The following is a 70,682-nucleotide window of genomic DNA, read 5'->3' as shown; positions in this document are numbered from 1 at the left end:
AGCATGTGAAATTTATTGTCAATCAGTGTTGCTTCCTAAGTGGACAGTTTGATTTCACAGAAGTGTGATTGACTTGGAGTTACATTGTGTTGTTTAAGTGTTCCCTTTATTTTTTTGAGCAGTGTAATTATAATCTGTAGGCCTAAGAGCGCATCCGGTTCAGACTTAATACTGTAATTTACGCCTATTTCAGTATAGGCTACTGTATCTATCAATTATTCCTTCATGTAATCACGCAGCATACATGCTTTGAAATGCAATCAAGCATTTTCATTTTAAAATGTAATAAAAGGGAGCCTTGAATAATTAGCCTAAACAATAAATGCTTTTTTGTCTTTGCTGTAATAAAGGCTTCATAAAAAAATAGAATTAGGACACTCTATGGTACTTGTAATTTTTGTGTTTACACTGTTCCAAATGGTCTGAATTTTTATTTGATTTTTTATTGTAATCAGACAGCACTTGTTTGGCACATATAATCCTCATGCAGCGCTTGCTCCTATAACCTCCTTTCCACCACTAAGTAAAATGTCTTACACAGATCTGACTTGCTCCTGAGAAACCAGTAAACATTCCCCTGTTTCGAGTTTATTTTTCATGTCCACTGCATCCATTTTGCTTTCACGTATAGAGTTTATAACCAATTTATTGATGCGATTATGATAGGCTATAGGTCAGGCCTTATTGGTCACGAGCATGCAATGCACACGTTTCAAGCAAAAGTTGTGGGAATAGGTAATGTTTTTCCTAAACAAATTAGGGATTTCGGTAACAGAACTTTTCCGTCCAGAAATAACCATCTAAATGGCTGTAATTATGTTGCAGCTTCAGCACGGACGGCGCGATAAACACATGCTGTGCTGCCTGTCAGATGCAGCAGGGAGGGGCGAGACCACATGTGCCAGACACTCGCTGTCTTTTTTATGTTTCCTTTTGAGCCATGTGTGTGTGTCATTATTTCATCAAACAGTGCGCTTAAAGCATCAGAAAAGCTCAGTGCATAGGTGGTGTCTATATCGATTGGTCGAAAGAACAAACGACTCTCGGTCAACCAAGATTTTTTGTTGTTGTACAGCCGTAGTTTATATTAAATTGAATACTTTAAAACAATAGAAACAACCCAACACATTTAGTTTATTCAGATATCTGAAGTTTTTCTCCCACAATTCTGTCTCCCTCTTCTCCTTTAGTGCCGCTAAAAAGGTCCGGACTGCTGTGAAACCTCCTGTGTCTACTACCAAAGGAAGTCGGTCGAACAGCAGGACCAACTCAAGTCATTCCACCCCCCGGAGCCAGCAGACCACCCCCAAACAGGCCCTCTCAACTGGGAAGGGAGCCACTTCCAGGTCCTCAGGGAAGAAGCCCACCCCAGTCTCCAACGGCAGACCTCCACCACGGCCAGGCAGCAGAGTCAGCTCCCGGCTCAGTCATGAGATATTGGCAACCAACGGTACCTCTAGCAGGCCAGGCAGCCAGCCTGCTCCATCTCTCTCTCTGGCAGACTCCCGTAAAAGACCAATCTCAGGTAAGACCAGTTAAGACAGTGGGAGGAGGAGATGGAAGAGGGTTGTGTTGGGTGATAAAAAGACAAAATTGTGTTCTTGTAAAGTAGTGTGTCAACATGATGTGCCAGGGTCTTTACATTGCTGAAGATGTAATGCAAAAAAAAAGGTATGTCTGTATAGAAGTGTTGAATGTTAATTTTCTCATGTATCAATTACACAATTTCCCTCTAGTTGGGGCTTTCTCACTCACTGTGCTCATCTTTGCGTTTATATTCTCCTTCCACTGTTTCTCCAGCAGAGGTCTCCCACAAACCCAGGCTGGTCCTGACTCCCTCAGTCTCAGGTTCTTCTTCCAATCGCCGCAGCTCAGGGAGGAACCAAGGAGTCCATGAGCTGTCTGCCTGCGAGCAGCTGACTGTAGAGCTAGTCAGACATGAAGACAGCTGGCCCTTCATGAAACTGGTGTCTAGGACACAGGTAATACATGACTTGAAAGACTGATAGGAGAGGCACGCAGAGCGACATGCATGCATTAAAATAAAAAAAACAGCACACACACATGCAAGCACTTCTATGAATACGTTTTCCTATACTATTACATAACTAGCTACGTCACTAGTGACACACATACAGTGCCTTCAGAAAGTATGCATATACCCCTTGATTTATTTCCACATTTTGTTTTTACAGCCTGAATTCAAAATGGATTCAATGTATTTGTTTCTCACCCATCTGCCACATAATGATAAAGTGAAAACATGTTTTTTGAAATGTTTGCACGTTTATTGAAAATGAAATCCAGAAATATCTTATTTACATAAGAATTCACACCTCTGAGTAAATACTTTTGTAAAAGCACATTTGGCAGTGATTACAGCTGTCTTTCTGGGTAAATCTCTAATAGCTTTCCACACCTGGATTGTGTAACATTTACCCATTATTTTCAAAATTCTGCAAGCTCTGTCAAATTGGTGGTTGATCATTGCTAGACAACCATTTTCAGGTCTTGCCGTAGATTAAAGTCAGCTGTAACTCTGCCACTCAGGAACCTTCACTGTCTTATTGGTAAGCCACTTTGGCCTTTGTTAGGTTATTGTCCTGCTGAAAGGTGTCCGGTGGAAAGCAGACTGAACCAAGTTTTCCTCTAGGATTTTACCTATACTTAGCTCCATTCCATTTCTTTTTATCCTTAACTCCCCAGTCCTTAACAATTACAAGCATACCCATAACATGATGCAGCCACCACTATGCTGGAGAATATGGAGAGTGGTACTTAGTAATCTGTGTTGGATTTGCCCCATACATAACACTTTGTATTCAGGAATAAAATTAATTGCTTTGACATTTTTTGCAGTGTTACTTTAGTGCCTTGTTGCAAAAAGGATGCGTGTTTTGGAATATATTTATTTTGTACAGGCTTCCTCTTTTTCACTCTGTCAATTAGGTTAGTATTGTGGATTAACTACAATGTTGATCCATTCTCCGTTTTCTCCTATCACAGCCATTAAACTTGAACTGTTTTATAGTCACCATTTGGCATCATGGTGAAACCCCTGAGTGGTTTCCTTCCTCTCCGGCAACTGAGTTAGGAAGGACGCCTGTATCTTTGTAGTGACTGGGTGTATTGATACATTTAACATAACATTTAAGTCATTTAGCTGACGCTCTTATCCAGAGCGACTTACAAATTGGAAAGTTCATACATATTCATCCTGGTCCCCCCGTGGGGAATGAACCCACAACCCTGGCGTTGCAAGCGCCATGCTCTACCAACTGAGCCACACGGGACCGTGTGGCTACACAATCAAAAGGGTAATTAATAACTTCACCATGTTCAAAGGGGGATATTCAAAGTCTGTTTTTGTTTGTGTTTTTTTACCCATCTACCAATAGGTGCCCTCCTTTTGCGAGGCATTGGAAAACCTCCCTGGTCTTTGTGGTTGAATCTGTTTTTGAAATTCACTGCTCGACTAAGGGACCTTACTTACAGATAATTGTATGTGTGTGGTACAGAGATGAGGTAGTCATTCAAAAATCATGTTGAACACTAATTCACACAGTGAGTCCATGCAACTTAAAACCTCTTAAGGATCGGACCCTTTTTTCAAATTTTTGCTTAAGATGACATACCCGTAGCTGTAGCTCAGGACCTGAAGCAAGGATATGCATATTCCTTAAAACAGTTTGACGTTTGTGGAAATGTGAAATTAATGTAGGAGAATAACAGATTAGATCTGGTAAAAGATAATACAAAGAAAAAAACATGTTCATTTTTATTTTTCTTCCCCATCTTTGAAATTCAAGAGAAAGGCTATAAAGTATTCCAGTTTAGGCACAATTTAGATTTTGGCTACTAGATGGCAGTGTATGGTCAAAGTTTTGACTGATCCAATGACCCATTGCACTTCTGTTCAAAATGTTGTATCAAGTCTGTCAATGTGCCTAATTGGTTTATTAATTACATTTAAGTTCATAACTGCACTCAAACGATAGCATGGTATTATTTCACTGTAATAGCTACTGTAAATCGGACAGTACAGTTAGATTAACAAGAATTGAAGCTTTCTGCCCATATCAGATATGTCTATGTCCTGGGAAATGTTCTTGTTACTTACAACCTCATGCTAATCACATTAGCGCACGTTAGCTCAACCCTCCCGCGTGGAGACACCGATCCTGTAGAGGTTATAACTACTTCACTAGTCAACCTCAATACTACCTTGTTGAATTGCTTTGAGATTTGCAGATTGTTTTGTCTTTCTTAAATGACTTGATTTTATCTCCTCACTTCTGCAGGTTCCAGACTACTTTGACATTATCAAAAAGCCCATTGCACTGAGCACTATCCGAGAAAAGGTTAACAACTGTGCATATAAAACAGCCAGTAAGTTGAGATTTTGCTTTTCTGTGTTAACTAAAACATGTTTATGTCGTCATGTTTCTGTACTTCACCAGATGGGACATTTTTATATATTTTTTTCTCACAGCGGCGTACGTTGAGGACGTGGAGCTCATGTTCGCCAACTGTTTACAATACAACCCTCACCACACAAATGAAGCTAAAGCAGGAACAAGGCTCCGAGCCTTCTTCAACTCAGAGATCTCTAACCTGGGGCTGGCGGACCGGACCACTCCACTGAAGCGGTCCCGGATGTAAAGCTGACTGACTGAAACTACTTGGTCGTATTCATTAATGCACACCGTAGCAAAATGTTTTTTACCTGGATGTTTTTCGACAAAAACAAGTTTCTTATTGGACAAATTCAGGTAGTCCCTTCCTGTTTCGCTTTTGTTTTCATCCATTTGTTTTCTAGTGAATACCATCATTCATTGGAAAGTCTGAACATTCCCAAAGCATTGTGCAGTGTAATATCCTTCCCTCAAGATAATGCAGGAACAACTAACTCGCTGTGAAAGTATTTGCACTGAATATTTGAAAACTACTCTTTTCTATTCGTATTCACTCAGGGAAAACGAATTGTGGTTGGAAATAAGTGTTTTTTAACAGTGCATTTTTATATTTTGTATCTTGTGACCATTTCTAGACTTTTTCTTTGTGCACATACTTTTCTTTAACCATTTCAGTTAATTTAGATGACTTAAGTATTAGCTTTAATATGGACAGTTTTGCATTTGTTCGTTTCACAGTAGTGAACAGTAAAAACAAATTTTGCATGGACTGTTTCAGGTTCCCATCTTTCAGGGAAACACTACACTGGAATCTGATTTACTGTTCCTTATTTCTTATAATTCATTGGTTATTTATTTTAGTTAAGCTAAGAACTTGCTTTAAATTATATTTTTATAGAACATGTTTGTTTTTGTAAAGAATTATTGGCATAGTTTTTAGTTCAAACTATCGAAAACTGTTTGGTAGAGTTTAAATACTGAGTTTTGTCCCCCTAACTTTCTCACCTCTGCTTTTGTATTTGCTATCGTGTATATTTTCTATATGTAAAAATAAATTCACTGTTTTAATATTTCTTGGTCAGCTCTCACTTGTGTTGCCAATCTCTGATGCATAAATATGAAGTTCATGAATATATTAATGGCGTCTATATTTTAGGTTAATATTTTTTCTACACCTCACTGAGATAAAATGGGCTCAATCTTTTGGTAGGGTTAGAGAAATAACTTAAATTTTCTGGCGGGGAAGTTGGTTTGCCGGAGTTGAGTGTAGAAGTCCGCAAGTCAATTTAGCTTTATTGTCAACCGTAAGTCACAGGACAAATTCCCCTTATCCCTTCGAATCCCATTGCTGATCCCGCCCGCCGCGGCTCATACTCGCGCGCCCCTTGTCCCACCCGGTCAGGACGTTCATTCCCATATCTATTTACCCCTAAAGATTTCCCCACATAATAACAAATCTCACGGGACCGACGATCTTACAACATGGTAGGATAATTTACTCTTCTAATTGAGTGCTGAAACTACTCTGGTAGTTTCTAGTTGAGTGATGATTTTAACTTTTTGTAACTTTGTTGCAACATTGGGCAGTGTTCGACAGTAACATTGGCTGGCTTGCTTACGCACCAACGTTTTGATTGCTGGTTACAGTTCGACATTCCGCAGTGGTGAGCTATAGTTAATGTTTGTTCAATCTATATATATTATAAACGTGATTTCGTTTGTAAAATCAGTTCCAATTTAGGATTGTTACAGGGCCTGCATCATCAGGCGGCCATTTTAACCTAATTATAGCGCAGTCCGCTATCTAACTAACGTTTCTCACTCTACTACTGACAGTTACCTTCATAATCTGAAAGTTTAGCCAAGTTGGCTTGCTAGCTAATAACATAGCTAGCTACCTGATAGCAATTACGTTTTCTACACGACAAGCTACCTTTAATGATTGGGACTATCTAACGTCAACTTGTAATGGTCTTGCCTGCCTCCTGTTTTGTTTGATTGCACTCAAGCTAATACGCCCATGCGGATTTCCACGCTTGTTTGACAGTGGAAACTAGCAAGCATTTGCAAGCTAATATTGTTCCCATAGCTACTGGTTTACCGTAGTGGGTCTAACCAATTAAACTCAACTATTTACAATATAGTTGAGTGGCGATTAGTGTGTGCGCACTGGAGCTCCGAAGTCATACACAATTATTTCAAGACCCAAAAGACAAGTCTGCAATTGCAGGCTATGCTTTGCGTGCTCAAATCAGTCGTTTTTGAAAACGTCATCTTGTGACGTCGTAGTTCCAGTCTGCCCATATACTGATCGCACCTCAACACAACTCGTTGAGTTTAATCGGCTACCGTGGGCCTTGACACATGCACATGTTGCTATACACCAAGCGAGTTACCTGTCTCATTCACTGACGGTTGACAGTGTGGTGGTCACTAACTAGTCACTGGTCAGCGAGTTTCGTGCACTCTTTTGATATATTGAGGGTGGCTAATCAGCAGTCACCACTGTTGGAATGTCCTAATATTGCCACAGCTTGGCTTTCTGGTCCGATTGTCATCTTTAATAGAGAGAACACTTTGGCCAACTGACATAGCAGCCTATGTAGCCCATAGACCGGGAGATGGCGATATTGTTGATCCAAACGCATTTGTATGCAGTCGGTAATACACTCCTAAACCCCGTGGACCGGTTCGTACCTAAAACGTTCTCCATTCAGGCTGAAAAGTCGTCGATTCCTCCTTAACTACATTTACTGGCGAGAAGACTGTTAAATATGTGTACTTTATGAAACACCATTTCCACCACCATGCTAATGTTTACATCCTGATGTTGCGCCCTGCTTTCAGCCAGAGTTAACGGACTGCTGCAAGCTAATTGGCTGAACGCGATTCGCAACATCCAGGACCAGCATTCCTAGGCGCATTAGCACTTTAGCATTGTGGTGGAAATTTGTGTCTCATAGAGAAAGTACACATATTTTCCGTTTTTTAAATCTACTCCAGGACAAAATAAAAAAGGTGAAAAAATAAATAAAATCTATGCCTTTGCAGCCTGAAATCGAGAATGTTTTAGGTGCGAACCGGTCCGAGAGGGATATGAGTGTATTGCCGGCTGCATAAAATGCTTTCGGGCGGTAAAATGAAACCGTCAATACGCCATCTGCCGGCCTTTGGCCTGCAGCCTATGCAAAATGACTCGGCATGTGTGGCGGTAGGTAGTGTCAGAGTGAAATGGTGTTGATTCATTGTGAGTGTCAAAGGAAAGAAAGGCTATGATCAATGCTGCAGTCACTTGTTATTCTGTCTGCATGACTACTGGTAGTTAGCTACATACTGTATGTGTGAAAAAAGGAAGGAAAGCATTTCCCATCCATGCTATTAGCTATAGGCCTAGATTCAATGTCCACGTCATAAATAAACAGGATGTCTTTGCAGTCTTTATCAGCCATGTACCCTGTGTTTACTAGCTATTGAAGAGGCAACAACACTAATCAAGGCTGCTATATCATCTGGTTCACATTTGAGTTCTAAATCACACCTTGAATGAACCTTGTATATCATTCTCCCCTCTTTCCACAGGCCTCAGGTGTCACTGTCAACGATGAAGTCATCAAGGTCTTCAATGACATGAAGGTCAGGAAGTCATCCTCTACCGAAGATGTAAAAAAGCGTAAAAAGGCTGTGCTGTTTTGTCTCAGCGATGACAAGAAGAAGATCATCGTAGAGGAGGGCAAGTGGATCCTTGTTGGTGACATTGGGGAGTCGGTGGACGACCCATACGCCTGCTTCGTCAAGCTTTTACCGCTCAACGATTGCAGATACGGCTTATACGATGCCACATACGAAACAAAAGAATCCAAGAAAGAAGACCTGGTATTTATATTTTGGTAAGTTTGTACGTTGCCCTTTGTTAGTTTGAAAGGTGCAAAGCTGTTGTCAATAATGTTTCTTAAAAGCCTATATTCCCTAGCTTGGCTGGGGTGTCATTTGGTAGGCACCCTATGTAACGGATGTGAAATGGCTAGCTAGTTAGCGGGTACGCGCTAATAGCGTTTCAATCGGTTACGTCACTTGCTCTGAGACTTGAAGTAGGGTTTCCCCTTGCTCTGCAAGGGCCGCGGCTTTTGTGGAGCGATGGGTAACGACGCTTCGTGGCTGTCAGTTGTTGATGTGTGCAGAGGGTCCCTGGTTCGCGCCCGAGGTCGGGGCGAGGGGACATACTAAAGTTATACTGTTACACGTAGATCAGTGGCTGTGTCAACCATTGGTTCAATCGCTGGGATCTGACACCGAATTAGTCAATTCTTATTAAGTGTTGTGCAGGAGGACCATAGCTTGGTGGTCCCTGCTATAAAAAGTTTGAGAAACAGAAACACTGCTGCTGCTTTTATTCGTGTGGTATGGATTACTATGGAATAAAGCCGTTATTAGCTAGGCTTATTAAGTCATTGTGTTTCCCTCATTCCAGGGCACCTGAGGGTGCGCCCTTGAAAAGCAAGATGATCTATGCTAGCTCTAAAGATGCCATTAAAAAGAAGTTCACAGGTAAGTGAAAAATGCTATATACAATCACTATTCCTGTATGTTTGACCTGATATTGAATGATCGTGTGGTTCAGTAATTTATTCAGGTGATGGCAGAGAATTTGCATAGTAAAAACTAGGCTATCAAAACTATCAAGTATTAATAACTACAAGTTATTTTATTTTCGTATTCATGTTCTATGAAAGTGTTATGAATGTCGGTGTTGGCGTTTCAAATTTTTCAAAATACCATTTAATTTCTACCCCATAGATCCATTGAAAGTTTAGAGAAGAATGTGTGGGATCAAACAAAATTCCCCCAGACACCCCTGCAATTTTTGAAAGTGCTTCCTTAGTATTCAACACAACAGTATAAAACAGATGGGAATTAACTTGATATACTCCCCTTTGTTTTTCAGGTATCAAACACGAATGGCAAGTGAACGGATTAGACGACATCCAGGACCGCGCCACCCTGGCAGACAAGTTGGGAGGAAGCGTGGTGGTATCACTCGAAGGGTTACCATTGTAAATGGAAAATACTACGTGCCATCTGGATTCCAGACGCTTTCATCTTAGCAGCTGTATCTATAGCATTTGAGTCTAAAGGAATAGCTTTAGGCTTTTTTGGTCTATATTTTTTCCACACAATGGAAGGAGATCTCATTAACATATGCAAAAGCCTACAAGTTATTTTGCCAGACAACTTCTTCAAAAAAAAACTGGTATTTTTTTAATTTTATTTTTAACCTTCAAGAAATGATCACACATCACAGGTTTTTCAAATATGAACAGCAACGCCACACTACCTGAGATTAATAACACTCCCACAACAAAACATTAAGATTAGCACTGTTTTTGCGTTCTTTGCCACTTAAACAATGATGACTAAATGCTCAGTAGCGTAGGAAAATGTGAATGCTTTCTATAATGCCTTGACAGTCATTCACTGCCCAGGTTACAGCTAATAGCAGGTATCTTGCACTCATGAGGTTTTCATATGACTGACTTATTTATTTCCAATGTTCTATCTTATCCAATATGTTATTTGACATGGCAAAACACGTAATAGACTATGCATATACTAAGCACTTTGTTTATACACTACAAAAGTTGAGGCAAAAAGGTCAAGAATAACTAAAGAATATCTGTATTTATGTTAACTAGATAGAGATGTTACCAGTTTTCATTCATTTTATGCATATGGACAAGAACAGATTAGTATTTGACTGTTCAATTGCCGCCTTACTTTCATTTGAATGTACAGGACACCACAGTAAAAAGGAGGGAGTTTTTTTAACACTAAAAGAAAGATATTTCAAATATATCAATACAGATGGCAATATGTGCATTTGGAGCCTTAAGTGGAACATTGTTTTTGAGATTGGGTGAGGAGGTTGCCACTTTACAATAAAACCTTGTGGCAGATTACAGAAAGAAGTGTCTTTTGTTCTGTGTTGTCTGTCTGTGTGCATCTGTTCATCAGGAGGGCTGGGCAACAATAAAGAGATACGTGAATGATTTCCTCTAACAGGAAATAGAAAAGATCTGGTCTACATGCTCTGTTTTGCTACATTGTATTGGTTAATGTTTTATTCAATTAAACCGGATGCAGTGGGTGACGATCTTCTTGGCTCAGTTCAGAACAGTACAATGTTACGGAACATTCAGATAGAAATATATTGTTTAGAATAGATAGCATTCTCTGTTGTGTAGAAGAGGGAATCATTTCAGTTCTATAATTTCTGTGTAAGGTGGTTTCTCTGATGCTTTTTATATGTAATGTCTACAGTCTTATGAGGGAAGCCAAGTTAGTAAGGCTATTTCTGTAGGAGTACAGTAAATCATTCATGACCGATCATACTGTATGTCATGGTGAATTGGAGTACTGTCAACTGTTTTTATTTTATTTAACTAGGCATTTGGTATTTTATTATTGCAAAAGCAGCAGCTACTCTTCCTGGGGTCCACACAAAATATGAAACATAATACAGAACATCATTAGACAAGAACAGCTCACGGACAGAACTACATACATTTTTGAAAAGGCACACGTGGCCTACATATCAATGCATACACACAAACTATCTAGGTCAAATAGGGGAGAGGCGTTTTGCTGTGAGATGTTGTTTTATCTGTTTTTTGAACCCAGGTTTGCTGTTTATTAGAGCAATATGAGATGGTAGGAAGTTCCATGCAATAAGGGCTCTATATAATACTGTACGTTTTATTGAATTTGTTCTGGATTTGGGGACTGAAAAGATGTCTGGTGGGATAAGTGTGTGTCAGAGCTGTCTGTAAGTTGACTAAGCAAACAATTTGGGATTTTCAACACATTGTTTCTTATAAAATGAAGTGATGCAGTCAGTCTCTCAACTCTTAGCCAAGAAAGACTGGCATGCATAGTATTTATATCAGCCCTCTGATTACAATTAAGAGCAAAACGTGCCGCTCTGTTCTTGGCCAGCTGCAGCTTAACTAGGTCTTTCCTTGCCGCACTGGACTACACGACTGGACAATAATCAAGATTAGACAAAACTAGAGCCTGCAGAACTTGCTTTTTGGAATGTGGTGTCAAAAAAGCAGAGCATCTCTTTATTACGGCCAGACCTCTCCCCATCTTTGCAACCATTGAATCTATATGTTTTGACCATGACAGTTTACAATCTAAGGTAATGCCAAGTAATTTAGTCTCAACTTGTTCAACAGCCACACCATTCATTACCAGATACAGCTGAGGTCTAGAACTTAAGGAATGATTTGTACCAAATACAATGCTCTTAGTTTCAGATATGTTCAGGACCAGTTTATTACTGGCCACCCATTCCAAAACAGACTGCAACTCTTTAAGGGTTTCAGTGACTTCCTTAGCTGTGGTTGCTGATGCGTATATGGTTGAATCATCAGCATACATGGACGCACATGCTTTGTTTAATGCCAGTGGCAGGTCATTGGTAAAAATAGAAAAGTGTAGAGGGCCTAGAGAGCTGCCTTGCAGTACACCACACTTTACATGTTTGACATTAGAGACGCTTCCATTAAAGAAACCCTTTGAGTTCTATTAGATAGATAGCTCTGAATCCACGATATGCCAGAGGTTGAAAAGCCATAGCACCTATGTCTTATCAACAACAGGTTATGGTCAATAATATCAAAGGTTGCACTGAAATCTAACAGTACAGCTCCCACAATCTTCTTATCAATTTCTATCAACCAATCATCAGTCATTTGTGTCAGTGCAGTACATGTTGAGTGCCCTTCTCTATAAGCATGCTGAAATTCTGTTGTTAATTTGTTTACAGAGAAATAGCATTGTAGCAATTTTTTCCAACAGTTTGCTAAGAGCTGGCAGCAAGCTTATAGGTCTGCTGTTAGAACCAGTAAAGGCTGCTTTACCACTCTGGGAGACAGAATTACTTTGGCTTCCCTCCAGACCTGAGGACAAAGACTTTCCTCTAGGCTCAGATTAAAAATATGACAGATAGGAGTGGCTATAGAGTCAGCCACCATCCTCAGTAGCTTTACATCTAAGTTGTCAATGCCAGGAGGTTTGTCATTATTGATCGTTAACAATTTTTCCACCTCTCCCACACTAACTTTACAAAATTCAAACTTGCACTGCTTTTCTTTCATGATTTGTTTTTTATGCAAGAATATAATACGTTTGCCCACTTTGCCAATTAAATAATCATTAAAATAATTGGCAACATTAAATGGTTTTGTGATGAATAAGACATCTGATTCAATGAAAGATGGAGTTGAATTAGTCTTTCTGCACATAATTTCATTGAAAGTACTTAATAATAAAGTTTCTTCTTTTTGTTGAGTTTAGTCACATCATTTCTCAATTTGCAGTAAATAAGCCAGTCAGATGTACAGCCAGACTTACTAGCCACTCCTTTTGCCCCATCTCTTTCAACCATACAGTTTTTCAATTCCTCATCAATCCATGGAGCCTTAACAGTTCTAACAGTCAGTTTCTTAACAGGTGCATGTTTATCAATAATTGGAATAAGCCATTTCAAAAATTCATGAAGTGCAGAGTCTGGATGCTCCTCATTAATCACATCAGACCAACAAATATTGTTTAACTGACCTGCAAGTCAATTAAGAAAAAAATCTTATTTTACAATGACGGCTTACCCCGGCCAAACCCTCCCCTAACCCGGACAACGCTGGGAAAATTGTGCGCCGCCTAATGGGACTCCCAATCATGGCTGGTTGTGATACAGCCCGGAATTGAACCAGGGTCTGTAGTGACGCCTCTAGCACTTAGATGCAGTGCCTTAGACTGCTGCGCCACTCGGGAGCCAACTGTAATTTGAACATCTATAGATTAACTCATATTTGTAATTTATTTTATGCAGCGATCTTTCAACCTTAACACTAATAGTACTGCAGCTTCCCGAAATAATGTAGCCAGCTTTTCGTAAGCTCTACGTTTCAACGAACAGCCAGCGGTTGTTCCCTGTCCCTTCATTCGAGCAGGGCTGAGTGTTTCTAGGAGAGAGAGCAGACCTGTGTGTCTTCTACTGCAACTGGGCTGGGGGCCAGGCCTGCTGCTTGCTCCCTGTGGAGAATTTGATCTGCAGGCAGTGAGCAATCCTCTGCTGGTCAGAGCTATTTATGGCCAACACATGCTTTTGTGTCTTGTCGTCGTTGTCCACAAATGGCAAAACGGATAAGCTTTCAAAGAGCAACGAAAGGGAAGCCCTGTTAGAGGAGGAGAGCAGGCAGTTAGAGTACACACGCCCACTGCCCCCTACCAAGAATGCTTTTCACACTCAAGGAACAGAATAGGAGAGGAAAGAAAGGAATGGAAAAACACATTGAAAAAAATCCTTGAAGTATTATAAGATGTAAACCCCTGCTTATGGGAACTATATACAGTTGAAGTCGGAAGTTTACATACACTTAGGTTGGAGTCATTAAAAATAGTTTTTAAACCACTACACAAATTTCTTGTTAACAAACTATAGTTTTGGCAAGTCGGTTAGGYCATCTACTTTGTGCATGACTGTCACGCGCTGGCCACAGAGAGGTTTTTATTCTCTATTTTAGTTAGGCCAGGGTGTGACTAGGGTGGCCATTCTAGTTTCTTTATTTCTATGTTTTCTGTTTTGTGTCTGCACCTGACAGAACTGTTTCGTTTTGTTCTACTTTGTTATTTTGTTTCAGTGTTCAGTTTGATTAAATATCATGAACGCTTACCATGCTGCACCTTGGTCTCCTTCTACTTCATACGACGAGCGTTACAATGACACAAGTCATTTTTCCAACAAGTGTTTACAGACAGATTATTTCACTGTATCACAATTCCAGTGGGTCATTAGTTTACATACACTAAGTTGACTGTGCCTGTTAAAAGCTTGAAAAATTCCAGAAAATGATGTCATGGCTTTAGAAGCTTCTGATAGGCTAATTGACATCATTTGAGTCAATTGGAGGTGTACCTGTGGATGTATTTCAAGGCCTACTTTCAAACTCAGTGCCTCTTTGCTTGACATCATGGGAAAATCAAAAGAAATCAGCCAAGACCTCAGAAAAAACATTGTAGACCTGCACAAGTCTGGTTCATTCTTGGGAGCAATTTCCAAATGTCTGAAGGTACCACTTTCATCTGTACAAACATTAGTACACAAGTATAAACACCATGGGTCCACGCAGCCGTCATACCGCTCAGGAAGGAGACGCGTTCTGTCTCCTAGAGATCAACATACTTTGGTGCGAAAAGTGCAAATCAATCACAGAACAGCAAAGGACCTTGTGAAGATGTTGGAGGACACAGATACAAAAGTATCTATCCACTGTTAAATGAATCCTATAATCGACATAACCTGAAAGGCCGCTCAGTAAGGAAGAAGCCACTGCTCCAAAACCGCCATTAAAAAAGCCAGACTACAGTTTACAACTGCACATGAGGACAAAGATCGTACTTTTTGGAGAAATGTCATCTGGTCTGATGAAACAAAAATAGAACTGTTTGACCATAATGACCATCGTTATGTTTGGAGGAAAAAGGGGGAGGCTTGCAAGCCGAAGAACACCATCCCAACCGTGAAGCACGGGGGTGGCAGCATCATGTTGTGGGGGTGCTTTGCTGCAGGAGGGACTGGTGCACTTCACAAAATAGAGGGCATAATGATGAGGGACAATAATGTGGATATTTTGAAGCAATATGTCAAGACATAAGTCAAGAAGTTAAAGCTTGGTCGCAAATGGGTCTTCCAAATGGACAATGACCCCAAGCATACTTCCAAAGTTGTGGCAAAATGGCTTAAGGACAACAAAGTCAAGGAATCGGAGTGGCCATCACAAAGCCCTGACCTCAATCCTATAGAAAATTTGTGGGCAGATCTGATAAAGCGTTTGCGAGCAAGGAGGCTGTCACGAAAGTCGTCGGGAGAAGGAGAGGAGGACCAAAGTGCAGCGTGGTACGTATCCATAATACTTTTAATCAAAATGAATACACGAACAAAAACAACAAAACGACCAACGAAAAGTTCTGACAGGTGCAACAAACACTAACCAGAAAATTATCACCCACAAACAAAAGTGGGAAAACAGGCTACCTAAGTATGGCTCTCAATCAGAGACAATGATAGACAGCTGCCTCTGATTGAGAACCATACCAGGCCAAACACATAGAAATAGAAAACCTAGACCTACAACATAGAATACCCTCCCACATCACACCCTGACCAAACTAAAAATAGAAACATACAAAGCAATCTACAGTCAGGGCGTGACAGTACCCCCCCCCCCCAAAGGTTCGGACTCCGGCCGCAAAACCTGAACCAATAGGGGAGGGTCTGGGTGGACATTTCAACCACGGTGGCGGCTCTGGTGCGGCGACGGACGTAGACCCCACTTCACCTTAGTCTTGGCCCCCTTATGTAGCGCCTCTGGAGTGGCGACCCTCGCCGCCGACCCGGACTGGGGACCCTTACAACGGACCCCGGACAGGCGGGAGGCTCTGGCAGCGCCGGACAGGCGGGAGGCTCTGGCAGCGCCGGACAGGCGGGAGGCTCTGCAGCGCCGGACAGGCGGGAGGCTCTGGCAGCGCCGGACAGGCGGGAGGCTCTGGCAGCGCCGGACAGGCGGGAGGCTCTGGGCAGCGCCGGACAGGGGGAGGCTCTGGCAGCGCCGGACAGGCGGGAGGCTCTGGCAGCGCCGGACAGGCGGGAGGCTCTGCAGCGCCGGCAGGCGGAGCTCTGGCGCGGACAGGCGGGAGGCTCTGGCTGCCCCGGACAGGCGGGCGGCTCTGGCTGCCCCGGACAGGCGGCGGCTTCTGGCTGCCCCGGACAGGAGGGCGGCTCTGGCTGCCCCGGACAGGAGGGCGGCTCTGGCTGCTCCGGACAGGAGGGCGTCGCTGGCTGTCCGGACAGGAGGGCGTCGCTGGCTGCTCCGGACTGGAGGGGCGACGCTGGAGGCTCCGGACTGGAGGGCGTCGCTGGAGGCTCCGGACTGGAGGGCGTCGCTGGAGGCTCCGGACTGGAGGGCGTCGCTGGAGGTCCGGACTGGAGGGCGTCGCTGGAGGCTCCGGACTGGAGGCGTCGCTGGAGGCTCCGGACTGACGTCCTTCGTTGGGGGCCTCGTGCCATAACTCCTCACTGGAGGTTTCGTGCCATTGATCCTCACTGGAGGCTTCGTGCCATGGATCCTCACTGAAGGCTTCGTGCCATGGATCCTCACTGGAGGCTTCGTGCCATGGATCCTCACTGGAGGCTTCGTGCCATGGGATCCTCACTGGAGGCTTCGTGCCATGGATCATCACTGGAGGCTTCGTGCCATGGATCATCACTGGAGGCTTCGTGCCATGGATCATCACTGGAGGCTTGTGCCATGGATTTCATACTGGAGGCTTCTTGCCATGGATCGTCACTGGAGGCTCATGCCATGGGACCGTCACTGGAGGCTTCTTGCCATGGATCATCACTGAGTGGAGAGACACACAGGAGGCCTGGCTCTGGGAGAAGGCACAGGACTCACCAGGCTGGGGAGACATGCAGGAGGGTTAGGGCTTAGCACAGGCACAGAACTCACCAGGCTGGGAGACATGCAGGAGGCCTTATCCTTGGCCAAGGCACCGGATGCACTGGACCGTGGAGGCGCACTTGCGGTCTCGAGCGCAGAGCTAGCACAACTGGTCCTGGCTGGATCCCCCTGTAGCCCGGCAAGCTGCGGGGAGTTGGAACAGGCCGCACTGGGCTGTTGCTGGCGAACCGGGGACACCGTGCGTAGGGCTGGTGCAGTAGTTTTTTATTTATTTTATTTCACCTTTATTTAACCAGGTAGGCTAGTTGAGAACAAGTTCTCATTTACAACTGCGACCTGGCCAAGATAAAGCATAACAGTGTGAAGAGACAACAACACAGAGTTACAAATGGAGTAAACAATAAACAAGTCAATAACACAGTAGGGGAAAAATGAGTCTATATACATTGTGTGCAAAAGGCATGAGGAGGTAGGCAATAAATAGGCCATAGGAGCGAATAATTACAATTTAGCAGATTAACACTGGAGTGATAAATCATCAGATGATCATGTGCAAGTAGAGATACTGGGTGTGCAAAAGAGCAGAAAAGTAAATAAATAAAAACAGTAAGGGATGAGGTAGGTAAATTGGGTGGGCTGTTTACAGATGGACTATGTACAGCTGCAGTGATCGGTTAGCTGCTCAGATAGCAGATGTTTAAAGTTGGTGAGGGAAATAAAAGTCTCCAACTTCAGCGATTTTTGCAATTCGTTCCAGTCYCAGGCAGCAGAGAACTGGAAGGAAATGCGGCCAAATGAGGTGTTGGCTTTTGGGATGATCAGTGAGATATACCTGCTGGAGCGTGTGCTACGGGTGGGTGTTGTTATCATAGCCAGTGAACTGAGATAAGGCGGAGCTTTACCTAGCATGGACTTATAGATGACCTGGAGCCAGTGAGTCTGACGACGAATATGTAGCGAGGGCCAGCCGACTAGYGCATACAGGTCGCAGTGGTGGGTGGTATAAGGTGTTTTAGTAACAAAACGGATGGCACTATGTTAAACTGCATCTAGTTTGCTGAGTAGGGTATTGGAAGCTATTTTGTAAATGACATCGCCGAAGTCGAGGATCGGTAGGATAGGATACCCCGGGCCGAGGAGACGCACTGGAGACCAGATGCGCTGAGCCGGCATCATCCCTCCTGGCTCGATGCCCACTCTAGCCAGGCCGATTCGTGGAGCTGCGATGTAGCGCGCCGGGCTATGCGTGTGCACTGGGGACACTGTGCGCTTCCCCGCATAACACGGTGCCTGCCCAGTCACTCCCTCGCCACGGTAAGCACGGGGAGTTGGCTCAGGTCTCCTACCTGAGGCCGCCAATCTCCCCGTGTGCCCCCCCAAAAAAAATTATGGGGCTGCCTCTCGTGCACTTCTCCTCGAGCCAACTCCTCATAGCGTCGCCGCTCCGCTTTAACTGCCTCCAGCTCCTTTTTCAGATGGCGATACTCTCCCGGCTGTGCCCATGGTCCTTTGCTGTCCAAAATGTCCTCCCATGTCCAGTCCTCTCCTCTCCTCTCCTCCACGCTGCTTGGTCCTTCTGTCGAAGTCAGCCCCTCTCCTTGTTCGTTCGGCGATAGATGTCACCGGCTTTCTAGCCATCGCCGCTCCGTTTTTCGTATATCCATTTGTCTTGTCTTGTTAACATACACACCTGGTTTTCATTTCCCCAATCAAGCTACTTGTATTTAACCCTCTGTTCCCATCATGTTTTGTGTGTAAATGTTTTCATGTTAGGTGGTGTTAGTTTACGCGCTCTACTTTTATGTTCCGTTTTTTGAGCGCGTTTGTATCATGTAGTGCTCTCGTTTTTGGAACTACAATAAAGTGTGCCTGTTCATAATAATATCTGCTCTCCTGCACTTGACTTCGCTTCTAATACACCATCTTGACACTTTTATGCTAATACATTTTCTCAGAGAAAGAGATTTTGTTTCAAAAGTAAAATGTTGTTTTCTCAAAAAGATACACTACCATTCAAAAGTTTGGGGTCTCTAAGAAATGTCCTTGTTTTTGAAAGAAAAGCACATTTTTTAATGGGATATCTACATAGGGGTAAAGTTATTTGTTTCTGGCCATTTTGAGCCTGTAATCAAACTCACAAATGCTGATGCTCCAGATACTCAACTCGTCTAAAGAAGGCCAGTTTTATTGTTTTTTTAATCAGTACGACATTTTTCAGCTGTGCTAACATAATTGCAAAAGGGTTTTCTAATGATCAATTAGCCTTTTAAATTGATAAACTTGGATTAGCTAACACAACGTGACATTGGAACGCCTCTGTACGCCTATGTAGATATCCCATTAAAAACCAGCCATTCCAGCTACAATAGTCATTTACAACATTAACAATGTCTACACTGTATTTCTGATCAATTTGATGTTATTTTATTGGAGAAAAAATGTGCTTTTCTTTCAAAAACAAGGACATTTCTAAGTGACCACAAACTTTTGAATGGTAGTGTAGGCGTCAAAATTATTGCCACCCGGTTTGTCATACTTTGTGCACCCTTCCCTTGCTAGGATAACAGCACTGAGCCCTTTTCTATGTTTTATGACATTGGAGATGTCACACCCTGACATTAGTTATCTTTGTTTTCTTTATTATTTTGGTTAGGTCAGGGTGTGACGAGGGTGGTTTGTTTAGTTTTTGTATTGTCTAGGGGGTTTTGTATGTCATGGGGTTTTTGTAAGTCTAGGTGTTTATATGTCTATGGTTGCCTAGATTGGTTCTCAATCAGAGGCAGCTATTTATCGTTGTCTCTGATTGGGGACCATATTTAGGTAGCCATATGCCTTGGGTAGTTTGTGGGTTCTTATTCTATGTTTAGTTGCCTCTCTGCACTTCTCATATATGCTTCACGGTTCGTTTTGTTGTTTTGTTAGTTTTGTTCAGTGTTCGTTCTTTCATTAAAGAAGTATGTACGCTTAGCACGCTGCGCCTTGGTCTCATCACTACGACGAACGTGACAGGAGAACACATTGGGAGGGATTCATTCCTCCATACAGAAGCAGGAAATCATGGCAGGCCCCAATACAGTTCATTAAGCTCAGATGAACTTAAGAAAGTAGAATGTTAATGCAGATTTTATTTTATTTTATTTATAACAATCTTAAGGGTGCCAATAATTTTGACACCTAATATTTTTTGTATTACTTGTTAAACAAAATATCTTTCTCTAAGCAATTGTATTAGTGTAAAGTAATATAATTTCCACATTTATTTTAGCATACAATGTAGCTCAGTATTTGTAATTTTTTTTTTATACAGTTTTCTGCTCATCTTTATCAGGGCTGCCAATAATTTTGGAGGTGACTGTATAGTCAAACCTAGAAGTCAAACAACACATCAGCGATGTAATGATGAAAAGGCATACATACTACAGTATCTAGTTGTGTGGATCAAACGGTAATGAAGCAACAAGGTGTTGTCACAGTTCTGCACCATGTCAAAACGTATTTCTCAATTTATAAGGATTGCAAAATAGAACAACAACAAGCCTTGTTGATGCTGTGATAAAGTTACACACGTCTAGAATTGAAGCGATCCATTACATTGTTTGTGCGTGTTTTGTATAATTGCGTCAAATCACAGAAAGACACAATACATGTTTTGTAGTTAATATAATGAATATTTAAGATATTACTTTCAAGGTAAGAAAACGGAAAGATTTAATGCAGTTTATTACATGGTAATAACATGGCATCATATCAACACTTGCGGACTGTTTATCACCGTGTGAGTTTTGTTCCATCTAGCGGTTATTATAATATATACATGCCAAAGCTTTATGTATTTCAACAAATTGTAGTCAGCACACAGAACAAAGTTCATACCACAACTGTGCCTCCAAGACAAGTTGTAGACACGCCTCTTACCCCCTTTGCTTAATACTGTCCAGTATATATTTTTCCTTCTGTTTCCCCCCCTTTCACACCCAGCTAATGCAATTACAAAGACAACAGAACTAATATATTTTGAGGTCAGCTGTTCTGGACTGTCAGATTGTCGTTTATAACCATCACATTTCAAAGTACATATTCTGCCAGGTGTTAGGTAGAGAAGCAGATCAGTAGCCAGAAGATATTTATTTTCTTACAAAACATATTAGTTTAATTGATTTTGATGTAGCTATGGTAGATATGGTAGCTATTGCACACACATGCACGCGTACACACACAAAAACACAAATGAATTAGAGAAAAAGTCATGAAATGCTAAGAATTATGGAAAACCTTTTGCTGTTGATTCTGAATCAATAGGTTATTTAGATTCTAGATCACATGATCACTAACTCAGGGGGGTTAAGCACTGAGGCAGCCCTCATTCTCCACATACAACACCCTTTCTTCCAGTCACATTCTGTTAAAGGTCCCCAAAGCACACACATCCCTGGGACCACCAAGGTCATAAATTGGTGGTCTGTGCTGCTCAGCAAATGCAAATATAATCCCCAAAGGTCAAATAACTCAGTTGGATCTATCCATAGACCTGCCTAGTCAATGTTTAAACCTTTAGAATAGTTTTGTGAATGTGGTGGGATGAAATTGTAAGAGTGAAAATATTTGTAAGGGCCTATTAGTACTAGTCAAGTGGCTACTCTCGGCCCCACTTGAAGGTTTGGATTGAAAGCTCCACGTTTTCTCATCCCCACTGCGGCCTCGTCACGTGACGTCACACGATTTCCTCACTACTCCACCCGCAGCAGCCATGATGGTAGGTGTTATTCACAATTTACTCTAGCTAGCTAACCTTCTTGTTTTATGTGTGCAGTCATCTGACACAGATACATTCATCAGTAAACGATACTTACGGTAATGTAGACGGTAATGTGGCTAACGCATGTTGTCTTGTGCCGTCGTCTTCTGTTTAACGTTACCTAGCAAGAAGGGCTGGACGATGGTCCCGATTTCCTCTCGGAGGAGGACAGAGGAGTAAGTTTTTTTTCTTCTTAGATTAAAAAAAATATTTATTTTATTTGTCTCTGGTCGTAACAGTTAGCTAGATGAGCTATTTGCTTTATTGGTATTCTGCAGTAATTACTTATTGCATGATCTGATCAGCTGTTAGACAGGTGACAACTGACGTCAAATTTGTTGAATAGCTAACGTTAGCTAAGTTAGCTACAGTAGTCAGCTTGACCACATCAGAAGTCAGTTGACTTTCTAGTTGGCCAGCAACTGTTACAATCCAATAGGTAGCTCCCTCTTGTTAATTAACATACATAACCTTATTTTAGCTTCTCACTGTATAAATAAGAAGTATATTGCCATTGCTAACTAGTAGCACACCCATCTAACTATGCACAAGTATTAGCTTTCTGCTATTGTTTTGCTGGCTAGTTTGCAAGCTAAGCTAGGAAGTGCACAGCCATCATTTGACAGAGCTAACTAGCCGTTATGTAATTGTTGTGTCCTGTTGGAGCATTAGCTATGTAACTAGTAGGCATTGCATGCTTGCAATTCTGTTCATTCATTCATAATGCTGAGCAATATTGTGCTAGCTTGTTAGTATAATTGGATAACAACAACATGACTGACCTTAGTAGGCAAACAAATGAGGAAGACTGCTGTCAACATTAGTTTAAAGATTCACATACCTTCTCATTTGTATTTTGGTATGTCCCTCTCCTCCAAAAGGGGGAAAACAAACAGTAGAGTCTTGCTATATCTATATCTATCATCTCTTTCTGTGGAATGTAGCCAGCTTTAGTTGTGGGGAATGGTGATTTTTGTCATTGACTTGTCACTAAATACAATATCTATTACAATATTTTACAGCCTAGGGCAGTCAATGTTGACCTCCAAACTGATGCAACACTTCAAGTGGACATTTCTGATGCATTAAGTGAGCGGGACAAGGTTAAGTTTACTGTCCATACTAAGGTAAGAGAGTTTACCTATTTGTCAATATTTCTTCCTGTTTGCCCTGACACTTGGCACATAAAAGGGCAACAACACAGATAAAACAATGAGACAGATATTTCACCGGATGTATAAATGTGAAGCATCCGCTTGGCCGGCAGTGGGAGAAGATGGAACGAGATGGATTTTGGACTACATTTTGATAATTTTCTCATTGATGAAACATTTGATCTCAATTCAGTTTTCTGTTCCCAAAACTGGAATCTGTTATGAACAGAGTGAACTAAGTTTTGTAGACTTTACCCGTTGCAAAAGTTTTAAATATCACGTTGTTTAGAAGGAGTGCGAAGGCGAATGGGGTTATTTCACACACGCACTGCAAAGAGTAGGCGTTCCCTAACGGAAATATGCAGATGCATGCTAGAACGCACCAATAGGATCTCGCTTGTTCCCAACGTCTCTTGGTTTAGTTATAAAAAATCTTGGCAATAATGTGCGTTTCTCTGGCTGTCTGAATCGAGACAGATGTCACATGACTTGCAAATATGTTCCTCCCCAGCAGTTGTGTTATCGCCACATTCATTTTGTCTTCTGAAACCTAGTGTGCATGTATGCAAAATATGCTTTGTTGAAGTCATGGAATACAAATTAAGATCTGTGCATGATCACATTCCACTCCATTTTCAATGCAGAGAGAATTCCAATAGTCATTACCTTACACTTTCAGTGTAACCTCATAATGTCATGGGTTTATGTTTTTATGGCAACTTTTATCATGTTGCAAGGACTCTTGTGAAGGAAGGAGTTCAATCATGATTGAAGGGGGTTAACCGTTGCCTTGACACTTGAGATCATTCCGATCCAGATCATCTGGCTTTCCCCTTTTATTGAGCTGCACATTCTAATTGGCAGAAAGATATTTTTAGAAGAGCCATAGATATGCCATACTCTATTCGGCTATGATTTTCAGTAGAATTTGTTCCACTAGTGACCAATTCCCCTCGGACTGCTGCGCAGAAGAAATATGAGGCTGCGCAGAAGAAATATGAGCGTGCACAGAGAAGCATAAGATTCAACTTTCTACAGTTTTCCCCTTCAGTTAACACTATCAACGTTTCATTCTACTGTGGGAATTATGATCGAATAAACGCAATATTAGCCACTTTCAATGTAATATAGCTAAAGAAAACAAACTATGCAAGATTTAGTTTGCAAAACTAACTGTGCAAGAGATTTTCTTGTAGGCAGAGCGCATTGGAGTAGGATTCTATTGCATTGACAGGCACGACTCAGGTCCATACTATAATTTGTCTGATTCTCTGTTATGGGAATAATAATGAATATTATTTTGTAATGTGGTTTCTTGCATCAAACACATTTTCAGTCACCTCCTTGTCTGAAGGACAAGTGGATAAACAGGTTAATGTCAAGCCTTGCATGTTTTTTTCAAAGTCTCATGGACTGTAGGCATTGAAGACCACACATTGGCTGCTACTATAGGCTGAATGATAGAACAGCTGTTTCCATGTTAAAATGTTATGGGATGTGTTTTTCTCCGCTGTTTTTGATGGTAGGCCACTCTGGTAGGCCTATATTATGATCAAATAGCCACAGTAGCCTACTTGGCCACTGTTAAAACTGTTACTTAAAGTGGGTACACCCTCTGTTCACAGTAAATGCGTGCCGGAAATTGCACCAAATTTTCACAAAGTTCAAGTTTGTGCTCAGCAGACCTGAAATTTGCTCAGTGCAACAAAAAAAATAACAATGTTAGTGACATTTGATTTCTTCTGTTTTGTTTCCCAGAGCACTCTTCCTAACTTCAAGCAGAATGAGTTTTCAGTGGTGAGGCAGCATGAGGAGTTCATCTGGCTCCATGACTCCTTTGTGGAGAATGAGGAGTATGCAGGCTACATTGTAAGTACTGAGCTCCATCAGAGATATTCTGTGGATTGGTCCCAAATGGCACCTTATAAAGTAGTGCACTATATAGGGAATAGGGTGCCATTTTGGGACTCAAACTGTTTTGGCTTTCAGGATAAGTACATAAACTTAGTGTTTTGTAAAACAATGTAATTATTAATTATCAATCCCCTTTCTTATTCAAACTCCCTGGTTCCATGCAGTAATGAATTTAGCAAGATGTTCAATTTCAAAATACTGTACTGATTAAAGTGTTGATTCCCCATAGATTCCCCCAGCCCCACCAAGACCTGACTTTGATGCCTCCAGAGAGAAGTTACAGAAACTAGGGGAAGGTGAAGGTTCCATGACCAAGGAAGAGTTCACCAAAATGAAACAGGAACTTGAAGCGTGAGTGATTTAGAGTTCATGGACAGGTTCATTAGGGCACATTGTGTTTCTTATTTGACAAGTTCAGATGGTACTACACTGTTTTAGTGTTTTCTTCCGTTTTGTTCAAACTGAACATGACCCATGTTGCTCTGACATTGTTTTTATGTTTCAGTACAGTGGTTTGGTGGGGATAATTTGGTGTTATGAATACTATTGGTAATATCTAGGCTATGTCTGTGTGTTTCAGCGAATACTTGGCTATCTTCAAGAAGACAGTGGCGATGCATGAAGTGTTTCTTTGCCGTGTGGCTGCGCATCCTGTCTTGAGGAAAGACTTGAACTTCCATGTGTTTTTAGAGTACAACCAAGATGTAAGTGGGGTCATAATGACCAAATTAGGATTTTGGAGACGATTGTTGCTGTGGACATGCTCTTAGACAAGCTCTCTCTCGTTTTCATGAACTTTAGATAACTCAAAAGGTTAGTCGGATATGCCTGAAAACATTAGAATATGCCGTTCCCTTACCTTGTCTTAGTTTTATCATTGTCATTTTGTCCTTACCTTTTGTTCACAGCTAAGTGTACGAGGCAAAAACAAGAGGGAGAAGATGGAAGATTTCTTCAAGAATGTGGTGAAGTCTGCAGACGGTGTGTTAGTGGCAGGGGTGAAGGTGAGTTGGTTCGCATCTCTATGTAAATCCATTCATCCAAGCAAATGGGTATTGAACTTGCTTTGAGTTTTATATTATAATGAAGGCACAACATAAGCATTTCACGACTTTAACATTGTTTAAAAAACATTGTTAGCATCATGAATGCATTTATCTTCCGACTTGTATTATTTCTAACAGTTATTACTTGTATAAAGTTTGATGTGATTGTCTTTTGGATTTCAGGATGTAGATGATTTCTTTGAGCATGAGAAGACATTCCTTTTAGAGTACCATAATCGTGTCAAAGATGCCTCCGCCAAATCTGATAGAATGATCAGGTCTCACAAAAGTAAGTCTCCTCTGTCGCATAATCTCCACGTGCTAGGTAAGCTTTTTGCTATATACATGGATTTTAATCAGTTACTGAGAAAGAGATTGTTTTGAGTAATTCCAATTGAAAGTGTTGAAATGCATTTTTTTGTGAACTGTGAGTGGGACTGAGTCACTTTGGTATCATGTTTTAATGTTTGTGGAAACCAGCCTGTCTGTTTGTCCATGTGCTGTGCATTGTATTTTACGTCTATTTTTTTGTTTTATATTAATTTGCTGACAAATATGGAAATGGGTAAGTTGTATGTTTATTTGTAGTTGGGTCAGTCAGTCTTAAAGTATTGGGGATGACAGCCGACTCATTTCGAAACTTTGTCATGTTCCATTTGTAAAAAATAAATAGAAAATGTAAATTATGAGGACAATATCTTGTACATATCCTAACAGGTAAGAGCCATGCCTTTAGTCTCTCGAATGAAAAGTTTGACAAAGCTTCAGGATACAAATTTCACTCATAAATATATAGTCGTCTGTCATTTCCATGGATCAGACAGTACATCTGTCATGTCTTAAACTCCGGTAAGAACTTTTATGTATTGTAATATACTTCATTTCCACAACATTAAAATGTGATACTATATTAGAAAAGTGACTCACTGCGTATTTGAAAATGTCCAGCTGCAGATGTTATTTTCTAAAAGATCTATGCTTGCATTTTGTTCAATGCATTTTGTACATGATTGACCGACCGTCTGTGTGTATGAGTATGGGGGTTTAGGTGTTATGTAATCTAAAGTTGTGTTCTTATGTTGCAGGTGCTGCAGATGATATCAATAGAATTGCCTCCACACTGTACACTTTAGGAACCCAGGACTCCACAGATGTGTGCAAGTATGGAACTAAATTATTTGTCCTTTTCTCCCCATATATTGTTTGCTGCCAAAACGCTTTGATCCAACTGTAACTCAAATGCAACCCACTGTTTTCCAGATTTTTCTTGAAAGTCTCTGAACTGTTTGAGAAAACACGGGTATGTTTTTTTTGCCTGGTCTTTTGATTCTATGTATAACGCAATTGTTGTGTACTTACTAGCAATGTTCACTGAAGTCAATAACTAGGCCTATATTCACTACATGTCAAGTAGCTTCATCTATCAGCTGCAATGCAGATTAGCATCAATGACAAAATTAGTTTTGTCTGAAGTCTCACATTTCTGTTGGTGTCCTTCCTCTACAGAAAATAGAGGCTCGAGTGGCTGCGGATGAGGACCTGAAACTTGCAGACTTACTGAAGTATTACCTCAGGGAGTCGCAAGCTGCTAAGGTACAATATCTAACTTGACCCTGCTTTTTTTTATCATCAAACAATTATGATCAGATACGCTGGTCTGTTATCAGAGGTAGTATCGACGCATTTCCTGAAGAAACGTCTCCTCAACCTCCATATGTTTGCATTTGTTGGTATTAATGGATTTTTCATCAGATAGCGTAGTGTTTATTATTATTAATGTGCAAAATGGAATCTGCTGTTTCTTTCTTAAGGATCTATTGTACAGACGAGGGAGGGCCCTGGTTGATTACGAGAATGCAAACAAAGCTCTGGATAGAGCCAGGGCAAAGAACAAAGATGTGCTTCAGGCGGAGACCAGCCAGCAGGTGTGCTGTCAGAAGTTTGAGAAAATCTCAGAGTCTGCAAAGCAAGGTACTTTATCCACTCGCATTTATATATTTTTATACTTGTTTAAGAGTATTAACAATACATTTAATACTTTTCCAAAAAATATTCCTCCCTGTTGAAAATTAAACCAGAGTCCCAGGTTTTGCATGTAAGAGAAGCTAAACCAGATTCATGGATGTAGAGAAGTTAATCTGATAACTTTCTCTTTATTCCGGAGTACAGAGCTCATAGACTTCAAGACAAGACGAGTAGCAGCCTTCAGAAAGAACTTGGTGGAACTTGCTGAACTGGAGCTCAAACATGCTAAGGTCATTTTTCATTACACATGGTTGTCTATTAAGACAGCCTAAACTGGGGCCTGTGCTTAGTAAAAGGCTGAACCTCTTTCTCTCTTTCTCCACAGGGTAATTTACAATTATTGCAAAGCTGTCTCGGAGTCCTCAAAGGAGACACTTAGGTCTTTGCCGAAGGTTCACTGTACAGGGCTTTCCCTGCTTTGGCCTGATCTTCACTGAGAAGATGGAAGAAAGAGCATATCTGGGGTCAGTTTGTTTTCAGGATGCCTGTTCGTAGTCATCACTACTACCAGAGACACCAAACTCCCTCCACAACCCACACTAAAAACGTGAGGAAGCCAGTGTGGAATACCTGCAAAATCCATACAGCACATGAACCTATAACTTTGTTTAATCACGTCAACTTTTTAATTGTTAACAATCATCGTTCTCGATGGAAATCTTCTCCCAATCTATATCATGTCTCCAGATTTATTATTTGTTATTATTTTACTTAGAGTAATTGTTGAGGCCAATAGTTTCAGTAACTTTTCTGTGATGCTGCTCAGTTACTTTGTTCAAGATGAGCTGATTGTTACTATTATTAAAATGTATTGTCACTAAAAGCCTTGTAAATGTTGTATTAGTTCTTACTGTACTGCTAATGATCAAAACGATCTTTACTAATACTTTTGTTTTCAATTATTTCATACAAATCCTGTTATTTTTCATTCCAGACAAGTAATGCTTCAGTATGTTTGCCTTAATGTAGATTAATCCTATCAAGTATAGTAAAAAAACAAGTTAAAAAAAAGACCATAAATGGATACGGTTTTTGTTTTTGTTTCTCCCCAGATTTTTTAAGTGCTCTGTATATGAATGTTTTTTTCACTCTGTGACCAAAGCTTCCATTTATGTAGATGGAGAAATGCTGAAACAAACAGTAATACTGATAATTATGATAAAGATGATGAAAATAGTAATAAATTATACTATTTACCTTAGAACCATTCTGAACATAATTTCATTCAATGTTTTGAGTAGACTCTTTGTTGTTAATCTATCTAGTTGTAATCCTTTCAGTTCTGTAGCTTTTATGACCCTGAGAAACATGGAAGAAAAGCCAGGGGAAGCCAATGGAAATTGTCCTTCAATATCATATTAAACTCGGTATCAACTGTTCATATTAAGGTTGAATAAAAAAAAGATGTCCACTTTTCAAACCGCTTGTAATAGGTTTCTTTCACCTTGGAAATGTGTAGTGTATTAGGGGGGTGGACATTTCATAGGGGGTGTTTGAGCAATTCCCTTTTACTCCAGTCATTACAAGGAAGAAACACATTAAACCAATTCATTGAAAACTGTCCGCTACTTCAAACAATTTTGTTTCTACTGATGAATCTCACACACCGAACTTTTACTTTGAAAAGCGCAAACCGGAAGTAATCAAGTTAGCTACAAGATCCTGGCGTGCGTCTCAAGTTTCCTCTGTTTATCTTTAGCTACCTCTTAACCGTTTTCGTTGGTTAGATTGTTAGAATTCTCAAAATACCAAATGAACAGACACGTAGAGGATGATTCATATGAGATAGAGGAGCCAAGTGATGAAGAAAGAGCTGAAGACAGGTAAATATTGTTGCATGTTTTGGCGTAAGCATTTGGATAGATGGCTAGCAGACTTAACGTAAGCTGGTGGTTCAATGCAAGCATGGTCGCTAGTGATGCTATCTACTAGTAGGCTAACGTGTTAATGGTTTGGGTATTGTGTTAACATTATGTTGCCTTGATTTGCTTTTAGGCCCATAAAATGCAAGACTACTTGGACAAATCTGTGATGCAGGGTTGGGGTCAATTCCATTTCAAAAAGTGGCAATTGAAATCATTGACCTCAGTCCTCCATAAGTACTTTATTGTTGGGGCGCAAAAGTTGTGAGTGTTGTTCAAACAGGATCTGACCCATTTAAAACTGTACATCATCAAGACCCCCCAATGTTGTTGCTGTATTTCCAGCTCTGAGGATGAGCTGGAAGTGCTCTTGAACGGGACACCGGATCAGAAGAAGAAACTCATCCGAGAATACCTCACTGGGGAGAGTGAGTCCTCCAGTGGGGATGAGTTTGAGAAAGAGATGGAGGCAGAGCTCAGCACCACCATTACAACTATGGAGTGCAAATGGTTGCCCCCTACAGCATCAGCAGGTGGAATTTCCTTCTAGCATTATTTTCATTTTTTTTGTGGGGGATACTTGTCCAATTAGTAGGCCTATCTATGCACAGCGTTCTGTTATGAATAGTGATAACACTTCAGCTGCATTTACTGAATTTGTTGGACATTTTATCTCAATAACATTGTACCGCTGTACTCATTGATGAGTGTCCATCTGTCCATCCCAGGGGAGACTTCGGGTACCAATGATAATGCTTCAAGACCTGTGTTGCCAGAGCTTTATGACAACGTTTATTTTGACTCCGATTCAGAAGAGGAGGAAATAGCTCCAAGTAAGTGTGTAGCTCGGATTCATTGGTAAACCAAACTCTGTGACACCGAGGGCCGGTTTCCTGGACACAGATTAAGCTTAGCCCTGGACTCAAAAGCTATTTCAATGGAGATTCTCCATCCAGCATGTTTTAAAGTTCAGGACAGTCTTATTATGTTGTACAGATACTTCAATAAAAAACATAATCATTTGATCCTCTTCTGCAGGTAGTTCGTCAGGTAAGAGATGCAGGAAACAGCGATCCATCCCCACCAACGATGAACTACTGTACGACCCTGATGAGGATGACCGGGATCAGGCATGGGTGGATGCCAAGAGGAAGAGGTAAGCAATGTATCCACATAATACAAACTGTTACAAAAGTGTTTTGGTGTGTAAGAGGTACTGGTGCATCAAGTCTGACACCAACAGGCTCTTGAACAGGTTCTATCCCCAAGCAATACGACCGATAAATAGCTAATAAAATATCTACACGGACAGAGTTTACCCTGTATCTTTATTGGTGTATCTTTATTGACCTTTATTTCAGTATTTGCACTGTCTCTGCACACTCACAGGGCCCTACACACACACACACACACACACACACACACACACACACACACACACACACACACAAACACTCACTCCACAATTTCCTCACTCACACCTTTGTCTGTACATTATGCCTTGAATCTATTCTACCGCGCCCAGAAACCTGCTCCTTTTACTCTCTGTTCCGAACGTACTAGACGACCAGTTCTTATAGCCGTTAGCCGTACCCTTATCCTACTCCTCCTTTGTTCCTCTGGTGATGTAGAGGTTAATTCAGGCCCTGCAGTGCCTAGCTCCACTCCCATTCCCGAGGGGCTCTCATTTGTTGACTTCTGTAACCGTAAAAACCTTGGTTTCATGCATGTTAACATTAGAAGCCTCCTCCCTAAGTTTGTTTTATTCACTGCTTTAGCACACTGCCAACCCGGATGTCCTAGCCGTGCCGGAAGACCAACAAAACCCCTGAAATTTCCATACCTAACTATAGACCACCTTCTGCCCCCAGCTGTGCCCTGGACACCATATGTGAATTGATTTCCCCCCATCTATCTTCAGAGCTCGTGCTGTTAGGTGACCTAAACTGGGACATGCTTAACATCCCGGCCATCCTACAGTCTAAGCTTGATGCCCTCAATCTCACACAAATTATAAATTAACCTACCAGGTACAACCCCAAATCTGTAAACACGGGCACCCTCATAGATATCATCCTAACCAACCTGCCCTCCAAATATACCTCTTCTGTCTTCAACCAGGATCTCAGCGATCATTGCCTGCGTCAGTAATGGGTCTGGGGTCTAACAACCACCCCTCATCACAGTCAAACGCTCCCTAAAACGCTTCAGCGAGCAGGCCTTTCTAATCGACCTGGCCCGGGTATCCTGGAAGGATATTGACCTCATTCTGTCAGTAGAGGATGCCTGGCTATTCTTTAAAAGTTATTTCCTCACCATCTTAAATAAGCATGCCCCATTCAAAAAAAATTGTACCAGGAACAGATATAGCCCTTGGTTCACTTCAGACCTGACTGCCCTTGACCAGCACAAAAACATCCTGTGGCGTACTGCATTAGCATCGAATAGCACCCGCGATATGCAACTTTTCAGGGAAGTTAGGAAACAATATACACAGGCAGTTAGGAAAGAAAAGGCTAGCATTTTCAAACAGAAATTTGCATCCTGTAGCACAAACTCCAAAAAGTTCTGGGACACTGTAAAGTCCATGGAGAATAATGGACCCAACTGCCAACTGCCCACTGCACTGAGGCTAGGAAACACTGTCACCAAAGATAAATCCACGATAATTGAGAATTTCAATGTCTTTTTCTACGGCTGGCTATGCTTTCCCCTCACAGCAACTTGCCCAAGCCCCCCCATTTCTCCTTCACCCAAATCCAGATAGCTGATTTTCTGAAATAGCTGCAAAATCTGGACCCCTACAAATCAACAAATCAATTATCAGCCGAAATTGTTGCAACCCCTATTTCTAGCCTGTTCAACCTCTTTCATATCGTCTGAGATCCCCAAAGATTGGAAAGCTGCCGCGGTCATCCCCCTCTTCAAAGGGGGAGACACTCTAGACCCAAACTGCTACAGACCTATATTTATCTTACCCTGCCTTTCTAAAGTCTTCGAAAGCCAAGTTAACAAACAGAACACCGACCATTTCGAATCCCACCGTACCTTCTCCGCTATGCAATCTGGTTTCCGAGCTAGTCATGGGTGCACCTCAGCCACGCTCAAGGTCCTAAGCAATATCATAACCGCCATCGATAAGAGACAATACTGTGCAGCTGTATTCATCGACCTGGCCAAGGCTTTCGACTCTGTCAATCACCACATTCTTATCGGCAGACTCAACAGCCTTGGTTTCTCAAATGACTGCCTCGCCTGGTTCACCAACTACTTCTCAGACAGAGTTCAGTGTGTCAAATCGGAGGGCCTGTTGTCCGGACCTCTGGCAGTCTCTATGGGGGTGCCACAGGGTTCAATTCTCGGGCCGACTCTTTTCTCGGTATACATCAATGATGTATCTTGCTGCTGGTGATTCTCTGATCTACCTCTACACAGACAACACCATTCTGTATACTTCTGGCCCTTCTTTGTTAACTAACCTCCAGACGAGCTTCAATGCCATACAACTCTCCTTCCGTGGCCTCCAACTGCTCTTAAATGCTGGTAAAACGAAATGCATGCTCTTTAACCGATCGCTGCCCTCACCTGCCCGCCCATCCAGCATCACTACTCTGGACAGTTCTGACTAGGAATATGTGGACACCTACAAATACCTAGGTGTCTGGTTAGACTGTAAACTCTCCTTCCAGACTCACATTAAGCATCTCCAATTCAAAATTAAATCTAGAATTGGTTTCCTATTTCGCAACAAAGCATCCTTCACTCATGCTGCCAAACATACCATCGTAAAACTGACTATCCTGCCGATCCTTGACTTCGGCGATGTCATTTACAAAATAGCCTCCAACACTCTACTCAGCAAATTGGATGCAGTCTATCACAGTGCCATCCTTTTTGTCACCAAATCCCCATATACTACCCACCACTGCGACCTGTATGCTCTCATTGGCTGGCCTTCGCTTCATATTCGTCACCAAACCCACTGGCTCCAGGTCATCTAAGTCTTTGCTAGGTAAAGCCCCGCCTTATCTCAGCTCACTGGTCACCATAGCAGCACCCACCCATAGCACGCGCTCCAGCAGGTATATTTCACTGGTCACCCCCAAAGCCAATTCCTCCTTTGACTGCCTTTCCTTTCAGTTCTCTGCTGCCAATGACTGGAACGAATTGCAAAAATCAGTGAAGCTCGAGACCCATATCTCCCTCACTAACTTTAAGCACCAGCTGTCAGAGCAGCTCACAGATCATTGCACCTGTGCATAGCCCATCTGTATATAGCCCATCCAACTACCTCATCCCCATACTGTTATTTTTATTTATTTATTTTTTGCTCCTTTGCACCCCAGTATCTCTACTTGCACATTTATCTTCTGCACATCTATCACTCCAGTGTTTAATTGCTAAATTTTAATTATTTTGCCACTATGGCCTATTTATTGCCTTACCTCATTTGCACACACTGTATATAGACTTTTTGTATTGTGTTATTGACTGTATGTTTGTTTATTCCATGTGTAACTCTGTGTTGTTGTTTGTGTCACACTGCTTTGCTTTATCTTGGCCAGGTCGCAGTTGTAAATGAGAACTTGTTCTCAACTAGCCTACCTGGTTAAATAAAGGTGTGGGAGAAAAACAAAACAAAAGAAAAACACATTTATACTGACTGCACATGCAAGCTGCTGCTACTCTGTTCATCTTATATCCTGTTGCCTAGTAACCTTACCCCTATACATATCTACCTCCATCACCTCATCACCAAGCTGCTTGCCTATTGTCCTGTAGCCCATCCCAGCCTTGTGCAGGTCTACAATTTTATCCCTGATGTCCTTACACAGCTCTCTGGTCTTGGCCATTGTGGAGAGGTTGGAGTCTGTTTGATTGAGTGTGTGGACAGGTGTCTTTTATACAGGTAACGAGTTCAAACAGGTGCAGTTAATACAGGTAATGAGTGGAGAACAGGAGGGCTTCTTAAAGAAAAACTAACAGGTCTGTGAGAGCCAGAATTCTTACTGGTTGGTAGGTGATCAAATACTTATGTCATGCAATAAAATGCAAATGAATTACTTAAAATCATACAATGTGATTTTCTGGATTTTTGTTTTAGATTCCGTCTCTCACAGTTGAAGTGTACCTATGATAAAAAATTACAGACCTCTACATGCAAAATCGGCAGTGTATCAAATACTTGTTCTCCCCACTGTACATAACCATTTCCTTGGCTCACTTGTAGACTGTATCCATGATGTCCTTGAGGAGCAGATTCAATGCATGAGCAGCACAGCCAATGGGTGTGATGTGAGGGTAGGACTCCACTTTAGACCAAGCAGCCATCATGTTCGCAGCATTGTCTGTCACCAGTACCTTCTGTGGTCCAAGGTCATTGATGACTGCCTTCAGCTCATCTGCAATGTAGAGACCGGTGTTTGTTTAGCAAACCTATCTCAGATCTTACTTACTTTATTGTCCCCATGGGGAAATTTTGTTGCAGTGTCATGTACACATTTAAAGTGGCGTTAAATACAAAACAGGATTGACAATACAACTTTCAATAACAGTCACGCACCAATAAATAAAATAAAATTTAAAATTTAAAAAATAAGAAAAGACTAGCCTGCTGGCCTTACGGGGTCAATGGGAACATTTGCCCGAGCTATTTAAGAGGGATATCACACCTGGCACAAATCATTGTCTCGTTCTATTTTTCCTGCTGAGGGGTGCCCTATACCTGCGCCCAGAGGGGAGTAATTCAAAGTCCAGGTACAGGGGGTGACTTGGGTCTAAAATTATTTTGTGAGCCTTACGGAGGGCCCTGACCTTAAAAATCTCATCCAGGCCTGTCTGTTTGACTCCAAGTACCTTGCTTGCTGTGGTAATAATCCTTCTCAGCAGGTTTCTGCTGTCTGTTGTTCCTTGTGTCTGTGCTCTTGTAGAATAATGGTTGAGGGGTGGAGATTATGTAGTTAATTATTCCTTGCCCACGAACATTCGACCACCCATCAGAGATGATTGCAATACAGTCTGCTTTCTCTATGATTTGCTTGACCTTCACTTGAACTCTGTTGAAGTCTGCGTCCAGCAAATGAGTAGATAAAGCACGTCTGGTTGGAGGGGTGTATGCTGGGCGAAGAACATTCAGAAATATCTTCCAATACACATTGCCTGTGAGTATCAGAGGTGAACCAGTTGCATACACAGCTCAACCAAGATATTCATCAGCATTTCTCTGACTATGTTCCTCCATTGAGTCAAAAAAACTTCTGATTCCAGGAGGACCATGAGCTGTTGCTATCGATAAGGTGTCTGATTCATAATTTTCACCTCGAATAGAAGTAGAGGGACTTTTGTCAGAGGTTGCTTGTTGTGAGCGCTGAGGGAACTTTTTCACTTGGCCAGATGATTCTGCATTTTTGTTGCATTCTTCACATATGATTTGGCACAGTATTTGCAAATGTACACCGCTTTTCCTTCTACATTAGTAAAGATTAGAAAAACATTTGTTAAAAAAAACAAATACAATTCCATGTACAGATAAATAGTTAAGCAGTTAGATTAAACAACTCCTTTGTAGGATAAATGTTTTAAAATGAATCATGTATGGAAACGGGTGAATTAATACTCCTCAGTTAGCAGGCTCAAGCAAGCTAAAACCCACATGGTAGAAAAAACAAACTAGCATAAATTGTTAACAAGTTAGAAATGTTTTAAACACACTTTGCTGTAGGCCACCATTTACTACTTAACAAAAAATAATGTATGTCATATGAAATATATTTACCCCACCCAGTATTGTAATCAAAACTTACCAGAAAGCATGTAGTCCTTGGCTCAGACAGTGTAGTAGTGTGGGCTCAATAGCATCTTATTAGTGTGCAAAATAAAAACAAACCAGGTGAAGGTTTAAAGAAAATCGAAATATTTAGGGTCGGTTTCCCGAACCCAGATTAGTAAAGCATGCTTGGTGGAGAATCTCATTTGAAAGTGCTTTTTAGTCCATGAGTAGGGTTGGTTTTGGTCACAGATGTCAATTATGTTCCCCTATTTGATCAGGTACAATGAAAAGAGAAGATTGCCATCTTCACAGAACAGAAGAGGGCAGTCCCAGGGGCTTCCAAGCAGCGATGCTGTTCTTAACTGCCCAGCATGCATGACCATGCTGTGCCTCGACTGCCAAAGGTAGGAAATTAAGACTTGTAAATTAATTTGGCTGTGAATATTGTCTTTAATCGAAATAGAAGGAAAATGTCATTTGTCTGAGTTGACCGCTTTTTTTTGTCCACAGGCATGACAAATACAGGACACAATACAGAGCCATGTTTGTCATGAACTGCACAGTAAACAAAGAGGAGATTTTACGGTACAAAACACTCAACGAGAAAAATCTGAGGAACAGAAAGAGGAAAGGGCGTCAACCAGAGCCAACAGCGGCAATAGAAGCCACAGATTCAGGAGTGGTGGTGGGGATGGGCGGAGAGATCTACCATCCTGTCCAGTGCACAGAGTGCTCCACTGAGGTGGCAGTGCTCGATAAGGACGAGGTCTACCACTTTTTTAACATCCTCGCCAGCCACTGCTAAAATGACTGTTGCTGTGACCTTTGTGATAGCTCTGTTAAAACATTTGTTACCTGAATGCACATGCCAACATATTTTTGTGTTATAATTTCCTGAATGCACATGCCAACATATTTTTCTGTTATAAGACAGGTGTGTATTTTGTAAAGGTATGCTGTACAGCCACTGTCCTCCAACGTTATATTACGTTTACCCCTATGGTGTTTATTGTATTTTTCTTGGTATTTATATATATATTTTGTGTGTGCAACAAATCTACTTATTTTGTTTTTCTGAAGTTGGACCTGGCTACCACAGATATTTGGTCATTAGTACATATAAAAATAAAATGTTCACGTTTTTAATATTATTTTGTAGCTAAAGTCTCTTACAGAACTTTCCTCTGATTGTATTACTAGAAATAAGAAAGAAAAACATAAGTTTGCAATGAGCAAAAATGTAAAGGAAATATTTCAACCCAATGTCATTGAATCATGTAAACTAGATCTTAGTTGTAGCATATGATTTGGCAGAAAGAGATTTGGTTCAGATTTATCCTAAAAGTTTTATCCAAAAGCAAGGAGGGACCAAATATGAAGGGGCCGCCGCATGGTGACATTACTGGTCCCTGGGCTTAAATTAGCACCAAAGATTGTACTTTCTTCCATCTCCATTTCTTTGGTAGCAGTGTATTTTATAGAATAAGCTTTTCTTTTGAAATCTGAGGAGTCGGTACAGGAAAGGAAGTGGGAACTCCCCTTTGCGCGTCGTTTTTCATGGTATTCGTGATTGGTTGACAAAGAAAAACGTGTGATTAAACGTCATTGTTACCAGGAACTAATCGGCGATCATTAAAAAGAAGAGAGAATACGACGTAAAGTTATGGCGTTTGAAGATGTCTGGAAGAAAATCTCCTGGTTGTATTACCAGTATATTCTCGTCACGGCTTTATACATGTTGGAACCTTGGGAGAGAGCAATCTTCAGTATCCTTTTTGGGTCGAGAATGGTTCGAAAATAACTCGGCTACTTGGGTATCTTAGCCTGAGATAGGCAAGGTGTTGTAGTTAATTACCTTACGTAGTCGACTGAACTCAATGTTTTTCAATGTAGTTGAGCGGGGACTAGTATGGTAAATCTTAGCGTTTAGTCGGCTACACCTTGCGCTATAATTTCGAGTCGTTACAAAGTAATAAACTATTACTGCTGATGGACAACCGTACTAGTCCGCCCTAGGACAGTGTAGTGTGGTGAAATTGGTCGAATTTTTACAGCCAGGTAGTAGGGCCTTGTCGCACCTGTAAAAATGCGTGTTTGCGCAACTCTCGCGATATGTGGAACTCTGGTCTCCATCTGTATTTCAAATATTCATTCCATTTGCTTTATCTGGCATACGATCGTGAATGTGTTGACTAAAGATTTTTTTATAACTAACCCACGATAGACCGCAGTTTGTCGTTTCCAATGGGAACAAATTAATCATAGTAGGCAAAACAACCAAGGAGTTGTTTGCATGTATTTGCATATTACCTTTAGGGAACGGCTGAAGTGCGCGTGTGTAATAACCAGTAGTGTGTGCCACAGAAAGTATTTGACTAGCCACAAAATCAAGGAAATTAGAAAAAGGGGGATTTCGGCAAGGCTACTTTCTTGCCTGCTGAAATCCCCCCCCTTTTTATCTTGGGACTGCAAGGCCTGGCACACTTCTGAGTCATTTTGGTAGCTCATGTTGACCAGTAGTGTGTGCCACAGAAAGTATTTGAATCTAGCCACAAAATTAAGGAAATTAGAAGAGGGGGGGGTATCAGCAACATACAAAACCAAAAGAAAAACTACTTCCCAAATGGATTTTTCTCAGGTTTTCGCCTGCCAAATCAGTTCTGTTATACTCACAGACACTATTTTAACAGTTTTGGAAACTTTAGAGTGTTTTCTATCCAAATCTACCAGTTATATGCATATCATATCTTCTGGGCCCGAGAAGCAGGCAGTTTAATTTGGGCATGCTTTTCATCCAAAATTCCGAATGCTGCCCCCTACCCTAGAGAAGTTAATCGGCCGATTTAAAAAATGACAATGACAATTACAACAATACTGAATGAACACTTATTTTAACTTAATATAATACATCAATAAAATCTATTTAGCCTCAAATAAATAATGAAACGTGTTCAATTTGGTTTAAATAATGCAAAAACAAAGTGTTGGAGAAGAAAGTAAAAGTACAATATGTGCCATGTAAGAAAGCTAACGTTTAAGTTCCTTGCTCAGAACATGAGAACATATGAAAGCTGGTGGTTCCTTTTAACATGAGTCTTCAATATTCCCAAGTAAGAAGTTTTAGGTTGTAGTTATTATAGGAATTATAGGACTATTTCTCTATACGATTTGTATTTCATATACCTTTGACTATTGGATGTTCTTATAGGCACTTTAGTATTGCCAGTGTAACAGTATAGCTTCCGTCCCTCTACTCGCTCCTACCTGGGCTCGAACCAGGAACACATCGACAACAGCCACCCTCGAAGCAGCGTTACCCATGCAGAGCAAGGGGAACAACTACTCCAAGTCTCAGAGCGAGTGACGTTTGAAACGCTATTAGCACACACCCCGCTAACTAGCTAGCCATTTCACATCGGTTACACCAGACAAATCTCGGGAGTTGATAGGCTTGAAGTCATAAACGGCTAAATGCTTGAAGCATTGCGAAGAGCTGCTGGCAAAACGCAGGAAAGTGCTGTTTGAATGAATGCTTATGTGCCTGCTGCTGCCTACCACCGCTCAGTCAGACTGCTCTATCAAATCATAGACTTAATTATAACATAATAACACACAGAAATACAAGCCTTAGGTCATTAATATGATCGAATCCGGAAACTATCATTTCGAAAACAAAACATTTATTATTTCAGTGAAATACAGAACCGTTCCGTATTTTATCTAACGGGTGGCATCCCTAAGTCAAAATATTGCTGTTACATTGTACAACCTTCAATGTACGCAATGAGCCAGGCGGCCCAAACTGTTGCATATACCCTGACTCTTGCAATGAACGCAAGAGAAGTGACACAATTTCACCTGGTTAATATTGCCTGCTAACCTGGATTTCTTTTAGCTAAATATGCAGGTTTAAAAATATATACTTCTGTGTATTGATTTTAAGGAAGGCATTGATGTTTATGGTTAGGTACAGTCGTGCAACGATTGTGCTTTTTTCGCAAATGCGCTTTTGTTAAATCATCCCCCGTTTGGCGAAGTTGGCTGTCTTTGTTAGGAAGAGATAGTCTTCACACAGTTCGCAACGAGCCAGGCGGCCCAAACTGCTGCATATACCTGGACTCTGTTGCAAGAGAAGTGACACAATTTTCCTTGTTAAAAGAAATTCATGTTAGCAGGCAATATTAACTAAATATGCAGGTTAAAATATACTTGTGTATTGATTTTAAGAAAGGCATTGATGTTTATGGTTAGGTACACGTTGGCGCAACGACAGTCCTGTTTCGCGAATGCGCACCGCATCGATTATATGCAACGCAGGACACGCTAGATAAACTAGTAATATCATCAACCATGTGTAGTTAACTAGTGATTATGATTGATTGATTTATTGATTGTTTTTTATAAGATAAGTTTAATGCTAGCTAGCAACTTACCTTGGCTTCTTACTGCATTCGCGTAACAGGCAGGCTCCTCGTGGAGTGCATTGTAAAGCAGGTGATTAGAGTGTTGGACTAGTTAACCGTAAGGTTGCAAGATTGAATCCCCGAGCTGACAAGGTAAAAATCTGTCGTTCTGCCCCTGAACAAGGCAGTTAACCCACCGTTCTTAGGCCGTCATTGAAAATAAGAATGTGTTCTTAACTGACTTGCCTAGTTAAATAAAAGTGTAAAAAATAAAAAATAAAAATTTTTTTTATCGGCCAAATCGGTGTCCAAAAATACCGATTTACGATTATTATGAAACCTTGAAATCGGCCCTAATTAATCGGCCATTCCGATTAATCGGTCGACCTCTAATCTATAGGCTATGCATCAAAGTACCCTATTTTGCATCGATAAGCAAATGTAATCTAAGTGACTGTTCAAACAATAAACCAAACAACATTGTAGTCTTATTAAAATCTCCCCCAAAATGTTTTTGGGTTAGAAGTAATAACTACTGATTACAGGCGACTGTGAAGCTAGCCATGTGCTTTTTTCTCCATTACCAAAACATGACATATTAATAGCAGATATAGGAATTAATACATGAGCATTAATACACGAGCACCATATCAAACTGAGATAATGTTTATGTTACACTGGCAAGTATAAGAATTTTTGCCAGGCATATTTGGGGCCCCCGAGTGGCGCAGCGGTCTAAGGCACTGCAACTCAGTGCTAGAGGTGTCACTACAGACCTTGATTAGATTCCAGGCTGTATCACAACCGGCCGTGATTGGGAGTCCCATAGGGCGGTGCACAATTGGCCCAGCGTCTTCCGGGTTAGGGTTTGGCCGGGGTAGGCCAACATTGTAAATAAGAATTTGTTCTTAACTGACTTGCCTAGTTAAATAATAAATATAAATCTGATAATTTCACATGGAGATGCTGAAAATCCACTTCACTCAGTGTAGATGAAGGGGAGGAGACAGGTTAAATAAGGATTTTCAAGCCCTGAGACAACTGAGACATGGATTGTGTATGGTTGCCATTCATAGGGTGAATGGGCAAGAAAAAAGTGCCTTTTTGAACGGGGTATGTTGCACCAGTTTGAGTGTGTCAAGAACTGCAACACTGCTGGGTTTTTCACTCTCAACAGTTTCCCGTGTGTAACAAGAATGATCCACCACCCAAAGGACATCCAGCCAACTTGGCACAACTGTAGGACGCAATGGAGTCAACATGGCCCAGCATCCCCGTGGAATGCTTTCAACACCTTGTAGAGTCCATGCCCCAACGAATTGAGGCTGTTCTGAGGGCAGAAGGAGGTGCAACTCAATATTAGGAAGGTGTACCATATTTAGCTTACCTGTGGCTTGCTGTGTTCTACTAAAGGCCTAGGCTGCGTTTCAAACACATACAAGACACCCTCCTCCACTTACCCTCGCCTTTTGCCCTTGGGGGAATCCCCGTGGCCATCTTTGTCGTCGGTCCAAATGATTAGCCAAGCAAGGGAAGTTGGCAACATAAGCCCCTCAGCCCTCGTTTTTGATTGAGTTTGCGAGTGTACAATTATGTTCACTCCAGGGCCTGAAATGCCCCATAATTCAATTTGCGATGATTGTACATCTGCTAAGAAAAGTCAGCCAAAACTTAAAACCAACATTAATATGGAGAAGTCAACATACAAGTGTTAGTAAAAACAAATGTAAATAAGTTAGAAATTGTGCTACTAATGCATGACGGCTCAAACACGTATCATAAAAGGATTTTTCTTGGTTTGGTTAGCTTTTGGAAACGTTAGCTTGCCCATACAACTTTCCCTGACATCACACTTATACATTGTAATTTCCGATATACCTGATATAGTTGGATGGCTAGTATTCGATGTCTTCGGATGCGTTGTCTTCTAGCCAAGATATGAAATGCAATCATAATTGACTGTAGCACATATAAAGCACACACAACAGCTACCGGTGGTTCCATGATGACTGAAAACACAACCGTGGGACGAACAAGTGACACATTTCCGGGCAAGTGCGGTCCACTTAATTTGAGGGCTGTTTGGAATGCAGCCCTAGTCAATAATAGTTATAAGTATTGGTACATTTCCTTAACCTCTCTCTCAGACTCCATCCTGATATCTGTAGCAGGGATGGCTGTGTACACTGGCTACGTGTTCATGCCTCAGCACATCATGGCCATACTACAGTACTTTGAGATGGTTCAATGACACGAGTTGTACCCAAGCCTGGGCGTGCCTGTGACTGCTGTCACCATGGAATTAGAATGAATTCTCATTTTAATTTTATGGCTGTCACCTGGACCTGGAGGACAGACGGGGAGAGAGAGAACGAGGATCTCATTCCATTTCCTGGAACTATTTTTTTCTGTGCTTGTCATCATGGAAACATGAACAGTGTTCTTGGACAGGGTGGGGGGGAGTACAGAGAGTAGTCCAGTGGCACGTCTGATGTTCTAGGACATTAAACCATTGTTGTCTTACTGAGTTGCTTTGCAGTTTGCACAGCAAATGTAACGGTTTTGTTGTTTCCTATTGCACAGATATACACAGTTATTATTCACTGTACCTTTTTATAAATTGCTTTTTATGACATTCTAAATCCCTCCTGCAATTGTGATTAGAATCTTTTTCCCCGGATGGCATATTTTATTACGTATTCGTATATACAATTGTATGAGTTTGTATACATATCTGTAAAACTTTCGATTTGATATGTTGGTTAGCAAGAATGTTATATTTGTTATGAAACTAACTGAGCAGTCTCAGGATGGAAAGCCACATTTTGGGGGCATTGCTGAAGCTAACTGTGACATTATCTTTTCTTTAATATATGTAACAAAAATGACCAAATGTCTGTATTCTAAATCTCAAACAGTTTTTTTTCTTTAAACGTTAATGTTTCTGAAGTGTCATTGCTGTTGACACATGCTCTAAAATAAATCTCTTTCGTGTGGAGAATTTTGAGGCTCCAACTTGTTTTGCCATTTCCTGTACATCTAGAAAAGTCTTGAGTAAGAAATGAGTATAGTTGATTAACATCCTAAGAAATGGAATACGGTACTTGCCATTCATTCATGATTCCATGATTCCTTGTCTGTTACTCTGCTTTGGAAGAAGCGGGTGGTAAGCGCGGAAGGTAGCTTTGCGGTTAGAGAGACGAGCCAGCAACCGGACGGGAAACATTGGAAGGGAAGTGAGCTGGCAACCAGAGGGTTGCTGATATATAATCCTAGATGCCATTGTCTGCTGTTGTGCCCTTGAGTAAGGCACTTAACCCCCTCCCCCACAACAACAACAACAGCTCCCAGTGTGGCAGCCCCCCCGGACCTCTCCAAAACATGTATGTGTGTCTTTTGGAGGGGTTAAATCAAATTTTATTTGTCACATACACATTGTTAGCAGATGTTAATGCGAGTGTAGCGAAATGCTTGTGCTGCTAGTTCCGACAATGCAGTAATAACCAACGAGTAATCTAACCTAACAATTCCACAACTACTACATTATACACACAAGTGTAAAGGGATAAAGAATATGTACATAAAGATATATGAATGAGTGATGGTACAGAACGGCATAGGCAAGATGCAGTAGATGGTATAGAGTACAGTATATACATATGAGATGAGTAATGTAGGGTATATAAACATAAAGTGGCTAGTGATACATGTATTACATAAAGATGGCAAGATGCAGTAGATGATATAGAGTACAGTATATACATATGAGATGAGTAATGTATGGTATGTAAACATTGTATTAAGTGGCATTGTTTAAAGTGGCTAGTGATACATTTTTACATACATTTCCATCAATTCCCATTATTAAAGTGGTTGGAGTTGAGTCAGTATGTTGGCAGGGGAAGGGGAAGTCAAATTTCAGCTAGTCCATGTGTGGAATTGACCATTAAAGTGATCTTCATCTTAAAAGTCAATATATTGTTGAAATAAAGATTTAGTGTTGTGTCACATAAATATCTTATCTGGTTTGTGTGAAAGATGACATCATGAATGATGTGAAGGCAATGACATAACTATTTAAATTATTTCCTCATATGCCTAGCTTGCCACTCAGTTGTCAATCAAAAGGTCGGTGGGAGTGGCTGTAATAAGGAATAACCAATGGCCAAATTCAACACACTGGCACAGGCTCGAAATTAAAATAGCAGCTGGTTACTTTTTAAGCTTGGGGGTGATGATGTTCTCACGTACACACTCTGCACGTTGCCTGGAGTTTGTACTGCTCCTCTCAGGTCTAGTGTAAATAAAGTGCTCAGCTCACCAGCGTTGCAACTAGAATTAAGCTCCCTGTGAGCTGAAGCAACAGTTCAGCTGTTGGTGAGGGAGGCTTGTGGAAAACAAAACCTGTTCACCCTTCACATCACTCTCTTGGTCGTGTTAGGTCGTGTTCAGTATAGGGAGAAAACTATTTCGAAACCGAGAGGTACTGCCTGAACTTGTACGATAAGAACACAGCTTTTTGTGTTCTGTTGTAAAACGTTTTGCTATGGTGTGCCCTACTGGCCACAACCCTGTTCAGTTCCTTCTCAGAAGAATCCATCCTGACTTGCTTTCAACTTTCAATTCTTGGCCAGAGCCTTAAAGTGTGTATGTATCCTATAAGGTTGTGCTCAGACTGTCTTAGTCATGTAGGCTACAGTAGGCTATGGATATGTACACAATATTATTCTATTCTATGTTCCCAAATGTCCTATGCTCCATTCATTCTGTTATCAATTATCTGTTGGATGTTTCCTCCACTTTATTTTGCTTGTTGACTGTTTATCATATGAAATTTGAGAGACAAACTAAGACCTAAATCTATATTCCTTGCATAGGTCTACAATGAAGACAAATGAAGTTAATATATCTTTTGAAAATATTTCACTGTTTTTTACTCTGTGACACAACACTCAGCAAGAAGTACCAGCTTGCCAAATCAAGTTTATAGAGCAGGACTCGTGTTACTCTCTGCAGCAGGTAGTCTCACGTATTCTAGGCATGCATTTCTCAGAAATCAAATACAGTATTCTTTCTGTCAGCTCAGAAAAATTTAGGGGATCTGTTAGCCTGTCTGTCAATCGTATATGGGTTGATTATCTACATCAGGTTTCGGATGGTTGTACATTTTAATTTATATAGTGATTGAATGCAAAAGTTAAGAAACACAGATTTCATCCATAGCACTGCAGTTTAAAACAGATTTTCAGGAATGAAAATATGTTATGAGAATTTGTCAAATCATCCTCAGTCTTTTTCAAGTATTCTATTTAGTTGTTTTATTGTATAAATAGCCTCCAAATATAATAAGGCCTCTTATAAGGCCTCTTACAATTTATGCATAATTTTATATTGTGAGCTTTAATGAGGAATACATTTATCACATCTGAATATAAGAAATGAAACACATTTTTAGAACCAAGGCAGTTCAGGTCCAAAATCCCTTCTGATAAGAGTTATGTTATTAATCCATGATCATGTGCATTGTTCTTTAAATGGCTCTTATGATTAGGGAGATGAAATTAAATCTGCTTTACATTTAAGATTATAAAATCAAAGTTCACATAGGCTATTGTTTCTCTCTCCCTGCGCATCTTTGGTAGCCAAATGTATGTCTTTATGGTTGAATAAGAATCGCCATTATAATCATTGGCCAATACAGAGAATTAAGTAAAATCACAAGTCCAAATCCCTACCTCCATCCATGACTGCCATTAGGTACCGAGATGAGATCCTCAGAGCCCTTGTGAGACCATATGCTGACACATGCACATTTGTGGCCTGCTGGAGGTCATTTTGCAGGGCTCTGGCAGTGCTCCTCCTTGCACAAAGGCGGAGGTAGCGGTCCTGCTGCTGGGTTGTTGCCCTCCTACGGCCTCCTCCACYTCTCCTGATGTACTGGCCTGTCTCCTGGTAGCGCCTCCATGCTCTGGACACTACGCTGACAGACACAGCAAACCTTCTTGGCCCACAGCTCGCATTGATGTGCCATCCTGGATGAGCTGCACTACCTGAGCCACTTGTGTGGTGTGTAGACTCCGTCTCATGCTACCACTAGAGTGAGAGCACCGCCAGCATTCAAAAGTGACCAAAACATCAGCCAGGAAGCATAGGAACTGAGAAGTGGTCTGTGGTCTCCACCTGCAGAATCAGTCCTTTATTGGGGGTGTCTTGCTAATTGCCTATAATTTCCACCTTTTGTCTATTCCATTTGCACAACAGCATGTGCAATTTATTGTCAATCAGTGTTGTTCCTAAGTGGACAGTTTGATTTCACAGAAGTGTGATTGACTTGGAGTTACATTGTGTTGTTTAAGTGTTCCCTTTATTTTTTTGGGCAGTGTATTTTACCTCTTGGGGATATAATTCGAAAACATAATGTTAACTTTCACTGCTATGGCGATTACACACAGCTGTACATTTCAATGAAACATGGTGAAGCCACAAAATTGCCCTCGCTAGAAGCCTGTGTTTCAGACATAAGGAAGTGGATGGCTGCAAACTTTCTACTTTTAAACTCGGACAAAAAAGAGATGCTTGTTCTAGGTCCCAAGAAACAAAGAGATCTTCTGTTAATCTGACAATTAATCTTGATGGTTGTAAAGTCGTCTCAAATAAAACTGTGAAGGACCTCGGCGTTACTCTTGACCTGATCTCTCTTTTGACGAACATATCAAGACTGTTTCAAGGACAGATTTTTTCATCTACGTAACATTGCAAAAATCAGAAATTTTCTGTCCAAAAATGATGCAGAAAAATTAATCTATGCATTTGTTACTTCTAGGTTAGACTACTGCAATGCTCTACTTTCCGGCTACCCGGATAAAGCACTAAATAAACTTCAGTTAGTGCTAAATACGGCTGCTAGAATCCTGACTAGAACCAAGAAATTTGATCATATTACTCCAGTGCTAGCTTCCCTACACTGGCTTCCTGTTAAGGCAAGGGCTGATTTCAAGGTTTTACTGTTAACCTATAAAGCGTTACATGGGCTTGCTCCTACCTATCTTTCCGAGTTGGTCCTGCCGTACATACCTATACGTACGCTACGGTCACAAGACGCAGGCTCCTATTGTCCCTAGAATTTCTAAGCAAACAGCGGGAGGCAGGGCTTTCTCCTATAGATCTCCATTTTTATGGAACGGTCTGCCTACCCATGTGAGAGACGCAGACTCGGTCTCAACCTTTAAGTCTTTACTGAAGACTTATCTCTTCAGTAGGTCATATGATTGAGTGTAGTCTGGCCCAGGATGTGAAGGTGAACGGAAAGGCTCTGGAGCAACGAACCGCTCTTGCTGTCTCTGCCTGGCCGGTTCCCCTCTCTCCACTGGGATTCTCTGCCTCTAACCCTATTACAGGGGCTGAGTCACTGACTTACTGGTGCTCTTTCATGCCGTCCCTGGGAGGGGTGCGTCACTTGAGTGGGTTGAGTTACTGATGTGATCTTCCTGTCTGGGTTGGCGCCCCCCCTTGGTTTGTGCTGTGGTGGAGATCTTTGTGGGCTATACTCGGCCTTGTCTCAGGATTGTAAGTTGGTGGTTGAAGATATCCCTCTAGTGGTGTGGGGGCTGTGCTTTGGCAAAGTGGGTGGGGTTATATCCTTCCTGTTTGGCCCTGTCCGGGGGTTTCTTCTGATGGGGCCACAGTGTCTCCTGACCCCTCCTGTCTCAGCCTCAAGTATTTATGCTGCAGTAGTTTATGTGTCGGGGGGCTAGGGTCAGTTGGTTATACCTGGAGTACTTCTCCTATCTTATCCAGTGTCCTGTGTGATTTAAGTATGCTCTCTCTAATTCTCTCGTTCTCTCTTCTTTTCTCTCTCTCGGAGAACTGAGCCTAGGACCATACGTCACGGCAAACCGGGCATGATGACTCCTTGCTGTCCCCAGTCCGCCTGGCCTTGCTGCTATTCCAGTTTCAGCTGTTCTGCCTGCGGATATGGAACCCCTACCTGTCCCAGACCTGCTGTTTTCAACTCTTATGATCGGCTATGAAAAGCCAACTGATATTTATTCCTGATTATTATTTGACCATGCTTGTCATTTATGAACATTTTGAAAATCTTGGCTCTCTCTAATTCTCTCTTCTCTCTTTCTTTCTCTCTCTCGGAGGACCTGAGCCCTAGGACCATACGTCACGGCAAACCGGGCATGATGACTCCTTGCTGTCCCAGTCCGCCTGGCCTTGCTGCTATTCCAGTTTCAGCTGTTCTGCCTGCGGTTATGGAACCCCTACCTGTCCCAGACCTGCTGTTTTCAACTCTTAATGATCGGCTATGAAAAGCAACTGATATTTATTCCTGATTATTATTTGACCATGCTTGTCATTTATGAACATTTTGAAAATCTTGGCTCTCTCTAATTCTCTCTTTCTTTCTCTCTCTCGGAGGACCTGAGCCCTAGGACCATACGTCAGGATTACCGGGCATGGTGACTCCTTGCTGTCCCCAGTCCACCTGGCCTTGCTGCTATTCCAGTTTCAACTGTTCTGCCTGCGGTTATGGAACCGCCACCTGTCCCAGACCTGCTATTTTCAACTCTTATGATCGGCTATGAAAAGCCAACTGAAAATTATTCATGATTATTATTTGAACATGCTTGTCACTTATGAACATTTTGAACATCTTGGCATAGTTCTGTTATAATCTCCACCGGCACAGCCAGAAGAGGACTGGCCACCCCTCATAGCCTGGTTCCTCTCTAGGTTTCTTCCTAGGTTTTGGCCTTTCTAGGGAGTTTTTCCTAGCCACCGTGCTTCTACACCTGCATTGCTTGCTGTTTGTGTAACGGCGTTCTAAATCTGCTCCTCCTCGGACGAGGAGGAGCATGGGTCGGACCAACACGCAGCGAGGTATGATGACATAAATGATATTTATTGAAATACGAAATGAACACGAAAACACTTGAAAATTACAAAATAACAAACACGACGTAGACAGACCTGAACATGGAACTTACAACTACACGCAGAACTCACGAACAGGAACAGACTACATCAAACGAACGAACAGCCAAAACAGTCCCGTGTGGTGCACATACACTGACACGAAGACACAGGAGACAATCACCCACAAACAAACAGTGTGAACAGCCAACCTATATATGGTTCTCAATCAGAGGAAAACGTCAAACACCTGTCTCTGATTGAGAACCATATAAGGCTGATTACAAGACCTAAACATAGAAACACAAAACATAGAAATGCCCACCCATACTCACGCCCTGACCGACTAACACATACAAAACAACAGAAAATAGGTCAGGAACGTGACATACCCCCCCCTCAAGGTGCTACTCCGGACGCACTACCAAAAGTCTAGGGGAGGGTCTGGGTGGGCATCTGACCACGGTGGTGGCTCAGGCTCTGGACGAGGTCCCCACCCCACCATAGTCAATCCCAGCTTCCGTAGCCTCCTCAAAATGACCACCTCCAAATAACCCCACCTAAATTAAGGGGCAACACCAGAATGGGGGGCAACACCAGAATGACTGGTGGATCCTGGCTGGCTGGCTCTGGCTGGTCATGGCTCGCTGACGGCTCTGGCTGGTCCTGGCTGGACGGCTCTGGCAGCTCCTGGCTGGACGGCTCTGGCAGCTCCTGGCTGGACGGCTCTGGCTGGTCCTGCTGGACGGCTCTGGCAGATCCTGTCTGGTGCGGCTCTGGCAGATCCTGTCTGGTTGGCGCTCTGGCAGATCCTGTCTGGTTGGCGGCTCTGGCAGATCCTGTCTGGTTGGCGGCTCTGGCAGATCCTGTCTGGTTGGCGGCTCTGGCAGATCCTGTCTGGTTGGCGGCTCTGGCAGATCCTGTCTGGTTGGCGGCTCTGGCAGATCCTGTCTGACGAATGGCTCTAGCGGCTCCTGACTGACTATCGGCTCTGATGGCTCGGGACAGACGGGCGGCTCTAATGGCTCGGGACAGACGGATGGCTCAGACGGCACTGGGCAGACGGATGGCTCAGATGGCGCTGGAGAGACGGATGGCTCAGATGGCGCTGGGGAGACGGATGGCTCAGATGGCGCTGGGGAGACGGATGGCTCAGATGGCGCTGGGGAGACGGATGGCTCAGATGGCGCTGGGAGACGGATGGCTCTGGCCGGATAAGGCGCACTGTAGACCTGGTGCGTGGTGCCGGAACTGAGGCACCGGGCTAAGGACACGCACCTTCATGCTAGTGCGGAGAGCAGGGACAGGGCACACTGGACTCTCAAAGCGTACTCTGTGCCTGGTGCGTGGTACCGGCACTGGTGGCACCGGGCTGAGTGCACGCACATCAGGACTAGTACGGGGAGAAGTAACAGTGTATACAGGACTCAGGAGACGCACAGGTGGCTTAGTGCGTGGTGCCGGAACTGGAGGCACTGGGCTGGAGACACGCACCACAGGGAAGTGTGTGGAGGGGAACAGGGCTCTGAAAACGCACTGGAAGCCTGGTGCGTGGTGTAGGCACTGTTGGTACTAGCTGGGGCGGGGAGGTGGCGCCGGAAATACCGGACCGTGCAGGCGTACTGGCTCTCTTGAGCACTGAGCCTGCCCAACCTTACCTGGTTGAATGATCCCCGTCGCCCTGCCAGTGCGGCGAGGTGGAATAGCCCGCCTGGGTTATGCAGGCGAACCGGGGACACCATGCGTAAGGCTGGTTTGCCATGTAAGCCGGCCCGAGGAGACGCACTGGAGACCAGACGCGTTGAGCCGGCTTCATGGCACCTGGCTCAATGCCCAATCTAGCCCTACCAGTGCGGGGAGGTGGAATAACCCGCACCGGGCTATGAACACGTACAGGAGACACCGTGCGCTCTACTGCGTAACACGGTGTCCGCCCGTACTCCCGCTCTCCACGGTTAGCCTGGGAAGTGGGCGCAGGTCTCCTACCTGCCCTTGGCCCACTACCTCTTAGCCCCCCCCAAGAAATTTGTGGGTAGTACTCACGGGCTTTTCAGGCTTCCAGCCACGTCTCCTAGCTGCCTCCTCATACCACCGCTGTTGGGCTCTCGCTACCTCCATCTCCTCACGAGCGCAGCGATATTCCCCAATGTGCGCCCAGTGTCCTTTTCCCTCCAATACTTCGTCCCAAGTCCACGAGTCCTGGTTGCTCTGTTGAGCTCTCCCCCGCCGCTTGGTCCTAGGTTGGTGGGTGATTCTGTAACGGAATTCCTCTTCATACGAAGAGGAGGAGTAGTGATTCGACCAAGGCGCAGCGTTGTGATATGACATAATTAATTTATTTACAAGCGACGAACACTGACACGAACTATACTTGAAATAATCAAAATAACAAACGACGTAGACGAAACCTGAACATGGAACTTACATAAAGACACGAAAGAACTCACGAACAGGAATAGACTACATAAAACGAACAAACCGAAAACAGCCCCGTGTGGTGCACAGACACAGACACYGAAGACAATCACCCACAAACAAACAGTGTGAAACAGCCAACCTATATATGGTTCTCAATCAGAGGAAAACGTCAAACACCTGTCTCTGATTGAGAACCATATAAGGCTAATTACAAGTGACCTAAACAATGAAACACAAAACATATAATGCCCACCCCAACTCACGCCCTGACCCTCTAAACATATACAAAAATAACATAAAATAGGTCAGGAACGTGACAGTTTGGGGTTTTAGGCTGGGTTTCTGTACAGCACTTCGAGATATTAGCTGATGTACGAAGGGCTATATAAAATAAACTTGATTTGATTAAATAAACTTTATTTGATTTGATACCATCTGACTCCAAACTCACTTTTTCCAACTCGTTTAGAAGCCGACTATCACATATTTCAGAGCAGGCCCAAAATTCACAGCGCCTTCCATTTAAACCATAATAAAACAAATAATACGTAGTTATGTTCTAGCTGCGGGTCCAGTTCTCACATTATGTTTAGCCCTATGTGAGGCGACCTCGAATCCCAAGTTTCGGCTCGATAGGTCATTCGGTGCCCGAGCAAAACCTTAATTGGTGCTGAAATTCCACTTTTTTCCATGCCTTGCTACGGGGTCCTTGAATGAGCTATCGGACAGAAATGTCGGGGTCCGTCTCTTTGGGCCGAGCCGGTTTCAATGCACCTAGTCTTGCAACTCTGGGACTTTTCTAAATGTCACCATTTTCGTAATGCTCAAAATGAATTGAAGTCAATGCAAATGCACGAGGCTTTTTATCGGTCCGAGAACCTTCTAGAGCCACATAACTCACCGTGCTTAATCGACCTGAGCTCTAGAACAGGTTTGTAAAGTTTCAGAACTCTAGGTCTGACGGTTCTTTAAAAGTTCGAACAAAAGTAACTATTGCAGGCACTGTCTGCCTCTAAGCCCCTCAGTGTGTCACTCCATCCTTTCTGTGTGGGTGTGTACATTTTTCCTTGAAATCTGATGGGATGAATGACTGATTTACAGTTCATGAGGGTTGCCTATTCACATATATTAAGTTTTGGAAAGATTTGACTTTTTTAACCCTTCGAAACAGCCCTTTTGACACCAATTATGGCACTTCCGGTTGGCACAGGAAGCTGAAAGTAAACACATATCCTCATTGGAGTGGGCTTTTACAGAATCCTGAGTTTTAAGTCTATACGTTAAGAACTCACTGATTTACATAGGGTTGAATACACTATTTCTCTCAAACTGCAGGTTGGGTATGGCAAACACTTTTAGGGTGATTTAACCACTTCCGGTTGCTCCAGGAAGCTTAGAATCGACACAGGTAGACCTCATAGTGGCCTGATGGATTGTCTTCGAAGACAGGTTCATAAGGCATTATTAACCCACATAGGCTTCAGGTTGAATTTAGGGGAGCAGGCAATGTATTCCTATGGGGAGACATGTCATTGTAAACTGTTTGATGTAAACACCTTCTTTTAACTGTTACGGGTTAATGCCACACGGTCAATGTTAGGCTTGCACAGATCGGGAGGACCTAAGGAACGTTCCTGAGGTCAAATTGTGCTTCTAACCTTAACGGTTCTCTCTCTGTCTCCCAAAGCAAAAAAATATGAAATTGAGGTCAAAGGGTCATTTGGGTCCTTCTTCTTGTCCCTGTCGCTGCACTCAGACCGAGCGAGCTACGGTCAAGCGGGGCATCTCGTTGAACTCGGCACGGCCTGGAGATAATGGCAATGCCATTGCAGGCTTTGTGTGTCTTTAAGCACCGTACTTTTTCACTCCATCCTTTTATCCCCTTTTCTTCGTGGTATCCAATCGCTAGTAATTACTATCTTGTCTCATCGCTACAACTCCCGTATGGGCTCAGGAGAGACGAAGGTCGAAAGCCACGCGTCCTCCAAAGCACAACCCAACCAAGCCGCACTGCTTCTTAACACAGCGCGCCTCCAACCCGGAAGCCAGCCGCACCAATGTGTCAGAGGAAACACCGTGCACCTGGCCCCCTTGGCTAGCGCGCACTGCCCCCGGCCCGCCACAGTAGTCGCTGGAGCGCGATGAGACAAGGATATCCCTACCGGCCAAACCCTCCCTAACCCGGACGACGCTAGGCCAATTGTGCGTCGCCCCACGGACCRCCCGGTCGCGGCCGGCTGCGGCAGAGCCTGGGCGCGAACCCAGAGACTCTGTGGTTGGCGCAGTGCCCTAGACCACTGCGCCACCCGGGAGGCAGATCTGACCTTTTTAACCCTTCGAAACTGACCCTATGGCACCATTTGAAGGTACTTCCGGTTGACATAGGAAGCTGAAAGTGAACACATATCCTCCTTGGGGTAGGCTCTTATATAATATTGAGTTTTAAGTCTTTATGTTAAGAACTGACTTATTTACAGAGGGTTAAATGAGTGTGTGTTATTTCATAAAATCACATAAAATCACATAATTCTGGCAGAGCTTCGAGACCCACTTAAAAAATGTTCGTCTGAACACACTGCAACTGGATCTGTAACTTTTTTTTTTTACTCCTTTTTGTGAACATTACCAATTTGTCAATGTACGATTTCTCTTAAATTACGATAGATAAATGGCTGGTTCTTTTTTTCCTGACACCGTATGCTTATGTACTTTGACGTGAAGCGGTCAAATTAGCACCCTACTTTGCGTTTTTGACCTTTAATCCCAGAAAAATGGCCATAACTCAAAAAGCGTTGAGGCCTCGATGCCATCTTGTTCGGGGCCAACTGTCCATTACATCTTCGAAATATTTTCCGTTTAGGAGAAAAGGCCACATGCATTTGCAATGTGCTTGTGCATTTGCAATATTATTTATTTTCCCTGTGGTGGGAATTTCCGAGACTGCGGAAAAATGACCAAAATTTGTTATTTTTATAAAACGGAAACCGAACGTCCGAGAGATTTCGTTTGATGACTTCCTGAAAGATCTCTCCCCCGCGCACGGCCCGACGCCGTCCACGAATTTTAGAAACGTTGCAGGACGTCTAGTAAGGGACCTTACATTTGCAATGTGGCGTTTCTCACTAACCATATGGGGAGTGCTAAAATGTTCCCTTAAGGTATGGAAAGGCCTTGGAAAGGCCATAAGTGTAAGCCAACATAATTCATTATTTTACATTAACATGTAATACATGCATTATGAAGAAAATGGTGTAATTTAGGCTCCACGAAATATGAAATGGGTTATGAAGAAAATCGTGTATGGTTGCCTACATGACAAAAAGGCGTTCTGATTACAAGTGCACCAGTATCCAAAGTATTAAGCGAAATTAAGCACAGAAAACAGCATTGGCATTAATAAAACAATATTTCCCACGAATTAAGTCGCACGTAAATGTGCGTCTTTTCTCAAAAATTCTGTTCAGCAAGTCTAAAACAGTACATATAGGCATACAACGACACATTTTAAAACATGGTTAAACAAAGACAACATTTCTGTATATTCATGACGTTGAATTAGCCATTAAGAAGAACAAAAATGAAATACAAATGATCGCGTCTACATGGTTGTTGCAACGGCTTGTGTGTCGCCTACTGGTTAAATTCGTGTCTATTCGCACGATTTAAGTAGCACAGAAATTCGTGTATTTTCAAACGAATTGAACCACCCCAAAAATGCACAAAAACGCACGAAATCTGCTGAAATACATTTTGTACATATATGCGCGAATTGAATGTGAGACTGTGTTGCACTGTCATGTTGATCTGAGTCTTGCTGTTGGAAAACCACATTAGCGCCAGACTTTCGGGTGTCGCAGATGCACCTCCCCTGACTTCACTCCTCGACTTTCGACTGCAGTCGGTTACTTCAGCCTTACGACTCAAACGAGCCCACTATCAATTGAGTATACTGACGCGACAAGTATCAAACGGCTCAGTCGGAAGATATTGGACTACTTTAGGAGAAGAACAATTAGCGGGGACTCTTGTCTTCAAAGAAAAGCCCTCAAAATGAACAATATTGCAGTGGATGACCACAGTTTGGAAGTGTCCTCAAAGGGTAAAATCACTGTTAATAATGATGAAGACAAGTCGAGGGAGGGGGTCTTGCCGAGTGGCCTCAGAAGACCCCGCAGTTACAGGCCAAAATCTAAAGATCATAAAAGACTTAACCCTCACAAATTAGTTTTGCAATATATTGTGCCATGTATGAATTCATATGGTCTGTGCATTGTGGACAATTTTCTCGGAAACAAAATTGGAGAGCGCGTTCTACAAGAAGTCCGACACATTCACCAAGGTGGAAAGATGCAAGATGGGGAACTTGCAGGTGGAAACTTTGCCAAAAATAAATCCATTCGAGGTGATAAAATTGCGTGGGTGGAAGGGACTGAAACAGGTTGTGAAAACCTTGGCTTTCTATTGACAAGGATGGATAAACTCATCACCTATGCCGACGGTAAACTGGGAAGCTACAAAATTAAAGGGAGGCATAAGGTTAGTAGTATTTTACCCAATCAGGACGGACTGGTATTAATGCACAATCACTCATATTAACCGAGTTAAATTATGCATGTGTTAGTTTAGGATGTATAGCCTATTCCTTAGGGCAAAAGGTGGAAAAAACTGTCTATTCATATTTGATTCAATCGACCTGTTCTGTCTTTGGGGTCATATTGATATTTCTTAGCCTAGAAATTGACACCATTCTATAATTATACACAATTACTGAGTAATAATAAATACTTCAATAAATTATTTATATTTTGTATTTATTATTGTTATTATTATTATACCCAGACACTTTTCATGGGGATGCAAAAGTCGGGGTTTGTGGCACTTTGCCATGGTCATGTTTACCTTAATGGAGAGGACGTGCAGCGAGCGGCTTCAAGAGGGCTACATGCGCCTGGTGGAATCCTCAATGGCGGGGGACACTCCTAACGCACGCGCACAGAAATAAACATATATATATATATATCTATATATATATATGTTTCTTTTTTATATATAAATTGCATTGGAGATGTTTGTGCAAAGGTCAATTACACAAATTTGTATCTACTTATAAACGTCTGTATTTTATCATTCGCCTAATGAAAAACACAATTTTAAACGATCACTTTAATTTGACGCCCAAATTTAAAATGAGGGATATTCATCGTTTATCGTTTGTATTATTTGTAATTGTGCATATAGAATAATATGCATTTATAGGCGTAAATGTAGTCCTAATCGTCTGTGATCGTGCGTAGGCGTTCTGAGTCAGTTCAATAGAATGAATGAATGTCCTTGCTTCCCTCCGCCCCTCTGGTGCTACAACACATCTTGCACGTTCCGTAGTTATATCCAGGTGCCTCATTCGCAGCTTGTTTATAGTTTGGAGTTTAGAGTTGCTGCAGAACACAACTCTTCTGTGACATTTCATTTCTTAAGAATTGAATCTAGTCGTTTCTGAGAGCGAGAAGGGGTGCATTGTTGATACATATTTATCAGTGAACCATACCCTGATGCACTGACATTACCATGCAGTTGCAGTAACAACTTTAGGAGCTGATTTAACCTGCATTAAATTCCTCATAAATCGTCAAAATGCCTCTTCTGCAACATGTAATGGACGCAGAGTTGGAGCGGTTAGCCATGGACCAGATTGTCCCATCTCTACTGGACCAAGGATTCTTTTACGTGGACAACTTTCTAGGAGAATTGGTTGGGCACTTTGTTTTGAACCAAGTGAAAGAGATGCACTACTCTGGAGTTCTGCAGGATGGACAGCTGGCTGGTCCTGGCCCTTTTGGGGTCTCCAAAAGGAACATTAGAGGAGATAAGATAGCCTGGGTCAATGGAGGTGAAAGGAGGTGCGAGGCTATTCACCTCCTTCTGACATTAATCGATAAGTTGGTTTCTCTTTGCATCGGTCGACTTGGGAAAAGTATAATTCGAGAAAGATCGAAGGTAAGTTGTGCGACAGTTTTGCGTAAATTGAGCGTGTCCATGGTGTTTGAGGGGGTCACTGTTTTGACGACAGAGCTAATTTAGTAGGCCTGTACAGTACTACATTACTATAAACTCTACAGTTGTGGACACACCTCTAAACGTATTATTGATGGAAGAAATATGTATATTGTTATTATATGACCTAAACTTTATATAACATGTTAGACTCTGGCCTAGGTCTATATGATGTTCTTACAAATGTACTGTTTATATATAAGGGGTTAAAACAAGTCAAATGTAAACTTTTAATGTCATGTGCACAAATACAGTGAAATGCCTTTCTTGCAAGCACTAAACCCAACAATAATCAGTAATTATTATCAATGTAGTAGTAAAAATAACATAAGGTAGAACAAAAACACACAATAAATAAAAATAAGAAGAACGTGAGAAGTAAGTAGGCTATACTGTATACAGGGTCAGTTCCAATACTATATTTACAATGTGCAGGGATACTGGAGTGAAAGAGGTACATACACTACATGTCCAAAAGTATGTGGACACCTGCTCGTCAAACATCTCATTCCAAAATCATGGAGTTGGTCCACCATTTGCTGCTATAACAGCCTCCACTCTTCTGGGAAGGCTTTCCACTAGATGTTGGAACATTGCTGTGGGGACTTGCTTCCATTCAGCCAGAAGAGCATGAGTGAAGTCGAGCACTGATGTTGGCCTATTAGGCCTCGCTCACAGTCGGCGTTCCAATTCATCCCAGAGGTGTTCGATGGGGTTGAGATCAGGGCTCTGTGCATGCCAGTCAAGTTATTCCACACCGATCTTGACAAACCATTTCTGTATTGACCTCATTTGTGCACAGGGGCATTGTCATGCTGAAACAGGAAAGGGCCTTCCCCAAACTATTGCCACAAAGTTGGAAGCACAGAATCATCTAGAATGACATTTTATGCTGTAGCGTTAAGATTTCCCTTCACTGGAACTAAGTGGCTTAGCCCGAACCATGATAAACAGCCCCAGACATTATTCCTCCTACACCAAACTTTACAGTTGGCACTATGCATTGGGGCTGGTAGCATTCTCCTGGCGTCTGCCAAACCCAGATTCGTCCTTTGGACTGCCAGATAGTGAAGCGTGATTCATCACTCCAGAGAACGCGTTTCCACTGCTCTAGAGTCCAATGGCGACGAGCTTTACACCACTCCAGCCGACGCTTGACTAGGGTGGCTGGAGTCTTCAACGATTTTTGCACCTTCCTTTCAACCCGCCTGATATAGAGGTCCTGGATGGCAGGGATGTCGGCCCCAGTGATGTACTGGGATGTCCGCAGCCCGTCAAGATGCTCTCAATAGTGCAGCTGTATAACTTTTTGAGGATTTGAGGTCCCACGAGGTCTTCATGACAGTGCGCGTGTGTGGACCATTTTAAGTCCTTGGTGATTTGGACACCGAGGAACTTCTCGACCCTTTCCACTGCACCCCTGTCAATGTAAAACACAACTATTGGGCTATATGGATTTTTATGTCCTAATATTGTATTCTATTCTATTCATTTAAGAGTTGGCCTATGCATTCTGAATTATATACTTTTTTAATGCATATCAGTCACTTTTCAGTCACATATCAGTCACATATCAGTCACTTTTTAAAATGTTGTCAGTGAACTTTGGATTGCCACCGTTTTGTGAATTTAATACTCCCCTTTTTATCATCATATATTTGTAATAATTGTGAGCCTCAAAGTGTAGGCTTACAGTTGGACCAATTGTTTACGTACTGTAAACATACTTCATTACATATTTTGCAGGGCTTTGTAAAGCGTTGTTGCATAGAGCCATGGCAATCCCACAATCTATTCACAGTAACTTTGATCTTATATGCAGTCAACAGGGGATGCAAACACATGTATGTTGTGCTGATTGCAGTGGAAGTGATGGGTGGTACGTGACTCCTCACACTGCCTATAGCTGTTTGTACTCTCAGAAAATCAGAGTTTCAAGCAGGAAATAGCGTGTGAACACTATACTACATTGCAACACACCAGACTCGGCCATAGTGTCAGTCAGTACTGCACATCCCACCACCACCCACAGCCCAACACCCTTCTCCCTTTCTCACATCACTGGATCCTGCTCCCAGCCTTATGTGGACAAACCATTTATCAGATGATAATGTGTAAATAACAGCAGCAAATGATCATGTGTAATTTATTCATGTTAAAGAAGGATTTATAGACGGTTGAGTGCTGGAGTATCTTTGTCACTTGTTTATTTGATAACACTATTTTCATTGATTTAACTGCTCAGTGGAGATGTTTTATTTGTTGACATTTGGAAGCAGTTTTGATCAAACATAACAAATGTCAGTGGATTCTAAAGACACAACTTTCCTCATAAGATATCATTACAAAGAAAAGGCGACAAAGCTGAAACCATGTCAAAAGAGTGTTTTAGCTGGTTGACACACAGCCTGTTAATTTGTCTGTTGTCTGGACTGATTGAGGAGTCATTCACTGTTGGAGGGGGAGAGAGAGAACGAGAGCGGGATATAGAGGGATATGGAGAGAGATAGGGAAAAGGAGAGAGGGAGGAAGAGGGAGAGAGATGGAAGAGAGGGAGAGAGGCCTGTAGACCTAGCAGTGCTATGTTGCGTCTGCTGGCTCATGCTGGACACGTAGCACTGTCACTAAACCTTCAACATCCTGGCAGCCTGCCAGCTCTGCTCTGTGTGGACTTCCCCCTCCTCCCACTCCTCCTTTCTCTTGCTTCATATGTTTTCACTCTTCTTTGACAACACTGTGTGTACGTGCATACGTGCCCTCACTGTAGACAGTAAACACTGGGTGTATGTGCATACGTGCCCCCACTGTAGACAGTAAACACTGTGAGTATGTGCATACGTGCCCCCACTGTAGACAGTAAACACTGGGTGTTCGTGCATACGTGCCCCCACTGTAGACAGTAAACACTGTGTGTGCGTGCATACGTGCCCCACTGTAGACAGTACACTGTGTGTGCGTGCATACGTGCCCCACTGTAGACAGTAAACACTGTGTGTACGTGCATACGTGCCCCACTGTAGACAGTAAACACTGTGAGTACGTGCATACGTGCCCCCACTGTAGACAGTAAACACTGGGTGCGTTCGTGCATACGTGCCCCCACTGTAGACAGTAAACACTGTGTGCGCGTGCATACGTGCCCCACTGTAGACAGTAAACACTGTGTGGTGCGTGCATACGTGCCCCACTGTAGACAGTAAACACTGTGTGTGCGTGCATACGTGCCCCCACTGTAGACAGTAAACACTGGGTGTACGTGCATACGTGCCCCACTGTAGACAGTAAACACTGTGTGTGCGTGCATACGTGACCCACTGTAGACAGTAAACACTGTGTGTGTGTGTGCATACGTGCCCCACTGTAGAACAGTAACACTGGGTGTACGTGCATACGTGCCCCCACTGTAGACAGTAAACACTGTGTGTGCGTGCATACGTGCCCCCACTGTAGAAGTAAACACTGTGTGTGCGTGCAACGTGCCCCACTGTAGACAGTAAACATGGGTGTACGTGCATACGTGCCCCACTGTAGACAGTAAACACTGTGTGTACGTGCATACGTGCCCCCACTGTAGACAGTTAACACTGGGTGTACGTGCATACGTGCCCCCACTGTAGACAGTAAACACTGGGTGTATGTGCATACGTGCCCCACTGTAGACAGTAAACACTGTGTGTATGTGCATACGTGCCCCACTGTAGACAGTAAACACTGGGTGTATGTGCATACGTGCCCCCACTGTAGACAGTAAACACTGTGTGTGCGTGCATCCGTGCCCCACTGTAGACAGTAAACACTGGGTGTACGTGCATACGTGCCCCACTGTAAACAGTAAACACTGTGTGTACGTGCATCCGTGCCCCACTGTAGACAGTTAACACTGGGTGTACGTGCATACGTGCCCCCACTGTAGACAGTAAAACACTTGGTGTATGTGCATACGTGCCCCCACTGTAGACAGTAAACACTGGGTGTACGTGCATACGTGCCCCCACTGTAGACAGTAAACACTGGGTGCGTCATAATACTCCTTTCCTCAGTATGTGCCGACAGGAATAATGCTGCGGTGCAAATAAACTAAAGGATCACTTTATCAGATAAGACCCTTGTGATGTTGCTCCAGAAGAGGCTTTTATTACAGCTTTATTATGTAGGTGTGTGCATAATAGTGATCGTTCAACAATCAAAGGAGAGAGATTGTTAAGGAATAGTCTAAAGGTTGCTGTGAAATTGTTAGGTTGCTGGCATGACACGATTCCAATGCTATTTTTATGGTCATTATATTATCCTTTTGTTTTCGTGTCTGGGGATATTCTTCTTTGAGGAACCTAATATGGACTCTTCCTGGAGAAACTGAAAATCGCAGGATAAGATGAAGGGTTTATTCCAAAACGCTATATCCACCAATTTTTCACTTGTGTTTTTTCATCAAAAATGAATGCTAATGGGTACCTTTATGTGTGTGTAAAATATTACTGTTCTCAGATTTTTTATTCATAGATTTGAGATGTGTATTAAGATGGGTTTTGTTGCAAAACGCTATATTGTATTTCCAATGTTTAGCTGGAATGGAATGTTCATATCCTGTATATCTACCATATAAATTCAACCCATCATAAATATAGCCTCACGCTACAGTGTTAGATTAGAGCTAGGCTTTGTCCCAAATGTCACCCTATTCCCTATATCAGGGCTCTCCAACCCTGTTCCTGGAGAGCTACACTCCTGTAGGTTTTAATTCCAACCCTGTTCTGGAGATCTGCACTCCTGTAGGTTTTAACTCCAACCCTGTTCCTGGAGATCTACACTCCTGTAGGTTTTAATTCCAACCCTGTTCCTGGAGAGCTACACTCCTGTAGGTTTTAACTCCAACCCTGTTCCTGGAGAGCTACACTCCTGTAGGTTTTAATTCAACCCTGTTCCTGGAGAGCTACACTCCTGTAGGTTTTAACTCCACCCTGTTCCTGGAGAGCTACACTCCTGTAGGTTTTAACTCCAACCCTGTTCCTGGAGAGCTACACTCCTGTAGGTTTTAATTCCAACCCTGTTCCTGGAGATCTGCACTCCTGTAGGTTTTAAACTCCAACCCTGTTCCTGGAGAGCTACACTCCTGTATGTTTTAACTCCAACCCTGTTCCTGGAGAGCTACACTCCTGTAGGTTTTAACTCCAACCCTGTTCCTGGAGCGCTACACTCCTGTAGGTTTTACCAGTTTTTACCAATTATTTGTCATATTTGACTGTGTAAAACCTTGCAGTACTACTTTTTTCTCTGAGAGTGAGGCGGATATACAGCACAGGAGGTTGGTGGCACCTTAATTGGGGAGGACGGACTCATGGTAATGGCTGGAGCGGAATCAGTGGAATGGTATCAAATACATCAAACACATTGTTTCCATGTGTTTGATGCCCATTCCATTCGTGACGTTCCAGCCATTATTATGAGCCGTCCTCCCCTCAGCAGCCTCCACTGGTATACAGTATCTCGTTTTGCAACACAATGTGATTGTTTGTCTCTGAAATAAAACCATAAACTGATAGTTTTCAAACAAATTCATGTCTGTCATTTAAAAACCCCATGACATGATTAGATGTGGGAAAACACACCAATGTCTTTCATAAGTTCTTTGAACAAAATAGCTAATTTACCAACATTTGTGATATTGGATATATAGCCTTTTGGAATTAAAGTATTCACGTACTTTTAGTCTGTTTTCCCTGAAATGAGACCACAGATCAGTCCCTTTGTCCACTTTGCATTCTAAAGTTTCTAGCTTGGAGGAAATGCATAGTTTTTTCACCAGAGCTGGTCTTGACCAACAAAGAATTTTGGGATGTCACTTGTTAAGCAACACAGTAGCTGAATTCCATGTGTAGGCAGTCTGAGTCCAGTGACCTTTTCCTATAATGTGTGAGGACCAACGGTCAAACCTTTCTGGGCAGGATCTCAGGGGAACCCTCTTCCCGTTTCCTGAGAGTTAGTAAGGCACAGCTGTTTGTGCTGCGAGAATAGTGCTGTGGAATCCCTAGTTGAAGGTCATATCATAACCTGTCACATACTCACTATTTACAGTGCCTTCAGAAAGTATTCACACCTCTTGACTTTTTCCACATGTTGTTGTGTTACAGTCTGAATTCAAAAAGGATTACATTTAGATGTTTTTGTCATTGGTCTGCACACGATACCCTATAATGTCAAAGTGGAGATATGTTTTTAGAATATTTTACAATGAATTAAAACTGAAAAGCTGAAATGTCTTCAGTCGCTAAGTATTCAACCCCTTTGTTATGGCTAGTCTAAATAAGTTGCATGGACTCACTCTGTCTGCAATAATAGTGTTTTAACATGATTTTTTAATGACTACGTCATCTCTGTACCCCACTAATACAATTATCTGTAAGGTCCCTCAATTGAGCAGTGAATTTCAAACACAGATTCAACCACAAAGACCAGGGAGGTTTTCCAATGCCTCGCAAAGAAGGGCACCTATTGGTAGATGGGTAAAACATTTAAAAGCAGACATTGAATATCCCTTTGAGCATGGTGAAGTTATTAATTACACTTTGGATGGTGTATCAATACATCTAGTCACTACAAAGATACAGACGTCTTTCCTAACTCAGTTGCCGAAGAGGAAGGAAACCGCTCAGGGATTTCACCATGAGGCCAATGGTGACTATAAAACAGTTACAAAGTTTCTTGGCTGTGATAGGAGAAGACTGAGGATGGATCCACAACATTGTAGTTACTCCACAATACTAAGCTAATAGACACTAAAGTAATACTGCAAAAAAAAAACTTTTTGTTCTGAATACAAAGTGTTATGTTTGGGGAAAATCCAATACAACATATTACTAAGTACCACTCTCCATATTTTCAAGCATAGTGGTGGCTGCATCATGTTATGGGTATGCTTGTAGTCGTTAAGAGTTTTTCAGGATAAAAAATTAACGGGATGTAGCTAAGCACAGGCAAAATTCTAGAGGAAAACCTGGTTTAGTCTGCTTTCAGCAGGACAATAACCTAAAACACAAGGCCAAATCTACACTTGAATTGCTTACCAAGAAGACAGGGAATGTTCCTGAGTGGCCTAGTTACAGTTTTGACTTAAATCTACTTGAAAATCTATGGCAAGACCTGAAAAAGGTTTGTTTAGCAATGATCTAATTTGACAGAGCTTGAAGAATTTTGAAAAGAATAATGGACAAATGTTGCACAATTCAGGCGTGGAAAGCTCTTAGAGAATGTTGTGGAAATTCTACACATGGGACACTTGAAATCAATCTTAAATGAATCATTGTTTATTAACAGCAAGTTGGAGAGGTCACAGTCAAATTTAGATGGATAAAGTACCAATCTGAAGTGATGACACGAAAGACAAGATTAACATTTTCAAGGCTGTCTCTTCCCATGATACAATTTTCCATCACAAGACTTAACCAGAAAGACTCACAGCTGTGTTCGCTGTCAAAGGTGCTTCTACAAAGTATTGACTCAGGGGTGTGAATACTTATGTAAATTAGATATTTCTGTATTTAATTTTCAATACATTTTCTACAATTTCTAAAAACATTTTTCCACTTTGTCATTATTGGGTATTGTGTGTAGATGGGTGAGATTTCTATTTATTTAATCCATTTTCAAAATTCAGGCTGTAACAAAACAAAATATGGACTAATTCAAAGGCACTGTACATCTATTAAACAAATAAATCCTTGTCCGATTACGTTCCTTCGTGTCTACACGTACTAGCCTTAACTTGTGTTCCATATCTGATGCCCAAATGAAATGTTACATGACAGAATGTCACTTGGCCTCTAGTAAACCCTCTATCTGACCCAATGTGCCCACCCCTGGTCGGAACCACACGTCTCTTCATCTGCATTGCTTTGAGGGCTTTTCTTGGCTTTCTTATCACAAGATAGATTACCACAGTTTGGTTAATTGTGCTTCCTTGGATGCTGACTGAATGCACGTAGGCCAGTTCTGCTGAAACCACAACGCTCCCTCCCCAAACAACGCTTACAGGAAATGTTCTGCAACCAAGATATTAACCCATAAATGTCTTCATGTTATATTTTTTATCTCTGATTTGCAGAAACTATTTCTATATTCTTAGAATATAGTCAAGGCATTTCCACAAATATTTTCTCACAAAAAAGGCTTCTGTAATGGTGTACACTACAGTTATCATGTCACATATTGTCACATGATCAGCGAGTTACAAATTATAATGTGTAACAGACTGAGAACTAATGTTTTGTGGGTTGTTTTGTCTGTTTCAGGCGATGGTGGCGTGTTATCCAGGAAAAGGGACAGGATATGTGAAACATGTGGACAATCCCAACGCTGACGGTCGCTGCATCACCTCTATCTACTACCTCAACAAAAACTGGAACCCCCAGGTGAGCTGCAGATTTATAACATATTTATGACATAATTTTGCATATATTTAATTTCGGAAAAAAGTAGATGGTGCTCAACCAACGCGAGCAGAGGTGCAACCTAAAAAATGTGTAGAGATCATTGGACATGAAAAGGCGCATCGCTCGCTCACCATAAAAAAATATTTGTTTTATTTCGACAAGTTGAAAAAATAGATGTTTCGGCCTTCAATGGTCTTCTGCAGAAGGTAATTGAAGGCCGAAACGTCTAGGTTTAAACTTGTCTCATAAAACTAAGCGTTTGCTGTCCAATTATATATTTAAATTCGTACATATTCTTATGACATTTTATATGTTTTTTACTATGGGATACACGCAATTACCCACAGTCCTTTCAGATTACAGTTTGGTTTTCAAGACAGTCACTGTACTGTCAGTTTAATTGTTCGGTTCCGTTTATAACATCAAAATTCTTGTCATATTTATGGTTTATTTTTAGAGACAATGAAAATGTGAGATATTGCCGTCCACTGTTTATTATAACCCCCTCTGGCTTATGATCTTTGTAAATTGCAGAGCAAGCCTCTTATGGCTCAACTTGCTATTCTGTAAAGCTGAAATAAACAATGTGTCTTTGTTATTTTGGCAGGAGCATGGAGGAATTCTTCGCATTTTTCCCGAAGGCAAATCCTACGTTGCAGATGTTGAGCCCCTGTTTGACAGACTGCTGTTCTTTTGGTCAGATAGAAGGAATCCACATGAGGTGCAGCCTTCATATGCAACAAGGTCTGTTTGATTTATCATACTGTTATTATACTGATAATTATTCTGTTCATTCATATGCAAAAATGTCTGAATCTGCTGTTGAATGTATCATACTGTTATTATTATACAGAAGACATTTCTCAGTTAACTTTCTTGACACTGTTAGATTTTCATAAAATGCTAAAGAAGATGTAATGTAATTATGTAATAATAATAATAATTCAGAATTTTGCTTTGTTCCAGATATGCTATAACCGTGTGGTATTTCGATTCAGAAGAAAGGGCAGAAGCAAAGAGACGGTTTAGAGACTTAACAGGTACATTTCTCCGTTGGATTATTTAACTTACATCTATGTGTAAACAAAAACATTCGGTAACACTTTACATGAAGTTGCTCTTATTCCTGCATAGTAACATTGTAGTTACTACGGTCAGGTTAACTGGCATCAGGTTACACCATGTATCCTAATGTAACCTAATCCTTTACTTAGTCGCTACATCCATTTTCAGATTTATAGATTAATCATATCCACCCATTGATTCTTGAAAAGTTTAACATATAAATGCCTCATTAACTTAGTTCAACTGTCATACTCCATCAGAACCCAAAATATACGCTTGCTTTACTACAATGTTTCTAAACAATTTAAATGTAAAGACACACTGTATAGCCTCAAAACATGTTTAAGAGCTCGAGGGCTCTGTTCAGTCTGGAAAGCTGAAGCGTTACAGATTCCACGATAGAAATGTAAAGGTGATTTTCGATTGAGCCGACATATGCAGCATTTACCGTGAATGCAGTCTCAGCTAAACCGGGAACATTGCCTTTTAAATTTCAATCACAGCGTAAAGCTGAAATTCTGCAAGCCGTATTGAATAGAGCCCTAAAACTATAATTTATACAGTAGTTTTAAGTCCTTGCATCCATAACTCTATGAATTTTAGAGTGGTTCCATTTCTCCAGGCCCATCTCTCAGCCTTTTACCAAAGCTTTAATGGCATTAATCTATTTCAGCCTCCATCCAAGACCCGGACGGAAGCAGTACTCCCTGAACTTTGACCTTATAAGAGACTCCACCCTGTGTGACACAATACAACACTGGATCCCTAATCCTTTGTGCTGACAGAGTTGTCATGCTTTGGTCTAATCACTGTTTGGACTGTGCTGTGGTACCTCTTCTAAACGCTACAAAGATGTTGAAAGCTACAAAGATGTGTGGTTGTGGTAGATGATAAGAAGAGACGTTAATGGCTTTGTGCATATATTTAGAAATAAAATTATTTTCTGCTCTTTCAATAACAGCGATTCTCGTCATTGTATTTAAATGAATCAACCCAAGTAATACTGTACTTCTTCCTGAAATGTCTTTATAGAATATAGTTTAAAGAATGTAGTTGGGTTAAAATCAACTGAATTCTCTCCTTTAACTACTGCTGTTCTAAAATAATTGTTTACCAGTTCATGCATGCTGGTTTGTTGTATAGTTCTGTTTCAGTCAGATAGAAAGAGAGAGAGGGGGGGGGGAAGGGGCATGCTCACGTGTACACGTGTGTGTATTATACAATTTGGCCCATCTAGAATTAAAATGTTTGCATTTAAATCTTGAACAGTAAAGATGAATTGAGATGACAATGTTATGTTGAAAAGAACTAAGGCCTAGATTCAATCAGATCAAGCGTTAACTGACGATAGCTGACACCTGCATAGCTGATGTTTTGGCGGTGTCGGAGGTGGAACTTCATTGAAGATGTCAAATCGCAGCTGCTCTTGATCATTGTCAGGAAGCCACAGCTGTCACACTTCCGTTAGAAGTTCAGAATGAGAAAGTATAGACTATATAGAAATAATGACGCTCAAGCTGAAAATCATTAAACAAACAAATGAGGATTTCTATCAGCCTAATCGAGGTGTAGATTACATCTCGCATTCCAGTATTCCAACTTGTAAACAAGGCTGCATGGGATTTCTTTTAATGCGACTCCATGTCGCCGATGGCAATGTCCGCTTTAGGTATGTGCCAGGTGCCGCTTGTTGATTTGACAGCGCTAACGCTGTTCCCCCTCCGTCACCACCAAAACATCCAAAACAGGTGTGAGCTATCGCCGGTTAACGCTTGATCTGAATGAATTGGGGTCCTCAATAAAAATCAGAATGGGCACCTGTCAGGCACCCTGTCACACTGTTACATCGTCTGACTTGTTTTAAGTTGGTAATGCAATCTGGAGCACTCAAGGGTCAATCCAAAATGGCGCCCCTATTTTTCTATGTGGTGCACTACTTTACACCAGATCATCCAAATCCTTATTACACATCAACTATCGTTATAAACTAGTTGAATAGTTAGTTATGAGTGACTCCCAGGACTGCTGTCATTACTGATCCCCCTGAGCAGCCATGTTGTTCTCTTCCCTAAACATGCATCTTCGACAATAGCTACACATGTTCAGGTTTTTTGTGAAGCTTTTGTATATACGCCTTGTGAGAAGAAATCAATTGTTGATGCAACATTCAACTCTTTACAGAGGTGGTGAAGGAAAAACTGTTCATTGTGGATATACAGCACTCTATGTGTGGTTGTTATCTGTAATGGATTTTTGTGCTTAAAATCAGCTTGCATGCTCAGCCAAGCTGGTGGATACAGTCTATAGTATGGTGAATAATGTGGTTTTGTTAATGTTTGTTACTTATATTCAAGACAAATAAAATTATTTTCCACCTGAATATTGTCACAGTCTGTACTACATTTGTATCATAAAAAGGGTTAGGGTGAGGGTTAAACATTTGGTTAGAGTTAGGGTTGAACTGGGGTGTGGTCATGAAGCTAGGGTTAGAGTTAGGGTCGGGCTTGCGGTTAGGGTTAGGGACATGAAGCTAACCCTAGCTTACCCTAGCTTCATGTCCACACCCCAGTTCAACCCTAAGTCTAGCCATAAACCCAACCCTAAGCCTAAGCCTAAGCCTAACCCTAACCCTAACCCAAACCCTGACCCTAACCCTAACTTCATGTCCACACCCCAGTTCAATTTGCATACTGCCATTGCACTGCACACTGCCCCATCCCACCTCGACAAGAGGAATACCTATGTAAGAATGCTGTTCATTGACTATAGCTCAGTCTTTAACACAATAGTACCCTCCAAGCTCATCATTAAACTCGGGGCCCTGGGTCTGAGCCCTGCACTGTGCAACTGGCTCCTGGACTTCCTGACGGGCCGCCCCCAGCTGGTGAAGGTAGGAAAC

At 42.0% G+C, this 70,682-nt stretch overlaps 6 protein-coding genes across 14 annotated transcripts in view; all 6 read left to right on the top strand.

The window, feature by feature from the left end:
- Positions 1-5,485, top strand: part of LOC111963461 (bromodomain adjacent to zinc finger domain protein 1A) — a 42,577-nt gene extending 37,092 nt beyond the window's left edge. For 6 of the 8 annotated variants that reach the window (XM_023986913.2, XM_023986915.2, XM_023986916.2 and 3 more), the window contains 4 exons: positions 1,191-1,525; positions 1,801-1,982; positions 4,302-4,389; positions 4,493-5,485. In XM_023986913.2, coding sequence (XP_023842681.1) covers positions 1,191-1,525; positions 1,801-1,982; positions 4,302-4,389; positions 4,493-4,662 — 775 coding nt within the window. In that variant the 3' untranslated portion in view covers positions 4,663-5,485. The remainder of the gene's footprint in view (positions 1-1,190; positions 1,526-1,800; positions 1,983-4,301; positions 4,390-4,492) is intronic. The other 2 variants (XM_023986914.2, XM_070443424.1) reach the window with 2 other exon arrangements.
- A 275-nt stretch (positions 5,486-5,760) lies between these two features.
- Positions 5,761-10,179, top strand: LOC111963460 (cofilin-2). Its single transcript, XM_023986910.2, has 4 exons — positions 5,761-5,900; positions 7,995-8,302; positions 8,884-8,960; positions 9,358-10,179. Exons 1-4 carry the CDS (start codon positions 5,898-5,900, stop codon positions 9,468-9,470), a joined length of 501 nt encoding a protein of 166 aa, XP_023842678.1. The 5' UTR covers positions 5,761-5,897; the 3' UTR covers positions 9,471-10,179.
- An 11,441-nt stretch (positions 10,180-21,620) lies between these two features.
- LOC111963459 (sorting nexin-6) lies at positions 21,621-28,808 on the top strand. Its single transcript, XM_023986909.2, has 14 exons — positions 21,621-21,689; positions 21,857-21,907; positions 22,754-22,858; positions 24,644-24,754; positions 25,029-25,150; positions 25,380-25,503; positions 25,708-25,803; positions 26,029-26,134; positions 26,931-27,006; positions 27,106-27,145; positions 27,352-27,438; positions 27,657-27,816; positions 28,015-28,100; positions 28,196-28,808. The coding sequence occupies exons 1-14, from the start codon at positions 21,684-21,686 to the stop codon at positions 28,247-28,249; spliced, it is 1,224 nt and encodes a 407-aa protein (XP_023842677.1). The 5' UTR covers positions 21,621-21,683; the 3' UTR covers positions 28,250-28,808.
- A 692-nt stretch (positions 28,809-29,500) lies between these two features.
- Positions 29,501-37,652, top strand: LOC111963456 (E2F-associated phosphoprotein). Its single transcript, XM_023986907.2, has 6 exons — positions 29,501-29,693; positions 30,078-30,265; positions 30,461-30,565; positions 30,771-30,888; positions 36,780-36,905; positions 37,012-37,652. Exons 1-6 carry the CDS (start codon positions 29,623-29,625, stop codon positions 37,304-37,306), a joined length of 903 nt encoding a protein of 300 aa, XP_023842675.1. The 5' UTR covers positions 29,501-29,622; the 3' UTR covers positions 37,307-37,652.
- A 451-nt stretch (positions 37,653-38,103) lies between these two features.
- On the top strand, positions 38,104-43,716 carry sptssa (serine palmitoyltransferase, small subunit A). Its single transcript, XM_023986908.2, has 2 exons — positions 38,104-38,267; positions 43,052-43,716. The coding sequence occupies exons 1-2, from the start codon at positions 38,165-38,167 to the stop codon at positions 43,153-43,155; spliced, it is 207 nt and encodes a 68-aa protein (XP_023842676.1). The 5' UTR covers positions 38,104-38,164; the 3' UTR covers positions 43,156-43,716.
- Positions 43,717-56,189: 12,473 nt separating this feature from the next.
- On the top strand, positions 56,190-68,608 carry LOC111963455 (prolyl hydroxylase EGLN3). Of its 2 annotated transcripts, none has more exons than XM_023986905.2 (5): positions 56,190-56,777; positions 66,578-66,697; positions 67,326-67,462; positions 67,685-67,758; positions 68,457-68,608. In XM_023986905.2, exons 1-5 carry the CDS (start codon positions 56,292-56,294, stop codon positions 68,492-68,494), a joined length of 855 nt encoding a protein of 284 aa, XP_023842673.1. In that variant the 5' UTR covers positions 56,190-56,291; the 3' UTR covers positions 68,495-68,608. The 2 variants fall into 2 exon arrangements, with proteins under 2 accessions (XP_023842673.1, XP_023842674.1); XM_023986906.2 differs by lacking the exon at positions 56,190-56,777 and adding an exon at positions 57,780-58,235 and having other exon boundaries at positions 68,457-68,585.
- The last annotated feature ends 2,074 nt before the right edge of the window (positions 68,609-70,682 follow it).

The sequence above is a fragment of the Salvelinus sp. IW2-2015 genome, linkage group LG4q.2 (genome assembly GCF_002910315.2).
Source record: "Salvelinus sp. IW2-2015 linkage group LG4q.2, ASM291031v2, whole genome shotgun sequence".
NCBI lineage: Eukaryota > Metazoa > Chordata > Actinopteri > Salmoniformes > Salmonidae > Salvelinus > Salvelinus sp. IW2-2015.
Note: the sequence above shows the minus strand (reverse complement) of the source record. Positions and strands in the feature narration are given on the sequence as shown.

What these genes read in the sequence shown, in the direction of transcription:
- LOC111963455 (XM_023986905.2), top strand. Translation starts at nt 56,292, where the DNA reads ATGAACAATATTGCAGTGGATGACCACAGTTTGGAAGTGTCCTCAAAG. An exon ending in ACAAAAACTGGAACCCCCAG is followed by an intron (nt 66,698 to 67,325) that starts GTGAGCTGCAGA and finishes TTATTTTGGCAG; the next exon opens with GAGCATGGAGGAATTCTTCG. An exon ending in ACGGTTTAGAGACTTAACAG is followed by an intron (nt 67,759 to 68,456) that starts GTACATTTCTCC and finishes AATCTATTTCAG; the next exon opens with CCTCCATCCAAGACCCGGAC.
- LOC111963459 (XM_023986909.2), top strand. An exon ending in TCTCGGAGGAGGACAGAGGA is followed by an intron (nt 21,908 to 22,753) that starts GTAAGTTTTTTT and finishes AATATTTTACAG; the next exon opens with CCTAGGGCAGTCAATGTTGA. An exon ending in TTTTAGAGTACAACCAAGAT is followed by an intron (nt 25,504 to 25,707) that starts GTAAGTGGGGTC and finishes TTTTGTTCACAG; the next exon opens with CTAAGTGTACGAGGCAAAAA.
- LOC111963456 (XM_023986907.2), top strand. Translation starts at nt 29,623, where the DNA reads ATGAACAGACACGTAGAGGATGATTCATATGAGATAGAGGAGCCAAGT. An exon ending in GCCCCCTACAGCATCAGCAG is followed by an intron (nt 30,266 to 30,460) that starts GTGGAATTTCCT and finishes TGTCCATCCCAG; the next exon opens with GGGAGACTTCGGGTACCAAT. An exon ending in AGAGGAGGAAATAGCTCCAA is followed by an intron (nt 30,566 to 30,770) that starts GTAAGTGTGTAG and finishes CCTCTTCTGCAG; the next exon opens with GTAGTTCGTCAGGTAAGAGA.
- LOC111963460 (XM_023986910.2), top strand. An exon ending in GACCTGGTATTTATATTTTG is followed by an intron (nt 8,303 to 8,883) that starts GTAAGTTTGTAC and finishes CCCTCATTCCAG; the next exon opens with GGCACCTGAGGGTGCGCCCT. An exon ending in CATTAAAAAGAAGTTCACAG is followed by an intron (nt 8,961 to 9,357) that starts GTAAGTGAAAAA and finishes TTTGTTTTTCAG; the next exon opens with GTATCAAACACGAATGGCAA.
- sptssa (XM_023986908.2), top strand. Translation starts at nt 38,165, where the DNA reads ATGGCGTTTGAAGATGTCTGGAAGAAAATCTCCTGGTTGTATTACCAG. An exon ending in TTGGGAGAGAGCAATCTTCA is followed by an intron (nt 38,268 to 43,051) that starts GTATCCTTTTTG and finishes CCTCTCTCTCAG; the next exon opens with ACTCCATCCTGATATCTGTA.